The following is a 72,089-nucleotide window of genomic DNA, read 5'->3' as shown; positions in this document are numbered from 1 at the left end:
AGTGGATATCCATTAAATGAACAAAGTAAGTCCCTTTGCAATATCAACATATTACATCATTACAATTGAGTTAAGTACACCATTAGAAGGAACCTTGAGGTTGTCTCATTTGATCACATTATTCATAAATTTTTGGACATATGAGCTTCCTTGTTTAAGAGAGAGTTGGTTGATGTTTCATTTGGAATACTAGGCATTTGATTATGCACGTTGTAGTGGCATAAAATTCACATCTGCAGGTAACCATGTACAATGCAATATAATTGATCTCTTACAAATAGAAGAAAATGAGAAAACCTCATGGGGCAAAATTCATCTCCAAAAATAGATAATGCAAATGAACATAGGCGATATGATGAGTGGTGTACGGAGATGTCATCACCAATACCCCAAAGAACATCCATCACAAAGATCCAAGTGATGCCCCCCTATAGGAGGAAGGTAAGGGTTTGAAGACAAAAATTGATACAATGCTTATAAACAACTTGTCCCCCCTTAGGAAGAAACAAAATCATGTTGAAATGCAAGTATCTTTCCCATTCTAAATAGAAACTGTAAGGAAGTGGAATCCAAATGTAGGAAGATGATCTCTTTGAAATCTGCATATAAATCTCCTTGTTTATAAAATATGATAATGCTAAAGTCCAATCAAACAAACAAGAAGGTGACAAGCTGGAACTGTGCAAAAACTTATATGGAGCACGATCTGACGATGAAGATGACGTGATAGAAAAAACGTGATAACTATCATGAAAGAGGAGAGAAATCCTTTCAAGTGTATCCTTCAAATTTGAAATGTGAAACTCCACAAAAAACAAACCAATGTCTAGAAACCCCAATCGTGAAGAAAAATAGATACCTCACACAATAAAGCACTAATAATGTGTCCTTTAGCCAAGTTTGAAAGACAATGATGTTTCTGCTAATCAAGAACAATATAAATGACAATGGAGGAATCAATGGAAGTGAAAGCAGATCAACTATCTCTGAAGAAGAATCAGGAACCTCAAAAAGCAATCTCATTTTAAGTCTCAAAATCCTCAAAAGTATCACAGAAATGGGTTATCTTCTCTGAAGAATGAAAAGGCACATTAGAATCAGAAAGAGGAATATCATGATCTCCATATAACTCCTAAATGCGAGGCCAAATAGAATTAGAGTGCTCAAGATGAATAAGTGACTCCAAAAGATCATTATCTATATGATCAAAAATAACTCTAAAGACTCGAGACTTATAGCCATTTTCATATAATATTATTACGAGGTGTTCCACGAAGAGGAACAAGATTATACAAGTGTCCAATAAATGAAGCTCACTAAGATGAGCAATTATGAAATCACTTCATTACTTATAGTTCCCCCTCAAATGAAAATGAACATAGGAAATATACAAATAGCACTTGCACCAAAAGGAGGTGCAAGGGATACGCTGATAGGTGTTTGATTTAAGAGCTTAAATAGAGCTTATAGTCTTGTACATTGTAGCATTCATATTAGATAAAATAAGAGACAGAGCAAGCACCATATTTCTTATGAAGACCACACACCAAAGTAACAAGAATCAAAATCGGATCAAAATCAGCAAGGCTGAATCAAGTCGTGAATCGGCCATGAATCAGAATAGAATCAACTATGAATCGGCAAATTATAAAAAATTCTTTAAATTTATAGATTTTAACAATTTAAAGCTTATTTCATGCACCCTCTATTGAATATAACTCATATTACTAATATTTTAGTCCTAGGCCCAATTTCTATGATTGGATTTATCAAATGTATTATATTTGCTAATAATGGGAGAGTGTTATTTGATTGAATATCCAATGTTCTAGTGGTCCATATGAATTCGAAACTATGTTTCCTTGTTGTTCTTCTATATGACACCTCTAATATAATTATCCCATTTTTATTTGTTGCACATGTATAAGAGTACATATTCTTTGGATGTTTATCTTTCTGAGTTGTCAAATCCTGACATTGTGGGGAGATTTTGAATCCTTTCCTTGCTGGGTGGAAAACTGATAGTCCTATTCCTCACTAGAGATGAATGATTTACTATTTTAGTCAAATGTGTGAGAGCCGTGACTTCTATAGCTATTGCAGAGATATGATGATGCAAAGTCTAATTATGTTTTTTTTAATAAATTTATGTTGATTCATGCGATTTTTTCCATGAATCACATGAATTGGCAATTCAGGCACTTCATGGGAAAAAATTGGCTGAACTAATTCATGACTCATAAAAAATTGCCCACAGCCTGAATCGAATTGCCAAACTGACGATTCAGGCCATTTCCAGGCAATTCTTGAAACTATGCCACACACTACCATCTCCATATGTTAAACCATTTCTTAGTAAAGATACTAGATTTCTATAGTGCTCAAAAAATTCTAGACCACCATTATGATAACACCTTCCCATGCATCTGCACTCAAAATTTTCAAGGAATTCAAAGAACTACCTTTGAAACAAAAATATCATCCTACTCTCAATGGTGAATTATAACAAAGCAATTATAAATAAATAAAAGTGCTCCTAATTCATATTACCATAGCATTGGTCAAAATGATTGAAAAGCCATGAAGAGTAATGGAACTGGTAAAGAATGTTTTCAATCATTATTTTGTCATTGATTTCAAACTTTCTACTTGTAGGAATGACAATTGCTTTAGTGGTCCAAATACTATAAGTTGGTTGATTGACAAGGAGGTGGCAATCAATAAGATGTAACTAGAGTACCTAGAGAAAGGTTGAAGTTATGATGTTGTAATGAAGTATAAGGAACAACTAAGCCATTGATGAAATAGTGTATTAAATGACATACTCTAAGACACAGAGGATGGATACGCCAAGACATGTCAAATTTCAAGGCAAGTTAGTTAGTGCCGAACAGACTCTCAGTTGAAGCCGAGCAAAGTACAACTTAGTGTGTGTCGAGTGGTCTTCAGGTGTCCAGTGAAGGTTAGGTGCCGAGCAAGATACAAGTGTCGAGCGAGATACAAGTGACAAGCAAGATACAAGTGTCGAGCAAGATATAGGTGTCGAGCGATATTGAAGTGCCGAGTAAATATCAAGAGCCGAGTTTCAAAGAATTTCTTCAGGTGCCGGGCATCAAAAAATCAATAATGTTGAGTTGCTAGATTATTTTGAAAATTGAAGATTCACAAGATCTGAGCCGACATGGTAGTTATCTAGAACACTATGTAAACCATTTTTGACAAAAACAATTGGATTCAAGACGAAATTTCTACATAAGAGCAAAATATGGGATAGATACATTGTATCTTACCTAATCCATTGAAACCCTAAAGTTGGAGATGGTGAATCAAGCGGGAAAGGTATTTCAGATTTCTATTTAAGGAGTCATAAGGTCATGAAGCAGAGGTGTGGGGGAAAAGCATGAAAGCATGAAATGTTGAAGAAGGTACTATGGAGAAAGAGAGCACAAATACTCTGTTTCGCTAGATGACCACAGATATGATTGCATTGGTATGATGAGCAAGAAGACTCAAGGAGACGAAGCTTGAGATGACAAGCTGTCAGAGCTGAAGTAATTAAAGCCAAGCAAAGGATTAAACCAAAGTATGATCTGTAATCTGCAAGATATGTTGTAAGTTGTATCAGATCAAAAGCCATTGTTGTTACTCTCTAGCAATTGTAACAATTAAGATAAATCCTATGGACTTGGGTTGGTTTAATAGCCATGTTATAAATCATTTAACAGGGTGACATTCCAACCCATTCCTAACAGTATGGTAAAATCCTCTAACAAGGTCACATTTAACAATGTGTTGTAGCCTTTAATAGGGCAGGCTTTTAAAAAGGCAATCCATCAGAAGTGGTTGAAATAAATTGCGCAGTTATTTTGTGGGTATCATCCCCACTCCAGTTTTACCTTCTTATTCCTGGAGGGTTTCTCGGTTATCAAATTCTCAGTGTTATGGTGTGATGCATGTTTACTTTTCATAGTTGTTTCAATATTAAAATTGCATACATGATAATTTCAGTTATGCACCATTAAGGATTTGTAAAAAAAAAAAAAAGGTATTATTAGGGCATTTGTACCTTGAAAAAATGATTCACCCCCCCTCTCAGTTATTCTAAAGAATTATAATAAGCACAACATAAAAGGTTTACAAATAGAAAAAAGCACTAAAAAATTTCATTAGAAAATCTTATATAGTTCTTGATGTCAAAGCTCTCAATTTATTTTCACATTTTGATACATCTCAGCCCTCCTCAAGATGTATATTATCAACTCATTCCTAACCCATGAAAACCAATAATTTCTCCGATTGCATTTCTCAACATTCAAAGCAAGAAAAACACTAAAAATGAGATAAAAATAAATAATGTCATAAAATAATGGACAATATCAGATACGTAGGATTATATGATATATCTGGAAAATTTTGATTACCCCTCCAAGAGCACCACAAAGCAATTCAATGCAACCACCCTTAAACATCATACACTAAGGAAGAAAATAAGCTTGGATAAAAAAAGTCAACTTTGACTATTTAACACTTTTAGCCTAGGAATCAAGTCTTAGTGTGTGATGTTTAAGCTGTCCCATCTAACGCCTAGTCCCAATCCCATCTTGTTTGTCTTCGACGACTGTTGTTGGATAGGGGGGTAACACTGATTGTAAGAATGGTATCCACCCTAGTTTTAAGGAAGGTAACTGCCCTGATTGCAAGGAGGGAAACCTTGTTGTGGAGAATATTTCCCACCAAAGGAGGAGGATAAGGTGGGTAGCATGCACGTGGAGGTAGAGGGTAACATGGATATCTAGTAGGCAGCGGGTAATGCAGCCACAAGCTCATTCTTGCCCTTGTTTCCCTCCTTATGTGTTAGAGCAGCCTGGCCATATGTTGGGGTTGTGCTACCATTAACAGGGGCAGAGCTTCCATATGCAAGAGGGGCAACTCCATATGTTGGTGTGGTACCGCCATTGGTAGGTACTTGAAAGGCGCTTGGCTCACACACTATCTAAATACATAACTATGAGTGCATTCCCCACAAATAAGTCAGACTCAACACTATTTCTGATTATATGATCATGAATTTCCTTTCCATCTTCTATATGAGAGAAAATCACATGTCTTGAGCACACACAAAGGTAAAGGTGAAATTTTCAGCATGTCCACCTTTATCTTGCATTTGATAGTATAATCTAAGAGCTTCGTCAAAGACCCTAATACAGCTATAGCCTCTAATCCTGGTGTTCCATAAAAAAGACATTTCTTTAGGGCCTTTTGTCAAATAGTTGGCATGCTTTAACCCTGCTGCCACAGATTGCATACATTGCCACAGACTGTATCCATTGCAGCAAGCTTTGATTCCAAAAAGACATGTCGATTTAGTCCAGTAATTAATAAATGTGATTGCACTATCTTGCCTTGAGATAGCAAAGTGTCTTTGAAAGAATCCAACAATAGGGAAGCACAAGATTACATAGTTCAATTCACGTCATCTACTGTTATATTATTTTTGGGTTGTGAAGAAATCCATATATTGAATTTTGTGAAGGTTTCAGAGAAGCAATGGCATGAAGAAAGAATCAATGACTCTTTAATGCATGATAGATCTTATATGGCTAGCATGAGTCCACAGTTGATTTCATAACCTTTAGAACTGAGTGGGAAGATGAACCATATAACCCGTCTCAGGACTTAGTCCTGAGAAAAACTTTCAAGCATTTTTGTCGCTTACGTTCATGACCGATCACCTTGGACTCTCTGGAGTGGCAAGCATGCCCATTCCCAAGAAAATAGGGGGTAGGATGTCTAAACTGCAACGTGCAAGGAACAATAGTGAGAAACAATAGCGGTGAAGAGGAAAGAGAAATGAATGAGAAAAAAACTATTCACCAATCTATTTATGACTGTCTGAAACCATTTCCTGACACCGGCTTCCCAGCGTGAGTCAAATTCCACTGGAGGCAACTCCAAAAGGAAAGACTATCAGCTAATTACAACTAATAAAACATACCTAAGTTAAGCTAGAGGAAATAATAAATACCTAATTTAAACTTAAGCTACAGTAAATAATAAATTATTGTAACACTGCCAAGCATGACACAAGGGGACACTTTTGATATTTTATTTCATTTAAGTCATAAGTCACATATTAAATTATTCAAGTGAACTAATAAAATATTATTTCCATACCTTGGGAAATTTGTCAAGTCCTGAAAAAAAGATGCCACTCTTTTTATCTGAGGGGAAATTGAGAAAGAGACTAGTAACCAGAAAGGGCACTTACTATAAATAGTAATATGCTAAAAGTAGAAAACTGTTGAAGTCCTAAAATTGAAGATGGTGCACACAGAACTTGAGAGATGACTGAAGCTATAATTAGTCACCACAAATAGCACTTCCAATATACAGTAATTTGCTAAAATAGAAAGTCAGCCAAAACTTATTGACAGCACCGGCTAACATTCCACCAGAATTCAGGCCCCTAACCATCTTTGCCTCGCCTATGGGAAACCAAGGAAAAGGCTAACAGAAAATCAAAGTTGACAGTTATTATAAATATAAAGTACAAACAAGTTGTCCCAAATCATTTCAAGTAGTCTCATTCATCTCCATTAATCCATCTAAATGCACAGTTGACATTGGAACACCCCTTGTAACTGACTGACACTAGCCATTAAAGTCATCAAGCTGCATTAGAAAAAAAACCATAAAAAGAACATTAAACGTTCAAATAAGATGTGGTTGTCCCACTTCATGTACATCAATCCCATGCCATAATTAGCCCCCAACTCCTCTCTTTCTAAGCCAACATTTTCAATACCCTTATTGCAGCCCATGTTTAAAAAAAAATATTATCCAAACTGAAAAAAAATGCTGTCTTAGCTCTTTTTCGTCAAACTTTTTACACCATTAGATATTAAAAATTAAAGAATCTTGAAAATTAAAGGAAAACTTACCTCACTACCACTGGCTTTCTACTTCCCACCATTGGAATATTGTTCTCCTCTTCTTTTTTTTCATCGTTCCTCAAAGCTCACTGCTCATTACTAGCAATTAAAAACAATGCAATTTGTTAATGCTGCTATGTTTTTCTTGTTTATGAAGACAAGGTTACAACTTTATTAGGTTTCAGTATTTGAGAGAATCATAGAAATGCAATGATTTTGTGGCTCATCTCAATCCTCTTAGTTTTTTGTTTATTGTTTAAACATGATTTCTACCTGGGTACAGCAAGGCACACCTTGATGGTAGACAACTATTTTGGGGGCACGTCCAAGTAGGCAGCAAAGTTAGGGGATTACTTGGGGACACTCCTGGTGCATCTCCACATGCCTGGGGACACTCCTGGTGCATCTCCACATTCCTTTAATGTTTCAACTTTCAAGTACAAGAACATACCCTAAGGATGCATCCTCATGTATCAATGAAAATAATTTATATTTTTACAATTAAAGCCATCCTAATTGCAAAGAAAGTGCGAGTGAAAGCAAACAAAAAATGTACACCATGAATACTGAAATAAGGATTTTCCTCATTAATTTTGTAATTGTTGATTATAGTGCACATTGCATAATGCATCACTATATAGTGTGACTTCAAAGTTTGAACCCTAAAAATCAATTGCACATTACAAACTACATTTGTCAAGCTATAAAGTCACATAAAGCAAGAGTGATGCTAGCTGCTATGAAGTATGATGAACTATGAAGCAGCAGTTCCTAATGTCTTTTATGGGTTGTATAGACTGAATTATGCTAGATCATAAGTATTTAATACAAACAGGATAGGATGTGATCCAATGCAATATAAACCAGATTTCTCACAATCACTTAGTTCATTAAAACACTAATATAGACCACTATTTACTGCCAAATAATAAAATACAAGGGTCTTTCTCCACCCAATCCAATGTAAAGCTAATATAAAGGGAGCTAATGGCATTTAGTCTTCATGCTATGGTCCAATATTCTAAATTGGTAGATAGGAGAAATAGCAAGGCACTATGTTTCTCGTGAAGACCAAAAGCACCACCATATCTGTTTCCTAAACCATTGCTTACAACTCAGACCTGGTTTCTATGGTGCCCAGAGCATTCTATTATTGCTATCAATAAACCTTTCCAAAGAGCCATCTAGGGTGACTGACATAACTCACAAATTCTTACTTCCAGTTCGGCAGAGTCAGTTTCAAGGGAGCCATAGGAACAATGGCCATATGTCATCCCAAATAGAGAAATAAATCTGCTCTCAAGCATGAATTCTAATGAAGCAAAGAATAAATAGATGTACCCTTAATATCACCATAACATGAGACAAAGTTTACAAAAAGCATGAAACAGTCTCATTAAAGGAACCATATAGTTCCTGATATTCAAGCTCCAACATGCTGCTCACAATTAATTTTAATTTGGTTGATCTTCATCAAACACCTAAGCCATCCTAAAGATATCAAAATATCTTAACCTGAAAACCATCCTTTTTCTTAGGGGAAAAAATCAGATAATGACAACAAATAAAATCAGAAACTAACATAAATATTCAGAAAAATTACAATCAAAACAACAGTCAATGTGTTTTGAAAATATCACAATTTTAAATTTTTTTAGGAAAATATCAGTCTGGCATGAGATCTGATATTTTCTGAAATATAACAACATTTGCTTCTATGACCAAGACTACGTGAAAATCCTATTTCCAAGATCAAACCTTGGAAAAAAGCATCCTTATCAATCCTTCAACCAAAATCGACCATAAAATATGGTATAGCTCTTAGGCATTATTAGGGTACCAATATGACAAACATCTCCACTTGTTGTAGCAGGTTTTGAGATTCTTGGTCCACAAGAGGCTCCCATAACCTAAATATATGTGTTTTTTAGTTTTTCCTCAAGGAAGCAAGGCTCCTGCTTCATCTCATCCACAACTGCTCTCGATTATTAAGATTGTGTCTTGGTGGATCAACTTGTCCACGAGAGCTCATTCATATGAGTTTTGTGGTGAATGTCAACTACCAAAGAAATATATATTATTAAATACACACTAGCCTATTAGAGAAAATATCAGTATCCTTACACTATAAGAAATTGGTGCAGGAGCACCTATCAAGACAATGAAGAACACCTTGGTACCAGATAAAGACAATGGAGAAAGGACCTCTTTGAAGATTAATTGGAACATTCTAAGGCCAATAATGGCATATTGTAAGGGACAAAATACATTGAAGGTCAAAGGTCCTGATAAAGCCCTATGGGCAACATAATGTAATAAAATGGCCAAATGAGCCATAAGTGATCGATGGGAGTAGTTTCTTGTTTTAGGCATTTAATAAGGTCATAGGACCAATTCCAAGTCAGTAGCATAAGTTAGAAGGTTAGAAAATGCATAGAAACCATAGTTTGCAATTTTAATTTTAAATCCAAACGGTCACATAGTTTTTTGGAGGGAAAATAGTAACTTGTTATTTGTTTGATTAAATAAACATTTCCAACCAACTTGGTCTGTTGGGCAGGTATTCTAAGGTCTATTTAAGATGTCTCAGCCATATGAAACGCAAGAAACATTGGTATGTACGGAAAAGTAGAGGAATTGTACGAACAGCCAAGAATTGAATAAGATTTCTGAGTTTTTCTTGCTTATTTGAAGTATATTTGATGGTGTAACCTTTCTTTTATGCTGATAGGGTTATATTGTGAGGTTTTGCATCCATCTTGAGATGTTTTTTATCAAATTACAGTTATTATTGCTGCTGTCACGCTGAAACTGTGAGTTTTGCTTTGATTTTTCAATAGGAAATGAGGGTACCATCCTAGTTTTGTACATCTAACCCACGGGATGGACCCTAAATGCCCTAACATGTCTAACTAATTATGAAAATGCAAGAAAAGTGAAGATTTTCAGGTTATTGTGAAAGAAATGCAAAGTTGAGTGCTGGAAGGATTAATTTGGGTACCCAAATGAGTGCTAGGTGTTATGCAGCCGTACATATGGCTTAACAAGGCATATTTTTTATTTGATATTCTTTGAAGACATGATGAGTGGATGGTGAATCCTGAGTTTTAGATCCTGGAAGTGTGTGCTTGATCTAGATTGGTGATACCCTTGATTTTGAGGGTTTTAAGGCTTGAATTTGGGGGTTTCATATCAAACGTCCTCATAGGATGAAATTGATGATGGATTTGTCTAATTAGGCACAAAATATGATGAATCTATGAATTTGGTGGAATTGGGATAAGTATTTTATATAGTTGCTTTGTAAAACCTCATGTTTTACCCTTGAAAAACAGTGACAGTCATGATTTTTGGCATATTTTCCCAAAGGAGTCCATATTAAGTTTTGAGTATGTTATAGAAATCCGAAAAGGGTATCTGAAAAGCCTATTTATTTTCTTGGTGTTTCGGAAAATTTTGGAGAAAAATCAAGAAAACAGGGTCTGCTGATCCAAAGAAGAGAATAGCCTAGTATAGGGCAAAACTGGTCTTTTTTGTATCTACCGAAGATTTGAGGGTTTAGAAACCTTAGAAACATGTTGGTTGAACTTTTTTAAGGTGTGTAGAGGTGGAGGAAACACTTGGTGAAGGTAAATCCAAGTTTGGAGTCTTTGGTGGCATTGTGTGCTTTTGGGCACACCATTGAAACATAGGGGTTTGGGTCCATACTGTGTTTGAATTTGCAAGTTTGTGGGTAGTTCCTTCAACCTCTGCATCAGGTGGTATCAGAGCATCAGCAAGGTCTTTGGGGGAGTTGAGAAGTTGTATATTCCATCATCTTGGAGTCTTTTGTCATCACTAAGGTACTGGTCCCTTTGTAGAAACCTTGGAGTGCCCATTTCCTCCTTGAGCGTCCCAAAGTTGAAAGGTACATTAGAGGTGTCCTGAGATTCTTGGTGAGGGAAAGAGTGTTAGTTTGAAGATTCTATAGTAGGGAGGAGAAAACTAGGTTGTGAAAATGCCTCGTAAAAATCAAATGGCTAGAGAACTTGAAGAGTTGAGAGAAGAGTTGGCAAGAGAGAAAAGAGAAAGGAGAGAACTAGAAGCATCTAAAGAGAGGGAAGAAAGAAAAATGAGAAGGGAGAGACTGCAATTTATTGCAAGGATAGAAGCTTTGGAAAAGGAAAGGCAAGAACTTAGAAGAGAAGAGGTTAGAGGAAGAAATCATGAAGAGAACCATGAAGAAGAAGAAGTTGGTAATACAAGACAAGAACATGAGGCAGCAGGTGATCCTGAAGAGAGGAGATTTGTGAGAATCATTAAAGCAGTACAAGGTAATGGTGGAAAGAATCACATTGATTTACCAATCTACCAAGGTAAAATGGACAGTGAAGAAGTACTAGGGTGGATAGAAGCCCTTGAAAACTACTTTGATCTTGAAGACATAGAGGCAGATAAGAAGGTGAAAATAGCAAAGGCAAGATTGAGAGGGACAACACTTACATGGTGGACTAGTGTTCAGAAGGAAAGAGAGGAAAGAGGACTGAATAAGATCTTAGATTGGGATAGGATGAAGACCATGGTGAGAAGTCAGTTCTTACCATCAGATTTAGCAATTCAAATCAAGATGAGAAGGAATAACTTAAAACAGAGAGACATGGATGTTATGACATATACTGAACAGTTTCATACCTTGAGCATTAGGGGAGGAGTGGAAGATGACGATGAGAAGGTGGCAAGATATATCAATGGCCTCAAGTACAGCATACAAGATGAAATAGGGCTAAATGTACCAAGAACCCTTGGAGAGTGTTTTCAACTTGCAATCAGAACAGAAGAGAAACTGAAAAGAAGAAATGGCAGGCAAGGAAATCAGAGAGGAGGTGGAATAATGAGAGGAAGAGGAGTAAGGAATCAATTGGATAATACAAACAATCAAGACAAGGATAAAGGAAAAGAGTCTACATCTGAGACAAGAGGAAGTTTCAGAGGAGGAAGATTTGGAGGTGGAAGAGGATCAAGTGTTTTCACAGGCAAATGCTTCACATGTGGAGGAGTGGGGCATCAGTCCTACAAGTGCCCTGAGAAAGGTGTGGATTTTAGGAAGGAGGAGAAGAGAGACACCTTGACCCAAGGAGAAGAGGAAGAAAAGAAGTACGGTAATGCAGATCCTGAGACAAGAGAATCCCTAATGGTGAGAAGAGGACAACCTTTGCAGCAGCAAAAGGAGAGCAGACCATTTATTTTCAGAACAAATTGCCTTAGCCATGGTAAGGTTTGCAAAATGGTCATTGACTCTGGTTCTTTTGATAACCTAGTGTCTTATGAGATGGTAATTAAACTAGGATTGAAGAGGTATCCTATTGATAGGCCATATAGAGCATCTTGGGTCAGTGATGAACAAAACATTGTTGTTAGGGAACAAGCCATGGTTGATTTTTCCATAGGAGAGTATAGAGACCAAGTCTTATGTGATATCATACCAATGACATGCTGTCATGTCATCCTTGGAAGGCCTTGGCAAGCCTCAAGGAATACCATTCATTTTGGAGCATCAAATGTTTACATAGTGCATAAGGATGGACTGAAATTTAAAATTACTCCTTTACTTGGCCATGATAAGGAAAGAATTATTTGTTTTGGCAAGAAAGAGTTTGTTGATTTGCAGGAGCAGAGGCGTAGGGACCATGATATGATAGAACCTCCACATAAGCCTTCTCTATTGATGGTGAAGAAGAAGGATATTCAAGATAATACTCATATTTCTGCTTGTAATCAGACAGTGACAGTACATGGGGCAGCAACAGCAAATGAGACAGCAAATAAAGTTATGACAGCAAGGGGAGTGATGATAGGAATAGTATGGTGTCCTTTGGTGACAAAAATACACAAAGGAATGAGTCAAACCATGAAGGATCAGAGACAGGGTCTACATAAACTCAAACAGCAGCACATGAAGTCTTTGATAACAAGTAACTGTCCCAGAACAGCAGACAGTAAGGTTACCATGGAGGGTAACAAACATCACAATGTTTTCATTTCTAATGAATGTTATGATGGCCATTCTTGTGTGCAGGTTGAAGAATTGCAGATAAAGAGTAGCAGGAGACCATCTAGAAGGATGGGAGGCAAGAAGACTATTCCATTTAACTCTTGGGACAAGAGTTACTTTGAAGGTGGGGTGTATGGTGCAGGAGCACCTATCAAAACAATGAAGAACACCTTGGTACCAGATAAAGACAATGGAGAAAGGACCTCTTTGAAGATTAATTGGAACATTCTAATACCAATAATGGCATATTGTAAGGGACAAAATACATTGAAGGTCAAAGGTCCTGATAAAGCCCTGTGGGCAACATAATGTAATAAAATGGCCAAATGAGCCATAAGTGATAGATGGGAGTAGTTTCTTGTTTTAGGCATGTAATAAGGTCATAGGACCAATTCCAAGTCAGTAGCATAAGTTAGAAGGTTAGAAAATGCATAGAAACCATAGTTTGCAATTTGAATTTTAAATCCAAATGGTCACATAGTGCTTTGGAGGGAAAATAGTAACTTGTTATTTGTTTGATTAAATAAACATTTCCAACCAACTTGGTCAGTTGGGCAGGTATTCTAAGGTCTATTTAAGATGTCTCAGCCATATGAAAGGCAAGAAACATTGGTATGTACGGAAAAGTAGAGGAATTGTACGAACAGCCAAGAATTGAATAAGATTTCTGAGTTTTTCTTGCTTAATTGAAGTATATTTGATGGTGTAACCTTTCTTTTATGCTGATAGGGTTATATTGTGAGGTTTTGCATCCATCTTGGGACGTTTTTTTATCAAATTACAGTTATTATTGCTGCTGTCACACTGAAACTGTGAGTTTTGCTTTGATTTTTCAATAGGAAATGAGGGTACCATCCTAGTTTTGTACATCTAACCCACCGGATGGACCCTAAATGCCCTAACATGTCTAACTATTTATGAAAATGCAAGAAAAGTGAAGATTTGCAGGTTATTGTGAAAGAAATGCAAAGTTGAGTGCTGGAAGGATTAATTTGGGTACCCAAATGAGTGCTAGGTGTTATGCAGCCATACATATGGCTTAACAAGGCATATTTTTTATTTGATATTATTTGAAGACATGATGAGTGGATGGTGAATCCTGAGTTTTAGATCCTGGAAGTGTGTGCTTGACCTAGATTGGTGATACCCTTGATTTTGAGGGTTTTAAGGCTTGAAGTTGGGGGTTTCATATCAAAAGTCCTCATAGGATGAAATTGATGATGGATTTGTCTAATTAGGCACAAAATATGATGAATCTATGAATTTGGTGGAATTGGGATAAGTATTTTATATAGTTGCTTTGTAAAACCTCATGTTTTACCCTTGAAAAACAGTGACAGTCATGATTTTTGGCATATTTTTCCAAAGGAGTCCATATTAAGTTTTGAGTATGTTAGGGCCCGTTTGGCTCGTGGATTAGAGCTGGAATTAGAATACGGAATTCTCAAGATTCTCATATCCGCTGTTTGGGTCCACCGAATGGGAATGAGAATTAGAAAAAAATGGGATCCGGTATCCTTATTTGCCCCCAAAAACAAGGATTTGGTCTTCCACCAAAATAGGTGGAATTGTCCACATTCCCATTTTAATTCCATTTTTAACAGAATTGAGCATTAGAATTATTGCAAAAAAAATGTTTTGTCGGGTCCGCGATGGACTAATATTTGGCGCTCGACCACATTTTTGGCCTCGCTCGTTCTCACCTCTGCACATCTCACCTCGCCTGGTTCACACCTTGCTCGTTGCACATCTTGCCTGTTCACGCCTTGCTCGTCTCGGCTTCTGCTCGTCCCGGCCTTAGCTCATTCTCTACACAGGTATGGACATTTCTTATCATCGATAGGAAAAATACTTTCAACCTAGGGTTTATCAAGTATGCTCGTTCTTGTTCTCTGCTCATTTTTGGAATCATCAACAGGCAAAATATGTTTCGGAGTCGGATCTTCTGTTCTGAAAAAATAGTTGTGTTGTTCCTTCTCTTTTCTCTGTTAAAACTCCATTGCCCTCTTTGTTTTTTTTATGATTTGATCATGTTGTTTGGTGGGTTGGAACTATTTCTTGTCTAAGGATAGATTCTTCAATACAAATCATAAATTCATACATCAGTAAAGAACTAGGTTGTGCCATACGATGATGCCCATGTCCTACAGCTGATGGCTGTCGATTGCTGTATACCCCGTATACTAGGATTTGTAGGATATGCTCAACACCTCCACAATCTCTTGCCCAACTATGCTCCAGAACTTTTAAAAAAGGATGGCGAGAAAACCATCCGCCTTGGTGCTTTTTCACCACCCATGCTGAAAACAACTTGTCAAACTTCCTCACTACCAATAGGGGCATAAAGCATTTGATTCTGAGCCTCAGTAATCAAGCGCAGAATAACATCCAAGATATTTGAATCATCCTCGTTATTTGCATGGTTTGAATTGAAAATATTCTAGAAATATCCGACAACTTCTTGCTTAATGGCTGGCAGGTTAGTCAACCTTACCCCATCTGCATTGTTGATAGAAGATATTTTATTTGCTGGGTTGTTTAACTTCGACTGAATAATGGAAAAACTCAGTCTTTCTATCCCCATTAGCAAGCCAATTCTCTCGAGACTTCTGATGCAAAAAAGTTTCCTCTCTTGCTAAATCCTTTGAGTACTGCCTATTTAAATTAGTTTCAAGCTAAAACTCCAACTCATGCATACTGTACTCAATAACTGTTGAATGCAAATCTGCCAAGTCTTGCTTCAATTTGAACTCTTCACTGAAAATGTTTAGAGAAGTTTCCCTGTTCCAAATTTTCTGTTGACCTTTAATATATTGCAACTTCTTGAAGAGGGTGAAGGCTTTATTTCCAGGTTTAATCTTGTGTGACTTCCATTCATTGTTGGGTCCTTATGATGTCTATCATTCATCGAACTTGCAGATTATGATAGATCTTGCAGGGGAGAAGGAATTCATCTTATGCAGGAAGGATCTAACATCCTTTTTCGATGCGTCCAAGTTTCACTGGATGTAAAATGATTTCTCAAATTTCAATCAAGGCTATATAGGGGTTGATTATAAAAGTTATCATGAACCATTGTAGATTTGGAGGAATAGAAGGAAATAGAAGAGATTGGGTGGGTTTATATAATTGGAAGGTGACATGCAGTTTGACCAAGTTATGATTGCCACATAATGTGGTTATTTGAGGTCTTCTAATGGTTCCTTCAGTTGAGTAAATTTTAGTGCTGGTTAACCAAATGGTATATCACAATGATGTAAAACAAATTCAGCGGCTTGAATATTTGTAACTCAAGAAAATTCTCATAGATCAAGGTCGGCAATGTTGTAGAAACCAAACAAAATCCATATATTTTAGACAGTAGGATCTGAAGAGGAAACACATTTTACTTTTAGGGTTTCTTGTAATGCTCACTAAGCACATAGATGATGTAGGAACATCTGATACATAGTCTATCCCGCACAACAAAAAAAGTTGCATTCTTTCTTTTTCCAAAATTTTGTTATGGTCTCTTTTTGTATCTTCAGGCATGTTTTCAAGGCTCTCTCCACACATCTCCAAGTCTTTAAAAATTCAATGCAGAAGTTTTTGGGTTGATGTCACTTTCATCTCAATATTGTTGTGTTGATTAGTGGCCCCAAATTTCAATGTTAAAATTAAAATTTGGAAAGGGGGAAATGTTAATGCCTAGATTGGTGAGTGGAGCATTTAATGCTGCACAATGTCCAAACTTTGATTTTCAAAAGCCCATTTTTGGGAGATGTTGTTGTAGGTGCCAAGCATAGGAATGAATTGGAATACTGGAAGAAGTAAATGCTTGTGAGATACAATTTGAGAAATAGGGTGTTTTAAATGCCCAAGAATGAAAAAAAATGAAAAATCAGAAATGAAAGAAAATCAGAAATCAGAAATTTGGAAAGGGGGAAATGTTAATGCCTAGATTGGTGAGTGGAGCATTTAATGCTGCACCATGTCCAAACTTTGATTTTGAAATAACCATTTTTGGGAGATGTCGTCCCAGGTGCCAAGCATAGGAATGAATTGGAATAGTGGAAGAAGTAAATGCTTATGAGTTACAATTTGAGAAATAGGGTGTTTTTAAATGCCCAAGAATAGAAAAGAATGAAACAAAATCAGAAATCAAAGAGAAGAGATTCAATCATTGGGGAAGTGACATAGCGATTTGCAAAGGAACAATATAATTTGCATAGGCATGAATGAGGAGAAGGGTATGGCTCCTTGCTGGAGAACATTAGAGAAAAAACTGTTTGTAAATGGGCATGAGGAGTGCATTTGGAATGTACTGTTGCACATTTCTTCACTAATTTTCTGTAGCTTGAATGTTTGTAGTTAGAAATTGATGTTGTGGAAGCTAATTTGAAGTTTGGTATTTCTTGTGGCTTGTTCCAGGTTGGAGAATTTGTGACAACGTCATCTGTTCTTTCAAGGTGTTTGTTGTGACCTCTACTTGTGAACCCACATGGCTCACTTTCACTAGTAGAGGAAATCCCTCACACTCACATAATGATATTACATTGTCTTCACTGTTGTAGCAACACTGTTTCTCCTCGTTAATCCTCATCTTTATCTCATCTTGTTTCTTGTAAGCTCATTCACTTTCTCCTGCAGATGGCAGATATATTCTGTGGCTTCTGACAGCCAATCAGCAATTGAAGATTGGCCCTGTATCATAGTCCATTCAAAATTTTGAATACTCATTATAGTCTTTATATTCCAGTGATCTCCTAATATACATTGGTATTTGTAGCCTTATGTTATAGAAATAAATAAATCTGCATTTAGTCATTAACAATGATCAAAGATAACAGATCCAAAAAGTCGGTTTCTCCAATTCCTCTAAACATAATAGTTCTATTGTTAAATATTATGTTAAATTCTGATAGCAATATCACAATAACAATAATAATTTTATTTCTATTGTAAGACTACAATAAGTAATCTTTTTCTTTACTTTTCATTTCAGTACACAAGAGATGGAAAAAGTGCATACCCTATTATCTTTTCCTGGCAACAAGGAAGTGAGCTGTGAGTATCCGAATTTCATGTCCATGTGTAGATATCATAAGAAGTAAACCCCTTTAATTTTTCTTTACCACATTGGCTGCACGAGTCATCTTAATCAAAATTTACTTTAGTCATTATCATTGACAGAATTCCATAAACAGATCTACAAATACAATTCTCGGGTAGGTGATGCAGCCAACAAACTTCAGGCTTTTATTTCCTCTTGAGCATATAAAGCCTTAATCTCTTCTACATCATCATAACTCCCAAGGAAGACTGATGAGCGTTCATGAATCTTTGCTGGAATAATGTCTAGTGCCTGCCAAATGTTACAACAAAATGAGAAGACATCTAATATCTTTATCCCTCAATCATATTGTCTAGGGCAACTATTTATAATTTTGTCCTATTATCCTTTGAAAAGTGTAATTAGTTTTGGTTACATTACTAGTGTTCGGTCAATGGAAAACAATGCATACCCATTTCTTTCCTGTGAAAGACTACCCCCCTGCCTGCTCCATTAAGAAAGACATTGGAAATACTTCATACAGTACACTGCCCAAATAGAACAGAAAAAAACATGGAGCCTTATGTTTGAGATAAATACTAAATGCGCATTCCCAGCTGAAGTACCTATCACTTTCTCTATTCTGCCACCTATATCTAAAATAACTAACATTTATTTTAGTTTATTAACCTTCTTCCTCTTGCTTCACAAATGAGGTTAAGATTTGGGTTGCAAATATGATTTTGAGCTTCTCCTCTCAACTTCCTTGTTAATATTTTTTTCAAAAATACATTCTTGAGATTTCCCTTCCAAGCTTCCAAGTTCTATTAAAATGTGCAATTGATATTTTAATCTTTTCTTTACATGGGATTATTTGTATTTTAGTAATTCCATGGATCTAATCAAAAGTTTCTCTACATTGGTTTTAGAGTGTTGATGGATGTACTCAAAGACAAACGCATTCTAGGGCACGTTGCTAAGAAGAAACGAATCATTTGTGCTCTTGTAGTTAGTCTTGCAGCCTTTGCCGCATCAATAGCAGCAGTTGCACAAGAAAGTAGAAGATCCATATGCAAACGCAAAAGAGGTGAGACTCCCTTTTATAAACATATTGTCTATTCAAATGAGACTGATTGTCATGATCAAATTCGAATGAGTAGACAAGCTTTCTTTCATCTAGCAGATATTCTTAGGCAAAAAGGAAGCATCACAAATACCATGCACTTAACTCTAGAAGAACAACTGGTGATGTTTCTCCATACTCTTGGCCATAATTTGAGGAATCGTAAGATTGCTCACAACTTTGGTCACTCAGGAGAGACAATTAGCCGATATTTCCACAAGGTCTTGACGGCAGTGTTGGCACTCCATGAGAATTATCTTTTGCCACCTGGTCCACACACTCCTCCAGAAATTAGTGGGAAAGACCGTTTTGATCCGTACTTCAAGGTACATACCCTATTGGTAAACTTTTTTTGCCTTGAATCTAAATTCTATTATTGCATGTCCTTTTGATTATAAATTTTCCTAATGTAGGATTGTGTAGGAGCAATTGATGGAACTCATATTCCGGTCATTGTTGATGTTGACATGCAAGCTCCATATCGCGACAGAAAAGGAAATTTGTCACAAAATGTTATGGGTGCATCTTCATTCGATTATAAGTTTCAGTATGTCCTTGCTGGATGGGAAGGGTCAGCTGCAGATAGTCGTGTTCTAGCTTCGGCCTTGTCAAGATCTGATCCATTGGTAGTCCCCCCTGGTATGTCAAATATATTTATATACTAATGCATATGAAATTTTTTAATAAAATATATTAATATACCTCATTTTATGTAGGAAAGTATTATTTAGTGGATGCTGGATATCCCAATGTACCTGGGTTTCTGGCGCCTTCTTGTTGCACACGTTACCACCTAAAAGAGTTCTCAAGGGCAAACCCAGTAAACACTCCACAAGAGTTGTTTAACCACCGACACTCATCGCTCAGGAATGAAATAGAGTGCACATTTGGCATTTTGAAGCAATGCTTTCCTATCCTAAGACATGCAACATCATATCAAATTAGGACCCAAACAAAGATTGTTTTGGTGTGTTGCATACTGCACAACTTCATCACCATAGAAGACGGCATTACTTTTGAAGTTGACGTTGAAGAGGAAGATTACCGTGAGGGGATAGATGTACCAATACTTGACACATATGGGATGACTCAACATGATAGAGATGATTGGGGGAGGTTTCGAGATGAAATAGCAAAAAGGATGTGGGATGATTATAGAGCTCCATCTTAGTTGTGAAAGCATAGTATTTAGTACTAGTTGTAAACTCCATTTTTTGTTCGTACATCTTGTTACAACAATCAAGACAATCTTATTGTAGCTCTAAATTTGGAAAATCATTTTGAATCATATTTTGAATCATTCCTTCTTTTTTCACAAATTACATGTGCTAGTAATCAACAAATTGAAAGAGAAATTCTTGTGTTTTTCCATATCTCAGTTCAGTACTCAATACCCTGCTCAGTTAGTATAAATATAGGAGCAAGATAGAAGTTTAATATATAGATTACCTTGCAAAGGAATTAAAGTTTTTCATAAGACTAAATGAAACACTGTATTTGATAGCATAGTTCAAGTAGTTTTTCATGCAGCTGTCTATGTATGTTTCTGTCGAGGTGCAATTGTCTATGTATGTTTCTGTATCTTTTAAGTTTTGATTTTTTTGGGACTTATGCAATGTTATTTAGCATTTGGACATAATCACCGGTTATTTTGAAAAGTCTCCCCTAAATCTCACTTTTTATTGTAGAATCCAAGCGAGTCTGATTCTAGTTGCTAAGCTGGTCAATTCAATTGCTAGTTTTCATTCTAATTTTTGACTCACATGTTATTGAAATAGAAATAAGTTATGTACTTTCAAGGTGATAGAAATGAAATATATGTGCAGTATAACAGACACACCTAAATCTGTCCAGCATCATATGATTTTGCTGCATTCTGGTCTGATGAAGGTTTTGTGGACACAGATGAAGGCATGAAAGCCCGTATGCTAGTAGAACACCTTGTAGCATAACATTTGTAGTCTTTCTGAATCCATGTATGCTCTTGAATAACGTGGGGAGAAAAATTAATTGCAAAACATAGATGCTAAATACTAAAGAAAATGAAGTTCATCTATTTTTCATTTTAGCTTAAGAAATTTCATTGAGGTAGGGATTTTTATTATGAATATTGCTGGGCATTCAGTGTCCAATACAGCAAGAACAACATATTTAAAAGATAAAAATGCAAGATGCACATACACAACAAGAAACCAGAAAGAATAGACACTTTCTATAATAGGCTACAAAATGCAACAGATTTAGCATCATTTCTTAGCCACCAACCAATTCTCAATGACAGAGAATTGAGAGTACCGAGGAAATGGGTTTGTCTTGTACAAGAGAATTGATTTAAAATTTATTGTTTGCTGCTGTCCACAGACATATTTTTAGTCACATTTATGCTTTCCATTTTCAGTCATGTTTGATATGGGATATAGAATCTTGGTGAGCTGCTACTCAAGCATATTTCCCCATTGAGTTTTTTTCTGTTCCATCCACCATAGGCTAACTATTTTCTGGTCTAACTTTAGATGTTGCCTCCTTTCGAGTTGTCTATGCACAATTACATTTTCTATCTTCAAATGAGTTTTAAAAGATTGTGTTTTACATGTAATGACTTTCAAGACACTATAATACACATGTTTTTAACTTACCCTCTACAAATTTACACAATAGTTGATGTCATATATAGCGCTTCTGATGAGCATGGATAATGATGACGTTCAAGTCGCTGAAACACCACCTTCTATGAAAAAGGTATTTTGGAAACCGTGTATGGAACGTAAGCTTTTGGACTTGCTACATGAACAAGTCACGCTTGGAAGGAAAGGAGAGGGAGGCTTCAAAAAAGAAGCCTGGACAGCTATTGAAAGAAAGTTTAATGCAGATATGAACATGAGCTTGTCTAAGGAAAATTTCAAAAATAAACTCAAAACTTGGAAACAAGGTTACAGAATAATGAAGGAGCTGAAAAATACTAGTGGTTTTGTGTGGAATGAGTCTACGCAATCTATGGATGCTGATGAAACTGTTTGGGATGAGCTGCTTAAGGTAACATGTCCATTTGAATATTTTAATATTATTTAATGACTAATTAAGTTATTATTGATAATCAAATGAAAAATTCCGTATCTTTGACAACATGCAGAGGAAGGAATTTAAAAGTGCGAAAGTGTTTAAAAGACAATCTTTCCAATACTATAATGATCTTGCCTTGATTGTGGGCAATGATATCGCTGAGGGTGCCATTGCCGGCACTGCACAAGAAGCAGAAGAAGGACACAATATGGATGAGACAGTCGATCTTAATGATGATTATGACAAAATTCATACACCTATTGGGGCTGCTGTTGATCTAGATGCGGAAGATACAAGTATTCCAACATCCAATCAGTTTAGTGCAGCAACTGGGAAACATACTCGTTCAGCATCATCCTCAAGGAGGCCGAAGAGGATGAAGGCTAGTATGGCTAATTCTATGGACGGGATGTCTCATTCAATCGATAAGCTCAACGAGACCCTCCTCAAGTCCCAAATTATTGAATTGAGTGAAGAGCGTAAGACAAAAGATTTGGAAAAGGTCTATGCTGCACTAAAAGCCACTGGTGAACTGAGTATGGGTACTTTGATTATGGCGTTTGACACCTTTGTGGCTGATTCTGATAGAGCCAAAGGGTTCTTGATTATGAATGATGATGAGAGGGCAGAATATGTTCGAATGAAGTTTTTAGGGCTTTAGTTACTATATTTGACATAGTTATGACAATCATTTTATAACAGTTGGATGATGCTTAATTTTGGTGGTTCACATCACATTCGATGGATGTGACCAAGGATTTACAGATTTATAACCGTATGGTTTTATTTCATATAGTCCATATATTTAGTTGGCATTGTTAATTATGTTTTGATGATCTGAATATAATCGTATGGTTTTATATATCCATCTATTGTTGGCGATCATTATAGTCATTTCTATTTGCTTTTGAAAGTCTTATTGTTGGAGATCTATTATTCAAGATCTGTTATTCTTCTTACTCATAGAGCTGATTCATTCTGGATGCCTCTAAAGAGGAATATTGTGAGCTCAATAAATGCTATTGATAGCACACAGGATAAGATCTTAATTGTTGAGGGCAAAACATTTTTACTGTGCAAAAATAGGAATGAAGCTTGGGCAGATTGATTTTTGGACCATCACATGTCCAAAGTGCTAAAACATATAGTAATGTGTTTCCTTACAAGATATTATGAGCTTTTCACATTGATCTTTTTTTTAACCGAACAAACTATGGTGTCAAGATCCATAATTTTTTATAGTAACTTATCAAAACTAACATAAAAATAATACTAAGGTGCTTTTCTTACATTCTGAATTGTGGTCAGGATTTGAATTACCTAGTCCAGAGGTTTACTGTTACATCCTTGAATTAGCAGCAGCATGTTAAGCAGATTTTATTTTGAATACTTCAAAAACAAAGAAGAGTTGGTGATTCTTCAATCTTGAGCCCCAATTATGCTATGTGTGTTCCGCATTTAACCAAGTAGCATCAATTAGTAGTAAGTTAACTTTCCTTTCTTTTATGAAACAGCTACAGTTTTGTCACTTTCCTTTCTTTTATCAAACAGCTACAGTTTTGTATGTAATGTTTGCTTATAGGTTGATATGTGACAAGTAGATTTGACCAGTTGGGTATGAGGCTTGATTTTCTGAGATATGGAGTGTGTGTTTCCTGTGCTTATTTAATTTAATTATTTTATAGGTCTGATAAAAAAATTTCTAATAAAGTTTTATAATTTTGTGAAGTCTAAAATCTTCAAATAGTTCATTTAGACTGATCATATTATATATTTGGCTATTTGCATTGTCTACATACAACTGCAGGGGCTGCTGCTCTGCTTATAATCCTATCTTGAATAAGTGGTACTTCATTCCACTACTTTTTTGCCCAAGTCATTGAGAATCCCAGTGGCAGCAATTGGGGGTTTCCTCCTTGTGAAGGGGAGTTCAATTGGGGATTTCCAATATTTTGCAGTATGCAATCCAATCTCAAAGCAATGGAGAAACCTTTCGCCATTGAACAAGCCAAGATCAAGAAGATTCATGGAATGTGGATGGGGAGGTTCCTTGTGAATATGCTGTGAGGTTGGCTTTATGGACGCCCACCAATGACACAGTTTATTGCAATGGGACTATCTACTGCCTCACCTCAGCTAGGCCTTATAGTATTATTGCCTTTGATTTTGTCAATGGGGCCTGGAGTGAGGTCATGGTGCCTAGGGCACCATATTTGTTGTGTTCCTTCCTTTTTCAAAGAAGGAATAGACTTACTCTTGTTGGAAACGAATGAGATACTTATGTGACGCCCTTAATCTTTCTATCTTTTTGTAATCTCACTTTGGCACTGAACTTTTTTTTGTTGTACTCATAATTCTTTGTGGCTAATGTATGAATCACATTTCTTTTTCTATATCAATAGTATTGAAAATTCTATGCTCCATTGCATCATGTTGCTCATATTGTTTGAGATGTGTGCTGGTTGGAGAGCTGCTGTTGACATGCTGGTCGGATATAACTGTTGTTAACATGTTGGTTGGATATTAACTGTTTTGTTAACATGCTGGTTGGATATTAGATTTTAACTGCTGTTAACATGCTGCTGGTTGGATATCAACTGTTGTTAACGGCTGTAGGTTCAACACAACCATAGATCAAATTCATCTTAAAATCACGTGGAAGGGTGGTGTTCTATTTGAATTTCACTTTATTGGACTTCATGAAGTTTTCCATAGTTGAACCAAGTAAAGCTGAAACAAGTTAAGGTCATCTTAGCCACTTGATAAACATTTTATTTGATTATTTATTACATAACATTTATACATTAGTACGTATAACAATATAAATCCTCCTTGCAACAAATTTCTTGAATGTTTGTATGCTTGTTTGGCCTCTACACCAATTAAGACATGATGCATTGTTTTTTGATCTAGGATTCATGGATTCGAAAGTTGTGCCCATTTATAATTGCCCATGTGGTGTGGGTGCGTGCATATTAAAAGTGTCATGCACGAGCAAAAATTCTGGGTGCGAATTTTGGTGTTGTCCTGAGAGTAAAAAGGTTATTAATTATGATATGTTATGTATTGTATGTTTCAAACTAATGACATGTAATAATATTAGTATGAACTAATATTTTGTATTGCACGGGAGTGGAGGTTGTGGACATTTCAAGTGGTTCGACTCTACAACTACTCATAATGAAAAAAACCAGTGGAAAATGTGTAAGACACGAGAGGTGGCCAGAGCTAACATTGGTTCAATGATAAAAGATGAAATGTATGATGAAATGTGTAAAATGTTTAAGGCACGAGAGGCTGAAATTATCTTTTTACACTACCTTCTATGTGTAATTATTGGCCTCTTATTCGGCCTTGTATTTTGGGCCCTTTTTCGACAATGAACTTAATACAGATAGAACTTTATTACATGTTTTGTGTTGCCTTTTGGCCTCTTACTTGACCTTGTATATTGAAACCTTATGCGAGAACAATTAAATAAAGATATAACTTTGTTATATGTTTTATGAGTTGAGTTAAAAGAAAATTTGTAAATTTAATTTAGTTCCTAGTTTAAATTTTGAAATTATTAGACTTTCTTTTCCAAAATTAACGATCTCAAGAAAATTATATGAAAATTTGAAATATGAGAAATTATAAATAAAATATATTTTATGTTGTGTAAAAAATATTTGAAAAATACAAATAATATAAAGATGTTCAACAATTCTTATATATTCTAACTCATTTTAAATATTATTTTGTTTAAATATTGTACAATATTTTTTATGTTTGTTTCTTACTACTTAAATTGTTCTAGTTAAATTAAAAGATATTTTATATTTCACAAATGTTATTTTATATTTATTTCTATTTTTTTAACCTTACATTTTATATATTTGTATTATTAGAAGCATACTTGCGTTTTCTATTTTATATTAAATTTTACAATACAAAATTTAGATAAAATTTGAGATTTCGTTGGTCTTAGATTCTACAATTTTCTTCAAAATAATAAGTTATAAAGTTATTAGAAATTAGTAGTATTATTTATGTTTAGCACTAAATTCACATATTATATAGACTTCAGAAAATTTTTAGTTTTGTATTTTACATATAACTTAAAATTATCCATTTTAAATTAAATATTATCAACGCAATTATTCCACAATTTTGATGACAATAATATAATTGCTTAAAAATATTCATATAATGTGGAATCATGCTAAAATGATGTAATAAAAATATATTTCATTCACATCTTTAAAAAAATAACTTGTTCATCTCGGTATTCCAATTCCAATTCCTAAATGTGCAACCAAACGGAGGAAATGCCTATTCTCATATTGAATTCTTAGTGAACCAAACGGGTCCAAATCGAATTCTCAAAACCAAAACATGGATTTCAAGTTCCAGAATCCCAAATCAAGGATTCCAGATGCCAATTCTGATTTCATATTCTTGCAACCAAACGGGCCTCCGAAAAGGGTATCTGAAAAGCCTATTTATTTTCTTGGTTCTTTGGAAAATTTTGGAGAAAAATCAAGAAAATAGGGTCTGCTGATCCAAAGAGGAGAATAGCCTAGTAAAGGGCAAAACTGGTCTTTTTTGTATCTACCGAAGATTTGAGGGTTTAGAAACCTTAGAAACATGTTGGTTGAAGTTGTTTAAGGTGTGTAGAGGTGGAGGAAACACTTGGTGAAGGTAAATCCAAGTTTGGAGTCTTTGGTGGCATTGTGTGCTTTTGGGCACACCATTGAAACATAGGGGTTTGGGTCCATACTGTGTTTGAATTTGCAAGTTTGTGGGTAGTTCCTTCAACCTTTGCATCAGGTGGTATCAGAGCATCAGCAAGGTCTTTGCGGGAGTTGAGAAGTTGTATATTCCATCATCTTGGAGTCTTTTGTCATCACTAAGGTACTGGTCCCTTTGTAGAAACCTTGGAGTGCCCATTTCCTCCTTGAGCGTCCCAAAGTTGAAAGGTACATTAGAGGTGTCTTGAGATTCTTGGTGAGGGAAAGAGTGTTAGTTTGAAGATTCTATAGTAGGGAGGAGAAAACTAGGTTGTGAAAATGCCTCCTAAAAACCAAATGGCTAGAGAACTTGAAGAGTTGAGAGAAGAGTTGGCAAGAGAGAAAAGAGAAAGGAGAGAACTAGAAGCATCTAAAGAGAGGGAAGAAAGACAAATGAGAAGGGAGAGACTGCAATTTATTGCAAGGATAGAAGCCTTGGAATAGGAAAGGCAAGAACCTAGAAGAGAAGAGGTTAGAGGAAGAAATCATGAAGAGAACCATGAAGAAGAAGTTGGTAATATAAGACAAGAACATGAGGCAGCAGGTGATCCTGAAGAGAGGAGATTTGTGAGAATCATTAAAGCAGTACAAGGTAATGGTGGAAAGAACCACATTGATTTACCAATCTACCAAGGTAAAATGGACAGTGAAGAAGTACTAGGGTGGATAGAAGCCCTTGAAAACTACTTTGATCTTGAAGACATAGAGGCAGATAAGAAGGTGAAAATAGCAAAGGCAAGATTGAGAGGGACAGCACTTACATGGTGGACTAGTGTTCAAAAGGAAAGAGAGGAAAGAGGACTGAATAAGATCGAAGATTTGAGGGTTCAGAAACCTTAGAAACATGTTGGTTGAAGTTGTTTAAGGTGTGTAGAGGTGGAGGAAACACTTGGTGAAGGTAAATCCAAGTTTGGAGTCTTTGGTGGCATTGTGTGCTTTTGGGCACACCATTGAAACATAGGGGTTTGGGTCCATACTGTGTTTGAATTTGCAAATTTGTGGGTGGTTCCTTCAACCTTTGCATCAGGTGGTATCAGAGCATCAGCAAGGTCTTTGGGGGAGTTGAGAAGTTGTATATTCCATCATCTTGGAGTCTTTTGTCATCACTAAGGTACTGGTCCCTTTGTAGAAACCTTGGAGTGCCCATTTCCTCCTTGAGCGTCCCAAAGTTGAAAGGTACATTAGAGGTGTCTTGAGATTCTTGGTGAGGGAAAGAGTGTTAGTTTGAAGATTCTATAGTAGGGAGGAGAAAACTAGGTTGTGAAAATGCCTCCTAAAAACCAAATGGCTAGAGAACTTGAAGAGTTGAGAGAAGAGTTGGCAAGAGAGAAAAGAGAAAGGAGAGAACTAGAAGCATCTAAAGAGAGGGAAGAAAGACAAATGAGAAGGGAGAGACTGCAATTTATTGCAAGGATAGAAGCCTTGGAATAGGAAAGGCAAGAACCTAGAAGAGAAGAGGTTAGAGGAAGAAATCATGAAGAGAACCATGAAGAAGAAGTTGGTAATATAAGACAAGAACATGAGGCAGCAGGTGATCCTGAAGAGAGGAGATTTGTGAGAATCATTAAAGCAGTACAAGGTAATGGTGGAAAGAACCACATTGATTTACCAATCTACCAAGGTAAAATGGACAGTGAAGAAGTACTAGGGTGCATAGAAGCCCTTGAAAACTACTTTGATCTTGAAGACATAGAGGCAGATAAGAAGGTGAAAATAGAAAAGGCAAGATTGAGAGGGACAACACTTACATGGTGGACTAGTGTTCAGAAGGAAAGAGAGGAAAGAGGACTAAATAAGATCGAAGATTTGAGGGTTTAGAAACCTTAGAAACATGTTGGTTGAAGTTTTTTAAGGTGTGTAGAGGTGGAGGAAACACTTGGTGAAGGTAAATCCAAGTTTGGAGTCTTTGGTGGCATTGTGTGCTTTTGGGCACACCATTGAAACATAGGGGTTTGGGTCCATACTGTGTTTGAATTTGCAAGTTTGTGGGTGGTTCCTTCAACCTCTACATCAGAAATAGATAGCTTGCAACATGATACACAAGTTAGGATTGACTTTGATTATTTTTCCCTAAAGCTGATTGTATGTCAAGTGAGTTGGTGAGAGTCTATTAACAACTTCCCGTGTTCGGATGTGTGGAATTGCTCCACACACTAATCACTAAGAGAGAAGCAGGAATATTTTTCCTTCCTATAGTTAAAATTAAATGCTATACAATGTGAAGTTCAGTGAACTTAGTATAATACCTTTTTCTATTCTTTTTTTGAAAGCATCATTTGGCATCAAGATGAAATGGTAACTCTCAAAGAACATATGTGCAAACAGGTTGAATGTGGTGACAGACAGACAATTTTTTAGAATAAACTAGCTAAATTATTTCCAATGGAAATCTACTAATCATTAATTACATCTTTCTTTCATCTTGGCCTCAAAATGCTATTCTGTTTACAAAGTTTAATGAAGATAAAGTTTTGTCCTGGTTGATGCACAAATCCAGCATTTGTTACCATAAGGGCAAGCTAGGTGTATGAAATGTTAGTTAATAAAAAATGGTTTTCCAAATAAGAGTTGGAGATTTGAAAACAAGTTTTAAAAACAATACATTACACTCCAAAGTTTTTGATTGGAAAACAATCAACCAGAAGGGTTTATTTATGCAACTTAAAGTAATGATTGTCATTGAAATGCTGCGGCTATGAAACTAGCAATTACTAGCGAGAAAGATGCAAATGTAAATGTAAATGAAAAGGTGCTTGACTGGACACAGCATGTAAAAGTTGTTGGAATTGCGAAAAAAGGTCATTACTGACTTTCTTGGCTAGTCAGTTATTGCATGGACTGAAATTTGTTTGCAACAAGGGCTACCCACTGGATATGATACTGGCATAAAAGGAGAAAAGTGGACAGTGGTTATTTTAGATTGTTCTTGACTGGAAGGCCGAAGATATAGATTACAATGCAACAAAAAAGCCACTTACCCAAAAAACTTTATGTAGGCAACTTCTCAATTCTGTGGATAAAAAGAAACTAGTGTCTAATTCAAGGATGAAGGTTGAATAGCTCGATTGATTATTGCAATATTATATGTGCAGTAATAAGCATGTTTTTGTCTCAATATATTGTCAAAATGACAACATAATGATTAACAATTGCATAAGTTTGTCTTGACTGATATATCGTTTTTAGAATTTAAAAAGTGCTTTTACTCAATTTTTGACTAATGATGTAAATCTCACAATCTTTGAAAGAAATTAAAAGTATTCAAACTTTCAATGTGTTTGCAAGAAAAGTTCATTCCAACTAGAAAATGAGAGTGAAATATATGAAAAATTCAAGAGTAACCATGACATGATCACAAAAATCTGAACTGCAAAGTTCTTTACATTGATAAGAATCTTGGACATTACACATGGAAGCCTATTCACTTTTTTCTTCATGAAAAGCATTTTTAGTCAAATTCCAGAGATTGCCAGTAACAAATCTTGCAAGAACATTTTGTACAATATATGCAATTGAGAACTGTACAATTTTACATCAAACACCACATGCAAGTTGTTCCAGCGCAAATGTGCTCTCTTCGTGAGAAATGTGCAATTTAGAACGGAGATTGGTCAGTAAAATTTCTCTTTCCCAGCTTAATGAACCTTGGGCATGAAAAACCTCTAACACAGAGCCATATGCAAATAATTCCAACTTATGTGTGGATACATTGTGCTCGTCTGCCAGGCGAATTCCATTTTTCTTTTGCTTCTTCCTAAGTTTAGGCAGTTTTCTAGTGTGATAGTGAGAATTCTTTCTATTGTTTGGCACTTCATCTCTTTCATCTTGAATTGCAAGAGCAAAAGCAGTGCGACTCCCAGTAGTTGAAACAAGATAATCTTTATAATCCGTATTCATGTGAGAAGCATCAACAAAAATGCTCTTGGCATGAAGTGTCCCTTTGTCTATATGCTGTGCTAATTCTGAATGCCTGAATCTCTTTATTTTTTCACATTTGTCAAGACGAAAGCCCTCATCTACCTCATACATAGTTTCTACAGTTGCATTCCCTTGGTTTGATGTCTTCCGTTTTCTTGCCTACAAAAATAATTTTAAGCATGTGTTAGATATACTAGTGTAGAGGACTTGACATCTTAATAAACAAGTCAAGTTTCTAATAATTATTCTCAACATAAGGTTGTATCCCAAAATTCAAGTATATCCAAAAAATACAATGCATTATGAAACTCTCTGACAATCAGACAAGAACCACCCCTAATAGAGCTAACAAAGTAGGATCGATATAAAAGTGTTCATATGAAGATCCAAAATTCTCGCAATCACTAAAAAAGCCTATAGGTAAAGGAAGATGAGATCTCAATGAATGTAAAGGTTTGAAAAGCTAACATGTGCACCAAGATATAACTAAATGAAATGAATATCTTCCATTACAAAAGAGAGATTAAAAGTTTGTTCCAATTGTTATATTAGATGCCTACCTTCTTAAGATCTGACATTGTAGTTCCGAAAACGTATCCATGAAAACCCTTCTAATTATCAATAAGAATCAGTTATATTACTAAATCTCAATGCTAATATTCTAATTATTCTAAACCAATTGTTTCAATTTTATACACTGAAAACTCAAAAACTTGTAGCAAAGATACATTAATAATTCTAATTCCTCGGGGCCCAATAGCTTCCTGCTATGTCATACAAGGCACAAGTAGTTAAAAAGGGCATATATTTCTCCAGGCATAAAGATATTAGACAATTCAATGAATGTAACTACAAAGAAAAGGCAATCAAGAATATGTTATTTTCCAGAAACTACAAAATCAAAATGTTTGATGCCAATGGAATATTAAACAAATGATATTAAGTCAAAACAAAGGCCTGTAAACTTTGCCCAAATTCTTAAGTTGTTAGAGATATTTCGGTACATTTGAGGATTGTATTCATTAGGAACTACACTTAAGCTGGATATTTATTGTATTGTATGGGTAAGAAAGATACCCTTTCTCACTAGATAATAAAACCCATGTTCAGTGATCTGCTTAAAATCTGGAAAATTGTCTTGAGATTAATGTAATCGCCGAGGATAGTGGTGTCTCTATATGATAGCAAGAATGCACTGTATTTTGTTAAACTCGTGTATTGGAAGAGCAGGATGTGATATATTACTTTGTAATTCATTGTGAACAATGATACTTTAGAGTACGTAGTACATAGCATGGGATATTTTCATTAACAACATGACAGAAGTTAAACGGTTAAAAACAATTGCCAAACAGGTAAAGGAAAATATTTACCGGAAGAGATAATGACCATTTCCCATTCTTCCATTCCTGCCTGGTCCGAATATTGGAGTAGAGGAATCTCATGCAAATGTCATAGCAAGGGAAGTACACACTATAATATCTGTGAGGAAGAACCTCTGAGATAACACCTTCCCACCAACAATCCTTGTCAAGAACCTCAACTTGATCACCACCTGCCCAACTAATAATGTTCATCTCAGGAGGGCGCGGCCTTAATTGGTTGCATTGTAACTCCTCCATCAGGGGATGCCCCTCATCTGTCTCAAATTTGTCATACTGGACACGATAAATATTCCCCTCCTGAGACACTATAGCACCCTCAAACCAAACCCCTACAAAACCAGGTTCCTTGCTGCATGCTTCGACTTTCAAACCATTTCTGAACTTCATCTTTATACCTCCAAAAACACTTGCAAGATGCTGCTTCTTCTCAAAATAAATTAATACATTCAGACCCAATTCAAGATCAGCTAACAAGGCAAACGAACTAAAATAACCATTGAAGTAAAACAATGTGAAAACTATGTAATATAGGGAGCACAAATACTGGTCACATTACGTGCTGCTGAAGCCTCTTAAAATTGAGAAAAGTTTCTTAAAGTCGGACAACAATGCATGCATGCACGCTCTTCATATTCAGACCCTAGCAAAATATGATGATATTTTCTGTTCTGGATGTTTCCAATTCTCTCACACTGGATTACCATAACTCTCCAAACTATTAATAGCATGCAACCCTGGAGTGCCTGCTACATTAGTAAGTTTCCTTCAATTCCCACACGTCCTGCATTGCCTAAGCCTCTACGCATAACACATATATGGATAAAAGGCTCCAGTTTCAAACTTTCTAATCCCATAATAACTTTTTCTGTATATTATTATTTTAATTTTTTGAATTTTTAAAGTTCAGGAGGTTACATTTTAATGGCCATATTTGTAAAATTTGTGGGCCCACAAACTTATGTCCATTGCTCATTATGGTAGTAGATTTCAAAATAACATATTTCTAACTATTTTTCAAAGTTTTATATATGTGGATTGGCTGTTGTCTATGGTTTTGGTTTTGTTTTTCATATTATATATTCTTTATTGTCATCTTTAAATTTAATTTTTTTTCCATTTACTATTTTAGAATATAATTGTGATGCAATAAGTAATATATTAAAAAATTGCATTGTATTTTTTAACATTTTATATTTTAATTGTGATGTCAATGCTCACTTCAATTTAATTTTACCATAAACTCTAATTTGTCTCAATTAGTTTAATTTTTATTATTTTAGATACATGTTTATATTTTTAAATATTATTAATATATATATAAAAGATTTGAATTATATTTAGTTTATATCTAAGATATATTGTAGGGTGTGATTTGGAGCTATTTGATGTTCTTAAGGGGGGTGCACTTGGACTTGCGTTATCAGTCTCTACAATATGTGATGTTATAAGGTAATATTGAATGGTAGTGTCTAGTTTTGTCACCACTTGTTACAAATTTTAATATAGACTTTCATACTTGTTAAAGTTAATACACATGTTTAAGATATATTTGTAATGGCATTTCATGAACCCAAGTGTTCTTATCTTTGAAATGTATTGTATCTATAGTTCTAAATTAGGTTTAAGCTATTTTAGATATATGGGTTTCTTAAATTTTATTATCAAACAAAAATATTAGACACTTCTCTCTTCTTTAAACAATTATAAAACAAAAAATAAAGGTACAGATTACATCTATCATGCTACAATACTCTTTAAAATATCTATAGTCCATTTCCAATTAGTGGCCAAATCAAAGCCTCCCTCTTATATAGATCAAAATCATAGATAGTTTAGCCTTCATTATGGAAAAAATATCATTACCTTTCATAATATGATTTGTGATTGTTCCTTTTTTATGATAGATAATGGTGATATTTTTAAAATATATTTGTAATGTCATTTCATGAACTTTACTATTCATATCTTTGAGATATATTGCATCTATAGCTCTAAAATTAAATTTAAGTTATTTTAGCTTTGTGGGATTCCGAAATTTTATTAACAAACAAAAATAGTGAACACTTCTCTCTTCTATAAAAACATAAAAAAGCATTATAAAAAAAAGCTACATATTACATTTATCATGTTATGATACTCTTTAAAATATCTATGGTCCATTTCCCTTTATTGGCCAAATCAAACCCTCCCTCTTATGTGCTTTCAATTGATAGATCAAAATCATAGATACTGTATTCTTCATTAAGAAAAAAAGAATCACTAGCTTTCATAATATGATTCATGCTTATTCTTCTTTTATGATATAGGATGGTGATTTTTCTTTAACAACATCCCTCTATTTTATTAATGCATCCACGAGTGATGGTATCGATGAAAAAAAGTGTTGCATGGTATTGTCATTGATGTCAACTTGATAGGTCTTGTCATTAATGCCAATTTGAGATCATTAATATATTTGGAGAGGTTGGTAGATATTGTAGGGTGAGTGATATAGAAGTTCATCAGATGTATACATGGAAGAATATTAGTCTAGATGATTGGTATGTATATGGTGAAACCTTGTTGCATATACATTAGGCTTTAGTTACGAGATGTAGCTACATTTTGTTGACCTCGTGCTCAAAGACATAGTTGGTTAATTATTGAGATTAGATTCATACTTAAATTTGATTGAAGAAATCCATATAAGGCTTTAATAGTGTATTTCTCTATGATTGAGTTAGTATTTTGGTCTCCTTGTCGTATTGCATGTTCTAGGTGTGTGATTATATTTTTAAGATTAACATTTTATAAGGTGTCCCTTCCCTAATTTTTAAGTTATACAAATTCATGTAGCAAACTTTATATGTATGTTCTTTTATAATGTGTCTCAATTGACTCACTAAAATGTTCCATATTCCTTTTTTGGAATTCATATATTAGTGTGGACTTGGGAATCTATTTTGTAAGGTATGAGGATATAATGATGATTGGTGTTCTCCAGTGCTATATCTTATATGTGAAGTATCACAATTTATTTGGTTTGTCATGTTTCTATTTTTTTAGCATGGTTATTATTTGTGTCAAGATTTAATAAGTGATTTATTTTAAAGATGAATTTAGAAAGGTTCTTTATGGTCTGAAATGCTTTCATTTTTGTCATATATTATGTTTTTGGCTTCACCATGGTGGTGTAAAGACAACCAAATAATAATTTTTATAGTTGTGTTGATACTTGGGTCAATAGTATAAGTTCCTTCCGTCATAGTTCATCCTAACCTATTTAATTTGATTTGGAAGATTTATGTTGACGTTTTCATGGGGTATAGTTATGCATTGAATTGATTTATAATCATAATATTTCCTAATGCATGTGTTTAGAGTCGACTAATAAAGTGTTTATTAGAGTAAAGGATTAAATTTATTAAATTACCTTTACTCCCTACTTAAGATTTCACTTTATGCACATGCATAATTTCTATTTGATAATTAATTATTGAATATTAAATATTTTTTTACCTCTTAGGGAATCCCTTTTAGAGTTTTACAAACTCCTTTATTAGGATTTATCTATTGTATTTCCATCCATTATTTCACTCTGATAATATATTCTTGCATGTTTTCAGAGCCACACCCTTGCCTTATCTCGTCTTTTTCTTCTCTATGGCAAGTTCTTGCATGCAAGTGTTCTATAAGATCTGTGGGTTTGTTCTCATCAACTCCTTCATGGTATCAAAGCCAAATCTCCTTTAGCTTGTTCTTATTTGGATAAAAAGAGGAACAAGGGTTTGACAAAAGAAATTTTGGATTTTTCAACTAATTTGAGAGTTTTTGGTTGTAGTTTTCAAATCTAGTATTCTTTGCAAAAAGTTTTTTTTTGTTTTTTTTTGCATACAAAAAATGAAAAAAAAATGAGCACTTTATTATCGATAGGTGCATGTGAAAGGGTATTTTTTGGAGAAGGAAAGAAATTGTTTTAGAGGGCACATTGAAGACGGTCTTACTTGCAACTCATAGTAGTGTCCTTCTTGGTGTGGTTTACTAGACCTATACCTTATTCCTATGAATGTCATGCATGAGCCGATGTCTGCATTAGTAGATTTGAAAAGGTAGAACTTCAAACCCCCTATGGGAATCGTACTTTGACCTATAAATTTTTTTACCTATGATTTCTATCTAGATCTAGATGGCTATTTTCATCAATATTTTTCAAAAGATACATGTGATTCTAAACTAAATCTTTTATGCTCTTTTCTTGTTTATGGATTCTTTCTGGCATTTGGGGTTCAATTTTTCGCATTTTGGGGGGTATTTTATATTATTGTTTATGTCATTTACATTAGTAAACCAAAACTATTCAGAAACAAAGACCTTCTAAAAAAATGGCTAAGACCTCTTCTTGTCTAGTTCCTCTAAACCCACATAGCTATCACACATGGACAACTTCTATGACATGGCTTCTCCTTTCAAAGGGTTTGTGGTTTAAATATAGATCTTTGTTACATGATTGTGGGAAAGTCAAGACTAATAAAGAGTGCATTTATCTAATTCTGTCAAAGCTTCAAGGAAACTTTCAGATTTTCTCTTCTACCTTCCATTCCATAATGGATGCTTTGAGTCCCAGATTTACCATGCCCACCTTTGATGCATTTTATGATCATTTAAATAGAAATCAATCCAAGCTTACACAATTAGATACTCTCATAGGACCAAAGAACTAACCATTAGTTTCTCAGACATCTATAGGGAAGATGAGGTAGAAACTAAAGCCCAAATAAGATTTAATAGGTAGTGAGAGTTCCTCCAAGCCTTCTCCTAAATTAAAGGCTCGAAAACCCACTTCAAAGGGTAAACCTTCTAAGTATAGTGAGTGTACATTTAAGACTAAAATTTTTATAGGTGATCCTTGCTGTTTTTGTGGCAAGGAAGGACATCCAATTTCTAGGTGTTGGAAACATCTTGAGGCTTTAGAGGAGGCCACGTAGCAACATAGTATTTCTTCTCTAAAGCCACCACCTCCTCCTTAAGGTAAAGGGAATGCTCTTTTTGCATGAGCATTGGCTTCTTCAACTACTTGGATTATTGATTTAGGTGCTTCCCACCATATGACACACTCACCTAATTCGATTACCTCACTTGCTCAGAATATTACTACATATATTACAGTTGGTGACTCTGCACATCTTTTAGTTTCAGGTTCAAACACTATCTCTTTATAGGGTGGTTCCCTATAGGATGTTCTCTTGGTTCCAACCACTTCTATGAACTTCCTATCTGTCTTTCATGTTTGTCATTTTGGCTCTAGTAAGACAGTTGAGTTCTCACCACATGATGTGGTTATTCGAGATCTTTGTGATCCTAACATGGTTTTTGCTATTGGGAGTATTGATTTATAGTCTCACATATCAATTTGATGGCTTTGAGAACTCTGATTCTTTAGGTGATTCTCTTGTTGGACATGCAGACACAGTGAGCAAGCTTTGGCATGAGTGTTTTGCCCATGTCAACTATAGATATCTACATCAAATGAGTACACAAGAGTTAGTGATTGGGCTACCTTAGATCTCTTGTACTAACTTTGTTTGTAAGGTTGTGCACATGTAAAACATCACAGCGATCCATTTCCAGCAAGTAGATCCACGTGTGCTAAGGAACCATTAGAGTTGATACATAGTGATCTTATGTCATTCCCCACTCCATATTTTTCAAGTGCTTGATATGTGCTTATCTTCATAGATGAATTCTCTAGATGCACATGGGTGTACTTTTTGAAGTACAAGTATGATGTCTTTGATTCATTTCAAATCTTTAAGACATTTGTGGAGAAGAGGTCTAATCTTTCTGTCAGGCATACACACACAGACAATGGTAGGTAATATGTGACTTAGTCTTTCAAATATTTTTTCACTAAGCATGGTTTACGACATCAGTTCATAGTTCCACATACCCCTCAATAGAATGGGGTAGCAAAGAGAAAGAATAGGACATTACGACAGATGGTCGATTGTATGATACAATCTCAAGCTATGAGTTCTTCATTTTGGGTAGAGGCTAACAATTGTGCCAACTATATTTAGAATTGGATACCTTAAAAGGTATTGCAACATTTGACTCCTAAGGAGGCTTGGACTCATTTCAAGCTTGATGTTTCTACATTTCGCATTTTTGGTAGTGAGGATTGGGCATTTATTCTAGATGCTCAAACGAAATCCATCAAGAGGAAGAGCCAACCACTCATCTTTGTTGGCTATTGTGAGGATGTGAAGGCATGCAGGTTGTTTGATCTTAATTCTAGAGAGATGTTGTTTCAGCGAGATATCTAGTTTAATGAGTGTTATCCTCATATGGAACATCCATCACTAGCTTCTTCCTCACTACCTAGTACTTCCTCTTCTCCTATATAAGATTATGTATCCTCTAAGGATGATCTTGATAATGATCCACCTTCTCCACCTCCACCAATTTTTTAGAGAGTGCCTAAGTTAGCTCATAATACTGTTGATGCAACTAGACCTATGGGAGGAGATCCTTCAGATTCTCGTCACACTTGTACTCAAACATCTAGTACTGGACTATTGAGTCATGCCATTTCAAATGATCCATTGATTTTTTAGCAAGTAATAAGACACTCTGAGTGGGATAGAGCTATGGATGAGGAGTACTCTTCTTTGATGAACTACACTTGGGATCTTTATCCTCTTCCAAAAGGAAGAAAGTTGGTTCGATGTTGTGGGTGTACCGTACAAAGTATATTGCAAATGGTTCTATTGATAGGTACAAGGCACATCTTTTTGCGAAGGGTTTTTCATAGGTTGAGGGTATTGATTACCCTAAGACCATTGCTCCTATCATCAAGATGAATTATATCCACCTTGTACTCTCTCATACATCTTCTTAGGGATGGACGGTATTTTAGATGGATGTGAAGAGTTTCTTTTTGTATGGAGACCTACATGAGGATATATATATATATGGAGCAACCTCATGGTTTTGTGCAGGAATTTTCTATGGTTTGCGATCCTTGAAGGTCTTTATATGGGCTCAAACAAGCCCCTCGAGCTTGGTATGAGAAGATGGATTGCTTCTTACTTGCTTCATACTTCACACAGTATCATTTGTATCCTACAGTGTACATTCAATGTCATGGGGCTAGTTTATTGATACTTGTGTTATTTGTTGATGATCTTATTATTACAAGTAGCTCATGCTCTATGATTTAGAGTGTTTAGCGAGCTGTGAGAGAGCAGTTTGAGATGATAGACCTTGGACTTATGCACCATTTTTTGGGCCTACAAGTTTATTCTTTGGATGGGATAATCATACTCTAGAAAAATTATGATGTTGATATGGTTCATAGATTCAACATGCTTGATTGTAAGCCAGCTTCTACACCTTTTTAGTCAAGTGTTGTTTTATCAACCACTTATGCTACTCCTATAATGGATTCCATTTTATATAGACAATTTGTGGGTAGTTTGTTGTACCTGATGCAAAAATGTCCTCATATATCCTTTGAGGTTGGACTTGTCTCTAAATTCTCACATGATCCACATGAGAGTCATTTGCAAGCTTTCAAACATATCTTAAGGTACATACAAGGTACTACATATCAGGAGATCCTCACATTGTTGGTTATGTAGACTTAGATTGGGCTGGTGGTATTGATGATCGAAGGTCTACTTCTAGCTTTGTTTTTTTGTCTTGGTTCTAATCCTATCACATAGTCTTGCAAGAAGCATCATGCTCAAACATTATCATCTATGGAGGAAAAATATAGGGCAATTACGCTAGCTAGTCAGGAGGTTTTATGGCTTCGACAGTTGATGAAAGTGTTTGGATTTCATAGCACACTAGCTTCAATACATCGTGAACCTTAACAAAAAAAATTGTAGTACTCATTTCATAGCGCACAAGTTCTAGGAAAAACTATTGGTGTTCCTCAGTTGATTATTGTAGTGAGATATTTTATTTCAAAATCTTCATTTTCAAGTGACATACTTGTTGGCAGTGGGCTAGTGTCTCTCGCAGGATTCATGACATGGCTTAACTGTCTCATGTGGTTCTATAAGACTATTGGTTGTATCAGGCATTGATAGGCAGATCTTTTGGTGCAATGACAACCCTATCCTTTCTAACAATTGGTATCTGAGCTTGGTCACAGGTTTGAATCCTACACACCATGAAAAGTAATGCTAGGGGGGATTTTGGGAGTGGGCTAGTGTCCCTCGCAAGAATTGTGACATGGCTTAGCCACCTATTGTGGTTCTATAAGACTATTGGTTGTATCGGGCATTGACAGGTTGATCTTTTGGTATAGCGACAACCCTATCCTTTCTAACAGTAGTTTAACTCTTATTGCACATTGATTCACCCCTCCCCACCCCCATCATTATATTTTTTTCAAAATCTAGTCAACGCAAGGTTTCTAGATTTAAAAATCTAACAAGTGAAGGTAGATCACTCATTTGATCATAAAAGGGGTCTTAAGGAAATACCAACAAGATAATAATTCCAAAACAAGATCTTGGGGAATGGAACTAGAAAGATGTGGTATCAATTATAGAATGACTATGTAGTGGATCTTGAAGGATAACATAAGCCTTCTCTTGAGGACATGGATGTTTCAAGAGAAGAATGTAAACAATATAAGTTGAGGGATGAAGTAGAAACAAAAATAATAATATGAGTTTGATATTAAAAAAGGCATAAGATGAAGTGACTAATCTAAAAATACAAGTTAAAGAAGGCATGTAGATTATTGATTATCTAGATTCAAAAATTCATAGTAAATATGTTGAACACACTAAGCTTGAAGGAGTGATTGTTCTTTTGAGAAAAGAATTAAAAGATGCAAAAGATTAGGTTGATAAATGCTCAAAACTCACAAGTGGCACTAACACCCATGATGAGACACAATTACCAAAAACCACAAAGGGATAAGGGTGGTCCAAGATTTGAAAGAGGAGACAATTCATTTAAATAAGGCCAATAAGAAGGAAAATTAAAGGATCATGATGAATCCAAGAAGATATTAAGAAAGAAATAACATCTTCAAGAAAATTAATCACAAATCTCAAACAAACTAATCCCACTAGGAATTCTCAATATTTCAATGGTAATTTTTTTTTTTGGAATAAGGTTTGACATAATTTTGTTGAATGTAGGAGTAGATTGAATTCACTTAGGCTAAGACATAATTTAATAAATTCAAAACAAATATAGCTTTAATTTTATTTTTCAATAAGTATAGGCATAAATCTACATAATGCAAACCTAGGTTGATAGTGATGAATGGGTATTAGAACAATGGCATTCAATCTTTCAATGGATATGTTTGCACATTAAAAAAAATGGTCATAAAGCTATTGCTATCGAAAAAACATGAGGAGAATTGGTCATGCTTTCTAGCATGGGATCAATTACTATAATTGTAACGAGTTAGGATATATTTCAAGATTTTGCAAAGGGATGAATGTGAGGCCTTGTGCTTAAAGAAAGATTGGTACTAGTAAGAAAATAAATGATATCAATAATATATAGAAAAAGAAAGAAGAAAATGAGATAAGAGATGGATCTGTACCTCTAGAAGGTGCATATAAAATCTCAACTAAAAGGTAAACCCTTGGCTTAGGGGGAGTTGTAATTGCAAATCCTTAACCTCCTATAAAGATTAAAATGTTAATTTATATCCAAAATATTAGTTATTGATGACTTTTTAATCTTAAGGCCTTCTTGGGAGATGCTTTCATGATATTTTCTCAAATTTATAGAGAAAAATTCTATATTCCATAGGATTACTAAAATATCCTAGCTCATTGTGATATCATATGGTGTCAAGGTAAAGAACTACATAAAATGTATTGGTGCATTGAATGTAGTTTTTTAGGGCATGTATGGATTATTGATTAATCTTTTACACTATCTAATCCCTTGTGCGAACAAAGAATAAGAATAGAGTCAAGAAGAAGAGATATTTGAGATAGCTAATTGATACCCTTGTGACTATAGATTCAAATCAAAGGCGTTGGAAGTTACTAGAATTATTTCTCCTTGGGTTGTATATATTTATAAATATACAAACCTCATATTCAAGAAGCATGCCTATGTCTTTATGCTAAACAACAAGGATAGGTCAGTCTCTAATGTTTTAATTAACATAACATTATAGAGGATATAAGGAAGTACATTTACATGTTGTTGGGTAAGTACACACTAGTAGAATTTTGGCAAATAAATTACTACGTGACTGAAAATGATCATTGAATAAACAAATGACTATTGCCCCTCTAATATTTTTTGTTTCAAATTTGACCATATTTTATAGAGCTTAAGCCCCCCTCATGGCACCTGTACCTATGTGAGCCATTTGACTAGTCTGATGGCTTAATGCACCAAAACTACCTATTGCACAAAAGATATTGCCTCTCAAGCCAAGCTTAAGATTGAGATATTTAACTTTTATTACTCATTATATTAATGAATTTTTAATATTTTTAACTATGATTTGAAGTTATTTTGATTTCCATGTATTGTTATCATGTCAAATGTATCATGGTGAAATTGTCATTAATTTCAATAATAAAATATGATTTAAACAATCTAGTTGCATTTGGATTGTTTAAGTCATATTTGACTAGTGAAATTGACAAAAAGTAGTAGAGTTTGAAAAATAAATGGTAGTGCAACTAAAAATTTTAGTTACAAAAACTAAACATTACTATTTTTACTATTTTTTTTTTTGTAACAGGGCTATAAATAGTCTTAATTTGAATATTAGAAAAAATACAACTAGATAATTAGTCACACAAATAAAAATGACTATTACTCCTCTATTTCAACATTGGAAGTCTTAATTCTCCATAATGCTTCCATTTTGGGTACCATTTGTATAAGATGTAGGGCTCATAGCATAAAGTTTAGGTTGTTTCTATTAAGATTGTTCCAAAGAGAGAATTTCAATGTTGGTTTCTATCATATTTTCATCCATCATTTCCTACCTTTGTATAGCTCATTACACATAGTACAAGAAGAAATGCTTTGCCTACTTTTGGTATTTGTGGAATTATTCAGCTTGAAAGTGAAATAGGAGTTGAATAGGACTAATACGTGAATTTCAATGTTTTGATCTTTCATATAGATTCTCACAATTTTAATCAATTGTAAACTTCCTTTACAATAGTAATATTAATAAAAGTTCACTATTTTAATTTATTCATTCATTTTCAAACAAATTATATTAGAATTATAATTGTAATAAATTATTTAAAAGAGAACATGAGCTCATCACATAACAGTTGCTTCAAGCCCTTGTAATAGGGAGGTTCAAAGTTTTAATCACAAGAATTACATTTAACCTAGATGGTCTATGCAAGGAATGTGAGTTAGAAGGAATTACACTCAGAGTTAACTGATGAAAAGCTGGGGATGGGAGTTGGAAGGAATTGTCGTTCAACATAACAATCCCAAGAGTTGGAATGAATCATTGACTAGGAAGTGCATTATGCCAAATAGTTCATGATGAACATGAAGATAATGACATTCATGTCAATCCAACTATTGAATTCTCTTTGGGCTTGGATTTATCAAAGACCTTATGCTAGACCCATGTTGAGCGTGTGTCTCTACACCTCTTGGGCTTGGTTTCCCTATTGGGTTATCGTGCTCAAGGGTCTAGGGTGTTAGTTTCAAGGGGATGAGGGGATGAGATCCCTTTAATTTTTGGCCTCGTTTCATAGCTCCAGTAAAAAATGACCTGTTACCAACAAGAATATTAATTATTTAGAAGTAATTAAATAACACATAAATTCATTTACTATTGTTTATAGATTCCAATTATACATAAAATAATTCTTTTTTTTCCCTAATTTATATATATATATATATATATATATCCTAACCTAATAATAAATGTAACATGCTACTATTTGATATATAAATTATATTACCTAATATTATTTGATATATAAATTATATATTTGACTTTATTTCAAACTTCTTATCTATAAATCAAGAGAATAGAACAATAAATCCACTCTTTATTTTTCTTTTATTTTTATTTCTGAATAATAGTAACACCTATCCTTTTCATTTGATTTTTTCTACAAACAAATCACAATGAAAGAATATAAAAAGTGTTAAAACTCTAGTTTTTTTTTTCAAAATATTTATTTTATTTTTTAAAATTATACTTACTAAAAGTATAAAACATATGTTATATTGTTAAATTATTTTATATTTTATATTTGAAAGCCCTAAAATTCTTCAATGCTTTCACTTCTCTTTTTTTTTGCTATGCAAGATAAAAGGAGCGACTATAAGGGTTTTAGATGGAGATGGCTTCACGAGAGGATGAAGATAAATATACTTCAGGCTATTGCAAGGCATGGCTTCAATAAAGGTGAGAAGTCATATGGATGATCTCAATACAAGACATAAGATTTAAGGATTTTACAATGCTTCGATCACAACCCTACTCAATGAAGATCCCCATTTTTCATTATTTTGAGTAGCTTTCTACTACACATCTATACATCTTTCATATTTTAAATTTATTTTCTACTATCATATTTTACTTTTGATGTAAATATTTATTTTGCTTATAGTTCAGATGGGTTTTCCTCCAACTTGAAGTCGTTGGCTGTGGGTGGAGATTGATGGTTGCGTCATGATAATACTATATATTTCATATAAATTAGATTATATGTATATAGATTAATTCATGTAAGTTTTGCATTATGTTGATCTCCAATTTCTCAAGCCTTAGGACAAGCTTCATTTGGGATTTATTAGTATGTTTTTCTCGTGACATTTATAAATTGTTCTTTGATCATGGAACATCAATCATTATAAATGTTGTAATAACTTATCCATGTTAAGGTGGTTTGATTTTTTTTTTTATTAGAGATAACATTTATAAATAATATGCTTATTTTCACATAGGTTTGAATAGGCATGGTATTTTCTTAAATAGAAAATTCACAATATCTCAATTTTTTGTGACTTAAGTTACAAGCATTTATAATTGCAGAGACATTCTATCATAGAGGGAAAATTAATTAAATTTATCTTTTTATACAAAAATGGAGGTAATTGAGTTTTGGATTTTATTTTATTTCTTGTGTATGATAAGATCCAAATTGGGGATGTTTCATATAATATATTTATATGAATCGTTTAAATATTACAAAAAGGAGTACTTGTGTTCTCTTTAAAATTGAGTTACTTCAATCAAAAAACTACTTCTTTCCACATTGTAGGTAACACAAGAGTCATTTTTCTACCTATAATAAGTTTATATTTCTTTCAAAACTAATGACAACAATAAGTATGACCTATATTAATTGCAAATGTAAAATAGAAGTTCTTCTGCATAAATGGATTGTCAATGTAGTTATGTAATTTAATATATTTTCTTTCATGTGGAGCCTTAAAATCCAAGATTATAAACATAGAAGTTCATTTAATCTAAAAAATAAGATATGCAAGAGTTTTACTCACAAACAACCTTATAACCATTTAATGTAATGAAATCACATATCTTTTTACTTGAAAAAAAGTATATGATAACACATAAATTTTAGTTTAACATTATGAATGTTTTCAAATAGGTAAACATATTTTATCTGGCATTTTCCATTGTGTAGAAAAGTAGTCCTTTCTTTATCTGTTGGTTAACATTGAGTTTTTTTGTATAACAAGAAAAATCCATTTTCATTTTCTCTAGTGTCTTTCTAATATATATATTTTTTAATTATTTAGCATTGTGTATCAGATTTTTGAACACATGTATACAAATCTCAATATAATTTTTACAACAACTCTTGGATCTCAAGAAAACTCTTTCACGATATTTATATAAATAATGATTGGTTTCTTATATCTCCTTGTCTGTGTGTATATACATGTATGCTTTTTTTAGATCATTTCCAGTTTGTTAACACATATTTGATTGAGACCTAAAAGTTTGAAACTTTGATAATGAGACAACATATTTCCAACAAAAATGGATTTTTGGGGTGCTTCTCAATTTGCAATACCATTTTCAACATTAGAGGATAGTCTTCTAAGCATTTTTCCTATGTGCTAATTTTTTTCCTGATTTGTTATTATAATTTAGGCAGTGCTTATCTATTCTAGTATTGATTGAGTATAGGATTTTATGTATATTTGTAAGAGATATAAGGACAAAATTTATTTGTGGTTGAGTTTTGAGTCTTTGATAATGGTTTGGAGACCTATGTTGGAAGTTACCCTTTAAGGCGATTGTCAAGGGATTTGTTAGAAATTTCTATTCCAATGTTGGTTGACAAATTTATCACCTATCCCTATTTTCTATCCAATCAAGGTGATAAATGTAGCCACAATTGAATTGATCAAATAATATATATCATCAATTAATTCTCTACTTATTTTCAAAGGTGGAAACTGCCTTCACATGATTTAAGCTTAAACAAAATATTAACTTGAAGTTGCTTTTAGAGTGAAAACGATAAGGAAAGCTTTTGACCAAAAAGCTTTCAAAGGTGTAAACTCCACATAAAGAAATACTGAAGTAAAAGAGTCTAACAATTTAATAGAATCCACAGAAACTCATTCACAAATAAGATTCCCATATTCTACATAGATGAGTGAAAAATTTCCACATAGATGAGTGAAAACTTCAACAGTTTTATCTGTTGATATCTTCTCACATGAAAAACATTCACACACCTCGATTCGAAGATCAAATATGTATAACTTCAATAGTATAATTTCATTGAAATCTTTTCTATGAAAATAGAAAACAAAATAAAAAATTCTATTAAGAGTCAATCATAGTTCACCCAAAAGACCCCTAAAAAAAGCAACGATCAAATATTTTAAAAATCACAAAATAATGGTTCAAAAGAATTGTTACTTTCACATAGTACTTTTAAAACAATAAATAAGTTTTCTTTATAAATTATTAAAAGAAAAAATCATAAAGAGTTTTCAAGCTTCCATTGACCCTGGACCTTGGACACTTTTTGCCTTGACCCCCGAAGCTCCTTTTGCCACTTCCACTTCCTTGACTCTCTAGTAATATTCCTAGTACTTGTTAGAATAAGTCTTTATTTTATCATGATCTAGAATGACAATGGCCTATAGCTTGATTCTCCACTTAGGAAACTCCGATTTTGCATCCCTAATTTTCTAAGGAATGTTTGTGTCCCTAAACTTGAGAGTCTTTCTCCCCAAATTCATTAGTCAAGTCTACATCCAAAGTGCTAAAAACACCTTTAATACTTAGCAAATTGTGAAAGTGTTGATCAAGGACTTGGTTAAGGTAACTAGTATATTATTTATAAAAGGAAAGCTTCTAATTAGTATAATATAACCAAGAGGATTTAATTTCAATGGATTGTCTTCTATCTTCTCAATTACCAATACTATATGTAACACCTTGCCAAGTGACCCAAAAGAAATTAACCTAAAGTTTCACTAAGTTTGTCAAACTTTTTTTAAACAACAACAGATATAAATATAGCAAAAGCAATAACATATATATAAACACATACCATAAAACAAATTACAGTTCTTAAGGGTCCCATGACATTGAATCACATTTAAGTTTAATTAATACTAAATGTGATATATGACACATCCACATTAAAGAATAAGTACAAGTATGAATCCATTTAAATAATATACAATTACAAGATGCCACTTGGAAATAAACAAAATGCACAATCATGCACTGTATAAGTCACAGGGTATGAGAGGCTGAAATAATATACATCATGAAAAAAATAACATCATCTCATAAGATGTATGAAATCAAATACAATACACTTTGAGTATAATCATCCATCATAGAATTACAAGATCAGATAAAAATGAACATTTGCACAAACACATCCAACAATGGCATCCGACGGTCGAATCTCAATTATATAAGAAAATGCACTACCACCCGACCTTGTAGAACCCAAAAAGGTCCACTCCCACCATGTTGAGAAGATAAACTCAAGTCACAAATAGGATAACAACTCAAAAGTCAAAACCAAAAGCTAGGTTCAAGAAATCACCTGAAAGCAAACTATCTCAAGGGTACCAAGACACAAGTATGAATTAAATCCAGAGGTAACACAAACATGTAGGAAATCTACTATGCAAGTGGGAAAGTGTCATCACATGAGCCAACTCTAGGGTTACCTGACAGTCTTTTAATACTCTAGCCCCTAGTGTCTCTATATGGTGTCAGTATCCTTTCATACAGAAAAGGCATATTAACAAGTCATCTCTAAGGTTACAACGATAGTCTTTTAACACTCCGGACCCCTTAGTGACTTTCTGTGATACCAATATCTTATTAAATCATTTAAAACCCACTTAATGAAATGTTATCACTTATTAAAATAACCTACAATGGGTTACCTTTCAGCCTCTTTAGGGCCTCAAACTCCATTGCAAGCCACTTCCCAACATGACATAAATAAAACCTACCCTAAGCTCAACAAAAGAAAAATATCTCAAATAACTATAAACCACACATGAGTTCTTAAACATGCAATTGGAAAGCATTGAAATATTACTGATCAAAATCATGGATTTCACCAAAATGATCATCCTAATAGGATTGATCCAAAATCAAGTATACCTAAACCAAATCCATGTCATAACATGACATCACCAAAAACAAATCACACAATCACCTTAGTCCTATACAAGCAACTATAAAGCAATCAAGGATAATTGATCGAAGACTCAAAGAAAGTCATACAATTCACCTTAGCTTCACATAAGAAACTAGAAAGCACATCAAATAATTTGATCAAACTCATCATAGCACACACATGACACATCACCATGGTCAGGTATAAAAGATTGTAATCAGAACAACATTTCATAACAAAACCCCCAAGCCTCTAGTAAACATTTTGACTTGGTCAAAGCTAAGTCAACCTTGAAACCCAACATCACTAAACCACACATCACATAAAGTACATGCAATAGTAACTTTTCATAATTCATTAGGTTTTAGAAAACACACAAGTTTAATATTCACTATTAGTTTTCAAGTTTTCATTTTTATTTTTTAAAAATTTAGAAACACTTTTCCGAAATGGAAACCTACTAAAAATGGAAACTTGCTAAAAATGAAAACTTGCTAAAAATGGAAACTTACCTAAAATGGAAACATACTAAAAATAGAAACTTTGTCGAAATGGAAACCTACTAAAAATTGAAAATTTTTCCAAAATGGAAACCCTATCCTGAAAATACAAATTTGTTAATTGATTCAAACTACGAATTATCCAATTAATCAAACGAATGTTTCAAATATTAAATTCATTTACAAATGCTTTTGAAAATGAAGAACAATCAAATTCATACACAAGGGTTTCAAATCATCAAATTGCTTATAGAGGTTTCCTAAAATGAAGAACATTAGATATGCAAACAAGGGTTTCAACCTAGAGGAATTCTGGAAAACAAAAACACAACAAATGCGAGGAAGATAGGAATTCAAAGAATGAGAAACTACTGCACAAACCCACAAGATCCTACCTAGATCTAATGCTAAAACATTGAGTGCATAGAACTCACAAACAATTCCATTTTTTCCTTCAAAACCGTCTTCTCAAAAAATTGGCTCCTCCAAACCTCATTTATTGCAAAATGAGCTCTAGATCTCTAATAAAGAGTTCTCCCTTAAATTTAGGGCTTCAATTGTGCAATCACGCAAGAAGACTCATTGATCTTTAACTATTATTATATTTTAATTTCATGCACAACCTTTATGCCATTAATTAAAATATCTTTATTAAATAATTTTCTTTCTCTCTTTAATATTTCTCGAGATGTTTTTAATATAATATTTATTAATTTAACTAATAATATTATTTAGAATTTATTATTAAAATAAAACTGCTAAATAAATTATTATTAAATTAAATAAATATAAAATGCCAAAATTAGAACTTTAATAAAATCTTTAAATTTAATTCTTTTATTTAATTAATTTCTCAATTAATTAAATATAATTAAATATCAAATTACCTTAATAAGATTTCCATTAAATGAAATCATTAATTATCTTTTAATTTGATTTAATTATAACAAAAAATCATCATAGACCCACAAGACTAAATACGAAAATTTATCATAAAGTATAGAATACCAAAACAAACTCTAGGGTCAAAATCACAAACTCACATGAGTTGATGAATTCAGAAGGGTGAAACTAACTCAAATACTTGTCCTATTTTCTAGGACAATTGGCTTAGATTAGGTTTTGGACTCAAGAGTTATCTCCCCAGTTATCACATTGAAATAGTACAATAGGGTATGCTCATCTTGGCAATTTAGGGAAGTCAGTACTCGGTACTTACAATTTGCATAAAATCCTTGCATGTGTATACTCATATGTTCTAAACTAAACAAGCAATGGTGGGGAGTGGTGCATCATGTAGATTCTAACTAATAGGTGACTATGACTCCCTCCCTCAACCACATTAGGAACATCAATCAGAAAGTAAAACAGACAAGTACACCATACACATGCAAGTATGGGGTAAGTATCTATAGAACTGCATATAAATCATCCCTCTAACTAACATCATGAAATAACAAAAAGTCATTAAATATGAACATATATATCATCATCAAAATAATCCTAAAATAACTAAAATAAATTAGTAACTCATCACAGTTATAAACTGAGTATGAAATACATCTAATCTAATCTGGTAACCAGGTACTGATAATCATACAACATAATCAGGAAACAGGCACAAAAGAATCTGACAATATGACAAAAAAAGTCAACTAGGGGTAGGAATTACATTCACTCCCCCTAGATTTAAGCTTACTCCTGGAAGCCTACAAGAAAGATAAATCTAAACTAGGGGTAGGCATTACATCCACTCCCCTTAGACTTAGGCTTGCTCCTGGAAGCCTACTACAATGACTAGAGTAAATAAAAGTCAAAGAGTACTATCTACAATGTCAAACAAAAAGCTCATTTAAGAAACTAATACAAATAAGTTAACTATGTATACACTTTCAATCACTTAGAGCAATATGATTATTGTTTAATAATAAACCAAAAACCATATTGATCTAACATTAATCTTTTTAACAAATACTAAAATAAGATCCCTAAAAATACTCCAAAAAAAAGATCAACATCTTTAATTCCATTGGAAAACATAAAACTTATAATGTATAGACACAAGTCAAGAACATAATTGTTATGAGTTTTCAAGTTTCATGTTCAAAAAGTTCCACTGCTTCTATTTTGTTTTTTGTTTTGTTTTTGTTCAAGCTATTTAGGTTCAAGTTTGTAATAGATACATAACACTATTTAAGTCTCATTTCTGTTCAACTAGTTCAAGTGTTTCAAGTTTGCAATAAATACATATAACAGTTCAAGTTTCATTTTTAGTTAACTAGTTCAAGTTTGCAATAAATACATATAATAATTCAAGTTTCATTTTTAGTTAACTAGTTCAAGTGTTCAAGTTTACAATTAATACATATAACAGTTCAAGTAGTTGACAACTAGTGGCATTCCAATATACCCAAAGCTCCCAATGTAGAAACTCATGCTCTAGTACTAGATGTAACACCCTTCCAAGTGACCCAAAAGAAATTAACCTAAAGTTTCACTAAGTTTGTCAAACATTTGTTTTTTGGAAAGATAATAACTTAACAACAACAAATATAAATATAGTGGAAGCAATAACATAAACATAAGCACATACCATAAAACATATTACAATTATTAAGGGTCCCAAGATGTTGAATCATATTTAAGTTTAATTAATACTAAATCCAATACATGACACATCCATATTAAAGAATAACTACAAGTATGAATCTATTTAAATAATATACAATTATAGGATGCCACTTGGCAATAAATAGAATGCAGAATCATCCACTGTACAAGTCACATGGTATGAGAGGTTGAAATAATATACATCATGAAACAAACATCATCATCTCGTAAGATCTATGAAATCAAATAAAATACACTTAGAGTATAACCATCCATCATAGAAATACAAGATTAGATAAAAAGAAACATCTACTCAAACACACCCAACAATGACATCTAACGGTCGGATCTCAATGGTATAAGAAAATGTACTACCACCTGACCCTGTGGAACCCAAAAAGGTCCACTCCCACCATGATGAGGAGATAAACTCAAGTCCAAAATAGGATAACAACTCAAAAGTCAAAACCAACAACTAGGTTCAAGAAATCACCTGAAAGCAAACTATCTCACGGCTACCAATACACAAGTATCAACTAAACCCAAAGGCAACACAGAAATGTAGGAAATCTACTATGCAAGTGGGCAAGTGTCATCATATGAGCAAACTCTAAGGTTACCCAATAGTCTTTTAATACTCTGGCCCCCAGTGTCTCTATGTAGTGTTAGTATTCTTTTGTACAGACAAGGCATACTAATAAGTCAGCTCTAAGGTTACTATGGTAGTCGTTTAATATTCTAGATCCCCTAGTGACTTTTTGTGATACCAATATCTTATTAATTCATTTAAAACCCATTTAATGAAATGTTATCACTTATTAAAATAACCTACAATGGGTTACTCGTCAGCCTCTTTAGGGCCTTGGTCTCCATTGCAAACCACTTCCCAACATGGCATACAGAAAACCTACCCTAAGCTCAACAAAAGTAAAAGATCTCAAATGATTATAAACCACACATTAGTTCTTAAACAAGCAATTGGAAAACACTAAAATATAACAGATCAAAATCACAGATTTCACCAAAATAATCATCCTAATAGGACTAATCCAAAATCAAGTATACCTAAACCAAATCCATATCATAACATGACATCACCAAAACAAATCACATAATCACCTTAGTCCCGTACAAGCAATTGGGAAGAAATTAAGGACAACTAATCAAAGACTTAAAGGTTATATTAGGAAAGTCACACCATTCACCTCAATTCCACACAAGAAATTGGAAAGCACATTAAAACATCTGATCAAACTCATCATAGCACACAAATGACACATCACCATGGTCAGGATAAAAGATCGTAATCAAAACAATATTTGAGAACAAAACCCCCAAGCCTCTAGTAAACATTCTGATTTGGTCAAAACTTAATTAACCCTAAAACCCATCATCAATAAACCACACATCACATAAAGTGCATGCAATAGTAACTTTTCATAATTCATTAGGCTTTGGAAAACACACAAGTTTAATCTTCACTATTATTTTTCAAGTTTTCATTTTCGTTTCCAAATATTATAGTTCATAATGTTTTCGATCTCAATCAAGGTTCATGTTTTCATTTTCTCAAAGTATTATAATTACTAAGGTTTTCGAATAATAAAATTTCCCTAGTATTACCAATCATTTTCATATATTTGAACCATATAAACACATCCAAGTTTATAAGAGAAAACATTAATTATCCCAATTAATTTCTTTGATTTTCAATTTACTTTAGAATTATATTTAAATAATAAAGTAATAAATCAAATTTTCAAATAATTTAATTAAATTTTTTAACAATACTTATCAAAATTAATAATAATTATTATTATCAATTTTTTTTGAAAAAAGGGGTAAAATTTTATTCAATTAGATCCAAATTATAGAGCAAAGGCCAAAGGCCCATACCACACTACATATTCCTATCTTCCAATAACAGCTAATCAATAATCCCACGATACTCAGAAGGTAACTCATTCCTACCACTAATATCCCAACTAACTACATTCTCTAAATCCCACTTCGCCAAACAATCTGCCACTCTATTCTATTCATGAGGAATTTGGCAAAAGGAGATAGAGTCCAAGGAACTACAAAGACTAAGAATTTGTCTGGCCAAAGAGACTAATTGCCAACTAACATCCTCAAAAATTTGGTTATTCAGCATATCCACAACAATCCGAGAATTAGACTCACAGATGATCTTCTTCTAGCCTAAAGAGCATTGTCTCTCAACAAAAATCTTAATATCAAGGGCCTCCATCAGATTAGTAGAGTGTTGATCCTTGTAAATAGAGAAGAGAAAAACCACACCACCATCATTACCTCTACCTATAGCCCCAATACCAACATGACTAGAGTTCCCCTGAGAAGAACCGTCTGTATTAATGTTCAAGATCCTAGCTGGGGGAGGAGTCCACCACCCCTCCACAAACATGTTGCTTACCATGACGAGGTCTTTTTCCAAGAGTTAATCTCTAACTATTATGACCCAGGTTTAAATTCCTCACAATAGCTTGATCACTAGGATTTATACTTTCAGACATATCACACTTTGCAAAAATAGTGTCTTGAAGCCTACTAAGAATCATCTTCCACAATTGAAAACTTCCTAATTTGGAGTTAGAAATTTTTTTGCAGTTCCTCTCTAGCCAAAGGTTTTAAAGAATGAAAATTGACCCAACCATCCAAGTGATTTGCAAGAAAGAAGTCTTTGCTAGAGGTCTGACCAAGCTTTCAAAAAAATCAATTAGAGATGTAGCATGAATAAAATCATGACTCCAAGCCTCCCACCATCTGTGCCATATCTCTCTCAAAAATGGGCAAAGAAAAAATAAGTGAGAGATACACTCTTCATTGTGGAAGCACACAGAAGGTTCATGAAAACCTCATTTGCAAAGATTCTCCCAAGTGAGGCATTTCTTCTGAGCCAAAAAACATAAAAAAAAAAAACATTTGGGCTAGGAAATGTTATTCCAAACCTTCTTCCACCAGTGCACTTCAGCTACACTATGTAAGTTCCTATCAGGTATAGCATAGCCTTGAGCCACAATAAATTTACCTTCTGGGCTAGGACTCCAAGCCAAAACATCCCTCACATTAAGGGAGCTACAAAACCTATTCTCCAAAGAATTAGAAAGAAGAGCAGGATCCACATCAAAGTCACCCACAGGCCACTCCTGAGGATCCTTCTAGCAAGTCACCTCCACCTGACTCAAGCACTTGACAGTCTTAAAATACTCCACCTTAAACCACCCAACATCAGTAAAATTATGGCAAAGAGGCTAAATCTGGGGAAAGCTAGAGAGAATGGGAGGGTGGCCATTCCAAGAGTCCTACCAAAACAAAGCATCTAAGCTTCTATTAAAAATCCATAAGATACCCTCCTTAATCAACTGAGTGCCCTTCTTAAGGGTATTCCAAACACAAGAGCCTATACCCAATATAGTGAGTCACAACAAATTAAGGTTATCGACACTAGGAAAATACTTGTGGGTAAGAATCTTGGCCCAGTCTTGTTGCTGATCGTTGCACCACCTCTAGTACAACTTAGTAGCCAAGTCTGTGACAACAAGCACTATAGACCTAAGACTAAGGCCCCCATCATGCTTTGGCCTACAAACACACTCCCACTTAACTAAACTCCACCTTGAGGAGAGGAGGCTACTAGACCAAAGGACTTGTTGAGATAGAGCATCAAAATCCCTTACAAAGGTGGAAGGGGGAATATGCACACAACGCCTATAAATGGGGAGAGACTGCACCATAGTCTTTAGAAGAACCACTCTCCTAGCAGAAGATAGCCACCTATAAGTCCAATGACTAACCTTACTCTGAAACTTATCTAAAATCCCTTACCATTACTCTCTACATTGAGATCCCAAAGTCAAAGGGATCTCAAGGTATATCAGGTTAAGATAATTGATCTAAAATCTAAGGATCTTAGCAATCCTAATTTGGATAAGCTGAGGGGTATTGAAGAAATAAATGGAGGATTTGTCATCATTAATACACTAACTTGAAGCCTTCAAATAGATGTCTAAGGCTCTCCTAAAGTTCATAGCCTTTCTAACTTTGGCCATGCCTATCAGCATAGTATCATCAATAAACTGAAGGTGAGAGTAGCAAGGAAGAGAATTGTTCCAACTCCAACCTTGAATAAGACCTGTCCCACTTGAGATTTAATAAATCTTCCAAGTCCTTGCACCATGATAATGAATAAATAAGGAGATAAAGGGTCCCCTTGCCAAAGTCCCCAAGAAGCACTAAACAGATCTAATGGTTCCCCATTAATAAGAACTGAGAAGGAAAAGAACATCACACAACTAAGAATCTAATTCACCCACTCCTCAGCAAAGCCAAACAACAAGAGAATTTTCTATAAGAACTCCTAGCTCACTTGATCATAAGCTTTAGCCATGTCAAGTTTCATAAACATAGCCTTCTCCTTAGAGTTAGCCATAGAGTGAATAGCTTCCATTACAATCACAACACCATCCAAAATTTGTCTTACTTCAAAAAAAACCCCATGCTCAGGAGAGATCAGAGAATCAAGGAGAGGCTTGAGTCTCACTGCAATCAACTTGGTGATGATCTTATAAACAACAATACATAGAGCAGTAGGTCTAAATTGAGCTAACTGATTAGCCCCCTCCTACTTAGGTATGAGAGCTAGAAAAGTAGAATTCATGGACTTGAGCATCTATTTATTCCTATGAGATTCCTAAACCACTTCAAGGAGATCAAACTTTATTATTTCCCAAAACTCCTAAAAGAACTCAATCAGGAACCCATCTAGCCTAGGAGCCTTACCTTTTTTCATGTTAAACACCACTTTCTCCAATTTAGGTAGCAAAATAGGACATAAGAGATCCCCATTCATCTTAGTAGAGAATAGGCGAGGAATGCAATCCAAGATGGCCCTCTCCTCATCCCTAGCAACAAGATCCTCTTTAGAAAAAATGTTATATCCCTAGTTATACCATTGAAATACTATGATAGGGTATGCTTTTCTTTGAAATTTAGGGAAGTTGATGCCTGGCACCTACAATCTGCATAAAATCCATGCATGTACATACTCATATATTCTAAACGAAATAGGTAATGGTGTGGAGTAGTACATCATATAGATCTTGACTAGCAAGTGACTACGACTCCCTTCCTCAACAACATCACAAATGTCAATCATAAAGTAAAACAGACAAGTACACATACACATGCAAGTATGGGGTAAGTAACCATAGAATTGCATATAAATCATTCCTCTAACTAACATCATGAAATAACTGAAAGTGATTAAATGAACATATATATCATCATCGAAATAATCTTGAAATAATTGAAATAACTTAGTAAATCATCACATATATAAACTAAGTATGAAATACATTTAATCTAATCTAGTAACCAAGTACTAATAGTCATAAAACACAATCAAAAAATATGCCCAAAAGAATCTAACAATACAACAAGAAAAGTCAACTAGGGGTAGGTATGTTGACAATTGACTAATGAAGATATGTAATTTTTGGCATTTATGGCAACACATGATGTACATGGTTACAAGGAACCTCAAAAATAAAGATACTCAACTTTTGGTACTCAAAAGATTGTCTAAGTATGAATTTGGTTTACAATAGTGTGTTGTTTTGTATGCAAGTTGTTGCTAACATCATATTATGACTAGGGAAGTTAGATGGAGATCATATATATGTTGATGATGATGTGTATAACCTCAGACATCAGTACAAAAAAAATATTCATGTTTTACCAGTGAAACAGGGCAACAGAATTAAAGGAAATGAATTATTTTGTTTACAAAATAATTACTTGACCAAGTAGGGCTGACATCCTAGATGTTTACTCTAGGTTGGAAAAGTATATTGTGGTCTTAGGTGACCTAGAAAAAATTTGTGAAAAGAAATAGTGTTTATGCAAAGGACATCTTGCAAATTCAAATGTAACAGTTGTGATATGTTGTATTAGGCAATTGTATGCGAATTTTTGTGAAAGTGATATATGCAAAGTTTGAGAAGCTATTTTTGTGATCCAAGATTGAGTTGAAGATTAGATATCAGTCAAGAAAGAAGTTATAGTATGTATTTACCAAAAGTCTAATTACTTGTTTAGGTAGTGAGCTCTTCTTGTAATTGGATCTGCATGTCTAGGCAGTGGGCTCATCTTACATCTATTGTACTACAAATCCTAATAGGGTTAGCACAACTTCTAATATGGTTGGAATCTCCTAATAGGGACTCTCTATACTAAATTTTCTCATTGAATCCTAACACAGTCCATCCTCTAACAAGGATCTTATATATCAGTATATTATCTAGTGGGTATCATCCCCATCGGGGTTTTCCCTTGGCTAGGGTTTCCCTAGTTAACAAAATATGGTTTTATGAGTTATCTTTGTGCATGGTTACTATTACTATTCAACATTACTTATTTAATTTGTTATGTATGGTTTAAAGTAATAAACAATATTGTGTTGGCAACTAAAGTTTGTAGATTAGTGATTCACCCCCCCTCTTAGTAATTCTTATTTCTAACAAGGCATTACATCGACTCCCCCTAGACTTACGCTTATTACTGGAAGCCTACAAAAAAGATAAAACTAAAATAGGGGTAGACATTACACTATAGGTTTCAACTTTATTATGCTCTCCATAGTTTTCACCAGATCATATAAAGTACTCCATTCATCTCTTGTCATTTTTAGTTCTTAGAACAAAGATTTCCTTTGATTAGTGATACTAATGTACAAGATCTTGAGCATGATTAGGTATTCCATACCTTGATCCATAATTTCTTCAACACACTTGGCTAATATTGGCACTTTGTTGATGTCATCTTTGAATTGATTAAAAAAAATCTACTTTATGAAGCACTTGGGTAGAGCTAGAATCTTCTCCCTTGATAGAGAGGATGATAGAAGTCACAAATTTCTATTAAGGTAAAACCTATGCCAAATATTCTGACAACAAATGATTCTTCTTTATTTAGTTCTTGGGCTCTTTGGTTAGGGCCTTGATACATAAATTTGCATTATAGGCCTCACTCTCTAGGTTGGAGGGTCTCATATCTACATAATAGATAGTGTAATCAACCTTTGTGATATTTTCCATGTCTACATCCCTAACATGGTCAATTATCTCCAAGATGTTGTTCCTAGTACTAGAGTCAACAAAAATTCTAGACACCCTCTTAGCCCTCTTTGACTTCCTATCACTTTGAAAGAGTAAGGCAATAGTGTCAACCTCATTAGCATTTGGATTATTTCCTTCTTTTCTTCTCCACTTCTTGCATCAACCAAATAAGGGAAGTGAGGTTAGATCCAACATGATTGGTATCACATACGTCTATTGACCCAATGGATGGAGGTGAAAGGGTTACAAAGGTAGTGAGAATAGGGAAGGAAGGTATTTCCATTATTGATGTTTTGCAAGTCTCTTTCATGATCTACTAATACACAACATTGGGATCCTCTTTAATTTATTTATACTTTGCAAGGGTACTTTCTTCATCTAGTTCACATGTGTGTTTGACCTTAACTTGATCCTTATTAGGTTGCTCTTCATCCCCACCACTCTGCAGATCCTTTTTTACAATCTATTCTAATCTACCTTAGGGACACTTTTATCATTTTGTGAAATTTAGGATCAATGATAATATTTCCTTCTTATGTTCCAATAGGGATGTACAAATAGATCCCAAATGACTATATTTGTGACAAGGTTAGTTTGGTAAAATCCCTTTTAAATAATTTTATCCCATCTATGCAATCCACCCAAAAATCCTCCAATGTGGTTTTGTGAATGCAATTTTTGGATCCACACAAATTTTATCATACAAAACCCATATTTGAAATTGAGTTCTTTCAGGAAGAGTCAACAACTGATAACTCTCCGTAAAATTTTCTACACTTTTGACAATATTTGGAGTTTTTCATGAGTAGGACATAGAAATAGGAAAGGTGAAACCCTTCTTCCTCATGCTTCAATATTTGACATTTACCATAGCCATATGTTGGCACATTTCTAAAAATACTAGGAGGTTCAAATGGTGTATGGGAAGCTATGAGGGTTCTTTCTCAAAGCTCCCTATCCTCAGGTAGGTGAATTGTTTGAATTGGATGTAAAGAACATAGAACCCTAGCAAAAAATTGATAGAGTTTTGGAATAATCTCATATTGGGTCACCCTTCTAACTCCCTAACTAACCTCATGTTGAATTCACCATTCATTCAAATAAAATCTTGGTTACCTTTATTTAAGGTGAGTTAGGCAAACATTTTGTACATAGGGGCTCAAATAGAATGTATTTACTAGGTAGTCAAACCCTTCCAAAAACTTCCATGGATGGAAATGAGATATACTAATATAGAGGAGAAATCAAACATTGCATTGCTTGAAAATTTCCTGAACTACCTATTGGATCTTGATGTGAGTTGTAACAAGATTTAGACTTGGAGGGAATAGACACATGTCAACTCCTTATTTGGAAAAATATTCCAATTGCAATAGAATATGTGACTCACTTAAGAATAACACATGTAGTTAATCCTTCACCAGCGTGATGTGATGCTCCTTGGCTCATGTGACTCTTTACTTTCTCCTCTAAACCTCCTGTCACCATCAAAAGGGAATATTCCTTCAAATTATTATTGTTCTAGTGGTCCCTCATTGTTATAATCATCAGCTAGAATCCACCATTTTACCCATTCATCAAATTTATCATTTATTGGTCATTTATGCTCAAGGATCTGATCTGCCACCTGTCTGTATGGGTTGAATTTTACTGTGGCTTGTGTGAATTCTTTCTTAAATTTTTCATACATACCCAAGAATTTAAATTTTTGAAATACACACTTGAAAAAGTATCATATTCATATCTTGGGCTATTGATTTTACCATGTCACTTACCTTGGTAATAGCCTCATTTTTCCATTTAGTAAATTCCTTCACACTTTTCTCCTCTTTCAAAATTGTTGGTAATAATGTGTCCCAAAAATACTCTAAATTTTCTTTTAGCTCCATCATCTTATTTTCAATATAATTAGGCAAAACTAAAATTTTCTTGAGTGATTTCAAAATTTTAACTTTGAGCATGGCATTGAAAGAAGCCTTAGGGTTCACTCTCACACATAGTTCAATTTGCTTCATCTTCATAATTTTTCCAACCCACTTCTGATAAGTTGGGTTTACCTAAGTTCTATCATCCTCCAATTTGTTGATGGCCAAATATAAAAGTTCACACACTTGGTGGAGTCTAAATATTGTAGAGTTAATTTTATCATGCAAGTGCATTAATGTGGTTTGAATAATAATGTCCTTATCAAAACCAAAACTACTTTTGTTATTTTCAATTTTTAACTATAGGTCAATCACCTCTTTCATCAAAGCATTAACATATTTTCCTTCCTTGGGTGGAATCTATTGGAGTGGGATATGGAAATTGTTGGTGTAAATGACACAATACACAATTATCTTAAAAGCTTGTTGTATCTATACAATATAGGAAACATGTTCTTTTAGATCTCTAGTTGATTTAGAGATATTGGCACCTTCCACTCTCTGAAGGACTATGTTTTCCCTGATTCCAGTATCATTAACAATCTACTTCCCAGAAGTAAATAATGAGAAGGACCAAGTAGCTAAGGTTGTTAAGTACTCTCTATAATACATGCTTGTTGGAGGTCTATTTGATTTCTTAATATTTGATTCATTGAGAAAAATAACTCTAAACTTTCCTTTGAATTCTCGTACTATAGATGATCTTAGTCATCACAATTTTGGATCTTAAGCTTACTGGTTGACAATACGTTGTAAAATGATAGCCTTTAACTCCTTCAAAGTGACATTAGAACTGTTAATATTTGGGAAATAACCTTAGTTGCAAATGGAAAAAACCTTTTTCTTTTGTTAGTGTAATAGATTTGAATTTCCATTGTTGATTGTCTTTTTATTTTGCATCAAATACCTACCATGTTACTTGACCCACAATGACCATCCTTATCATCACCTTGGACCCATTTCTCAGGAAATGGGAACCAAGAAACAATGCCTCATAAGCCTCTTTGAAAATTCTATGCTCCTGAGAGAAGAACCTATGTGTTTGAATCTCACATTTTCACAAGACAAATGACAGACTTCACAAGAACATGTGAGAGTTGTTGATATCTCAACTAGAAATGTAATGAGATTTGAAAGCTTTGGCCCACCATCAGACATGTCTTTACATCTAACTTTTTTGTAATGATCTCTATGAGGCCTCATGAAGATGCACTACGTTTTGGATTGTATCCCCACCTTTCTTGCAAACATACAAAGGTAGATTGGTTGTGCACTAAGGTTTTAATATTGAAAAGAATGTGGACAACATGTAGATGACTTAATGAAAAGTTGTGACTAGCTAGGGAACTAAAAAGGTGCCAACTACATGGTGTGACAACCCTTTCTTAAACATATATTAATTAGAATTTATTTTCATGGGTTACGAGTTAATGTTATAAACTCTTAGGAAAAAAGGATCTCACTTCATGATGCACTTAAGTTACTAAAAAATTAACTTCAAGATATAAAAATTTAAGGGATTCCACACATTGTTCTAGGGTTTTCACTTTAGGGAAACTTTCACTTGGATAGGCATAGAAAAACCCTAGTTCAAAACAAGCACACATAATTTTTTTTTTCCAATACAAGGATTTCCTGAATTTGCAAAAAATACTACCAATAGTGGCTCTATTTGGGGATGATGAATAATTTATGTCCATGCAAGAGTCTATAATCACTGGGAGAGAAGACCATACATTTGACAACATTTTGGAAATCAAAAGGTAGAACAACAAAACACCACATATCAAAAAGAAACAAACAAGACTATATACAAGCAAAACCACAATAGGAAGGAAAAACACACCTATACATTGTATATGTGGAATGTGGCCTCAGAGTTCACACACACACACTTCAACATAGTCCTTGTATATAGATTCATCCTAGAATGAGCATGAGATTGTTCACCCAATAGGAGTCCTGCAAGTTGACCTGTTGCCTTCTATCTAGAAGGTTTTTGCTTGTTTATGCTCTCAGATTTGAGGTGTAGGCAACCAGACTATTCTAGAATGAAGGATTTAAATGCAATTAAGTCTATATGAGTGTGCAAGTAATCTAAAATGAAATAGGCATTTAATCTAAGAACATATAAAATAAGCTAGACTATATGTATGCATATTAAAGCTAAATGATGTTAAAGCTAAAACAATGAAAAAGCTATGACAAGATTGAGTCTGCAATTCGACAGCAATTCAATATCATCAAAATCCAACCTCTGTAATGAGGAATTAAGAGTCTCTTAAATAGAATTCAATTAATCCATCAACGGTTGAGATCAATTCAGATGAATGGTTTAGATCAAGAGGAGATTCAGTTAGAATGGAAACTTCCTTAAGAAAGGGGAGTTAACTGAGCTTTCCATGAGTGAAATAAGGAATTAATGGATTTCATTCCTTTTCTAATTTTTGTTAACTAAAGAGTTTCCCTTTTCAAATTGAAGAGAAGATTTTGTAGATATTATTTAATTTAATAAGTAAGACATGACCTCATAAATGCCTTTTTCATTTAATTGAATATTCTAGTTCAATTAAATAAATTAGGCATAATTATTAAATTAAATATTTTAATTCCTTAGTAGATTAGCCTTAGGATATAATTTATTTTAATTAAAGTATAAATACTTCAAATTAAATCAAATCTTAATCAATAGGTTTAATGTGTCTAATATGAGTTAATACTTTAGGAATAAAATAAAGAGTATAATAAATGCAGATTTAGGGTTTTCTGCATTTGACAATTAAATCAAGTAGCGAGTAGTAGAATAAGAATTGCCTAGTGACAGAGGACTTAGGATTGATTGAAATAGACCAGAATTGGTAATCATGGCAATGAGCCAATTTTGGGGTTTTACATTTTGCCCCTCTTTGAATGAATGTGCGAGCATGACATTCAATTCAAAAAAAATTAGAAAGTATGATGCAAGGATCAAGAAATGAGATTGGTTCCAAAGTTAATGATACAGAGACCAATTGATAAGCTTTTAAGGACCATCTCCAGAGCAGAGCTTAATCCCAAGGAACCCAAGTAGAGCACCTAGATACCTAAATTGATAAGGATTTTAAAGATTTCCTTTAGAATGAAGTTTAACCTTTAAGGATCTAGAAAAACAATCTAGATACCCGAGATTGATAGCATTTAAAAGATCATCTCTAGAATAGAGCTTAACCTTTAAGGATCTAGATAGAATAGCTAGATACCTTAAATTGATAGCATTTAAAAGATTATCTCTAGAATAAAGCTTAACCTTTAAGGATCCAAATAGAACACCTAGATACCTAAGGTTTGATAAGAATTTAAAAGATCATCTCCAGAACAGAGCTTAATATTTAAGGATCCAGATAGCACACCTAGATACTTAAGATTGATAAAAGATAGCGAGATCAAATTATGAGTCATAGAATCATCCCTAGAACGAGGCTTGATCCTCAGGAGTCGAGGTTTAGATTCTCCCTATACATATCCATCAAACTCTAATAATAACTGCTATAAAGTATGATCAACTGATGACAAGATGAAATAGATGACAAAGATGTCAGATAGAGGAAACAAGATTCCCCTAGTGATGAGATGCCTCAAATGGTGAGGACATAAGATGGGAACAAGATGCCCCGAGCTGATTGATTTGGAATTCAAGTTCAATGATGTAATCATCCTACCCCCTCAGGAGAAAAATTGAAAGATGACACACCAAAAATATGATGTAAGGAGTATGTTGAGAGATAAAGAAAAGAAGAGATCATAATGATTAGAAGAAAATTCAGAGTCAATTCAACATGATTTTAAGGTCTAGAAGACCAAGCTTGACCAAAAGTTGACCAGAGTTGACTTTTTCCAAAATAAAATTTGAAAACATGAAGAATTTTGAGTTGAAAAGATTCCAAGAATAAAAAAGTATCAGAAAAATGTGGACTGCACAACCGTTCAATCATGTTGGTCCCAAAATTTTAAAACGTGTTTTCTTTTAGCCACTTAAGTGTCTCAGATTTTGAATTCAATCCTGAAGAAATGGGTTCAAAGAAGCCAAAGTAGCCTAGAGGGTGATTAATCAATCATTTGTGCAGTTGTTGAGAACATGATGCTTTGTACAAGCCACCAACCACTCATTATAGAAGATGAAAGTAGATTTTCAATTGAATCATATTTCGAACCAAGTAATGCAATACTATGAGATATGCAACTCTAAACTAGATGCAACCCTAGCTATGGTTACCAAGTCTCAACAATTATATCATTTTTGAGCATATAGCCAAAAACCATAGATGTCATACAATTCTCACTGACATTGCAATCACAAGAATATGAATAGGAAATCTATTCTAGTTTTGTCAAAATTAAATGTAAGCATTCAAGACACAAGAAGCCAGAATGACCAAAACATTTATCCCTTTTGATGTAGCAAGTTAACATAAGCATCAAAGCATAAACACTAGGATGACTAGAATGTTGCTTGCATGTAGACACACCAGGCACATGAGAGATCCTTCTTATGCTAAGTAATCAATAAGTTTTTTATCTCCAACAACCCTTGCATTTGTAACCTAAGACAAAAGCATGCTAGATATACTCACAGTGGCCCATATGTTCACTTAGTAGGACAAGTATCAATATTTACTATAGCATAAAGAGTTCAATCCAAAAAACAAGGAGAAGAACCAACATTATTGACGTATTCGTATAAAAGGAGTCAAGGTAGACCCGACCATCCAATACGAGATGAAGGCTCTTATAGTGGACACCCCTCTTATAGGAATATGTCAACTAATTAGAACTAAACCATGGATAGAAAGCAAAGAAAAGATCATGCCCCCAATCATTACTTCTTTAGTTAGAAATGACATCATCGAGTTGCTCGAGGAGACATGATAAAGCAAAAATAAAGAAAACCAAGAAAATGCTTAGCATATCCAAATAAGTGTGTCATTTTCAGTTCAATGTTTGTCATGGGATTGATGTCACGTGTCAATGTTAAAAATATGGATGAAATAAATCTCTTCAATAGGGTGACAACAGTAGGTAGATGTAGTCAGAATGACTAGTGACTAAGGTCAAAGAGGAATCTTTGAGGTGAAGAACCTAAAGAGGATTGAGTGATAGTAGATAGACACATCCAGAATGACTAGTGACTGACACAAGAGAGATCTTCCATAAAGGAATCTCAAAACGTGACTCGAGCAACAACAGGCAAACACAACTGAAACAATTGTTGATTGTTGCAAAAGAGATTTTATGAGGAGAATCTTGAAAAGTAGTGACACTAGCGACAGTGGGCAGACGTAGAGAGGACTACTGGTGATTGTTGCAAAAGAGATTCTATGATAATAATCTTGACAAGAGTGACATTGGAAATAGTAGGTAGACACAGCTAGGACAACTGGTGACTATTGTAAAAGAGATTCTATGAGGAGAATCTTGGAAAGAGTGACACTAGCGATAGTAGATAGACCCAGCTAGGATGACTGGTGATTGCCACAAAAGAGATTCTATGAGGAGAATCTGAAAAGAAAAGTAAGCAATAGTAAATAGACATAGTTAGAACAACTGGTGATTGAAGCTTAAGAGATCTTCTGTAAGAGGAATGACACTTTTTCCAATTTTCCAAATTTTTGTATTTTTTAATTTTCCAATTTTTATTATTATTACCAACACACCTACTGCTAGGTTTTCACCAAGATAATAGATTTTTTTCAAGAACTTTTTACAATTTTTAGAAATTTTTAGGATATTTTCAAATTTTAGAACTTTTTTAGAGATTACTAGCTCTCAAGAATGATTACCTTGATTTTGTTCTAGTGTCTAGCAAGGTGTAGGACAAGATGTAGTAGCAAGCTGGTGGATAAGTGGAGATGGATAGGAAAGGAGTATGGAGCGGTTGATGTTACCATCAAGGAAAATTTTTACAAGATTACCCAAGCTTGAGAAAAAGATATAATAATATAAGCTCATGGTGTAATGAAGGGTATTATGTAAGTAATCCAAAAAAAATGACCATGTCAAGAGATTGCTAAGAACTGCATTTTCTTCTTTCTTTTGTTGATAAAGACAAAAGGGTTAACTGAATAGGATAGAACAATTTGTTATGGAGGTTATGAGTAAATGAACTTGGGAATGAGGACATATGAAGGATAAGAAAGATCATGATAGGATGTCATGGATGGAAGAATTATGCATTTTACTAGGTTTTAGGCTATGGATGAGATAAATGGGATCGAAGGATAAAACGTGGAGTGGATAGGGTATTGAAAGGGATGCACAAGGGGAGAAGACAAAGTGGGCAAGATCAACATTGACACACACCTTCAAGGGTAGTGGAATGATGGAGGAAATATGGATGAAATAGTATGAGGTTTAGATGTATAAGGTGGTGGAATAATTTTGGAGGAAGGTGAAGTATAAGGTTTTGGAACCTTTTTAGTAAGATGGTGTGAAGAAGATGGAGTGGAAGCCTTTGAGAAGCTTACATGTCAACTTTGATTTTTTTCAATATTCAAGTCCTTCAAAAGAGACTGGGGAATCCATATAGCTTTTGATTTTTCATTAGATGCTTTGGAACACATTTCTTTAATAATAGATTTAAGAACCTATACTTTCTTTTGTTGAGCTCTTTAAATAGTGGATATTTGCAGTCTCTTTTATTTATTTTCCTTCTTGACATTCACATGTCAATTAGAGGAGACAGTGTGAAATTTTGAGAATGGATTCATGCACTTGTGTTTGAGTTGATCATCCAAATTGCTTCTGAAGGACTTGGGACTTGTGGATGAATGAGGCCAATATGATTGGTTTAGATGGAAAGGTGAATGTGAAGAGTTAAAGTATGTGTATCTTTGTTGATCTTGGGGTAAGGTAGGAGGAACGTGTAATGGGCTAAGAGTGGAAGTAGGAGATAGAGGAACATAAGGTCCCAATATGGATGGAAGGTTTGAAGGTTCTAGCTTAGATAGATAGGGACCAAGGATAGATTTCGAAAATATGAACAAACCATGAATAGGGATATCATCACCTTTAGAGTGAGCAACACGACCAATGCCATCAATAGATTTATGAGTAACTATTATAGGAGGAATACCTTTGACAAGAGTATTTAAAGCTTGAGCATAGTTTGGAAGTGAATGTAGTGAGGTAGAACAAGATGGTGAGAGAACACTTTTATCTTCAAAAGGAATTTTAGGTAGTATACGAAAAGTATCATTCTCTTGGTCTTTAATAGTCTCCTTAAGGGTGGTGGAAGGAATATCTTGATCTTGCTTAGTAGAGGTGCATGACATGGGAGATGGAGGACTATGTGGCTCTTGAGATGGAGGGATGAAATCTTGATGGATATGAGAGGGTACTTGATCTTGATCTTTAGATTTTTTTAAATCCTCTTGACATGGATCCACTTCTAAGGACAAGGTAGGATGTGGAGTTTCCATGGTAGGCTCTTGATGAGATAGTGAAGGGATAGTTGGAGTCAGTGTAGTTGGCATAAAATTGCATGAAGGTTGAAGATATGTAGTCTTAGTAATATGGAAGAGGTTTGCAGCCAAGTCAAGATTAGCTTGGGTTTCTTTTAGAGGCAGCCCTTGAGGGTACACATAGTCAATAGCAAAAGAATTAGGTGCTTTGTTTGGTGGAGGTATGTTGGAAAAAGTAGAAGTTATGTTTGAACCATTACCAGACATGGTTTCATGATGTTGATCCTTCTTGAGAGTATAATCTATAGTAGATGAGAGCTTAGATTTTTGAATTATGTCATTGTCAAAGAGATCTTGGATCTTGTTTTTTAGCTCCTTACAATGTGAAGTTTTATGTAGATTATGTCTATGATAAGCACAATAGTTACTCATAAAGGAAACTCCCACCCAAGTGACCTTAGGTAACACAATGAGTTTCTTTTGAAGAAGTTCTTCCAAAGTTGATTCATAAGATCTTCCCAAAGGGGTGAAATTACGCTTTGGTTTAGGATCCCAAGGTTTTTCTTCAAAGATATTTCTAGCTTTCTTGGGTGTTTGTGAAGTGTCCTCAGATATCTTAGATTCAAGATCACAAGAATTTGATTTTTGGTTGTTATAGGAGGAAGGGAAATTTTCTCTCAAGGAGAATTTGTTCGACGATGTTTCATCTTTCACAATATCAAAAAAGTTTATGTGACAAAGCCTCTTGTTCCATAACCAGTAGTTATCAACTTTAGCAACTAAACATGTCATCTCAGTAGGATTCAATTGAAAAACATTACCTCTTATTCTTGTGTCAGTACCAATCATCTTACCATCTTTATCCTTGATAATACATGTCTTCTCTATGAATTGCAACTAATATCCCTTGTCAACTAACTTTCCAACACTCAAAAGATTATGTTTCAGACCATCAAAAAAATAAACATCATCAGTGTTAGTTTTCACATCAAAAGTAATAGATCCTATTCCTTTTATATAATAGGCCACATTGTTTCCAACTCTAACAATTCCTCAATCACAACAATTGAATTCAATGAGCTTGTTCATATCTTCAATCATACAATGAGAACAACCACTATCTATAATCTAATTAAATTTCTTCCTTTCAACTTGTGATTCTAATGCTTTTTCTTCTCTAACTTCCTCTCTTTCAGGACGTTCTTCCTTCATTGGAACAAATCCTATTTTAACAATTTCACTCAAAAAAATTCCACACTAGCTTCTAGTTCTTCATCATTTGCATAAAGACATTCTCTAGGCTTCCTAGGTTTGAAATTCCTTCAATACTTCTTTACTCTTTTAGGGCACTTAGAAGCATAATGACCGTATTCATTACAAGTCCAACATTTAAAGATTGTCTTACTTTCAGGTTCTCTTTTCACAAGCAAGGCACTTCTTTCTTCAGTCTTCCTGTCTTCTTCAAATCTTCCTCTACTGTCGCTAGCATAATCTCCATTACTATTTGCACTTCTTTTCAATGCAGGTCGAACACTCAATACACTGAAGGGAGTCTCAACTCTAGGAAAATCTCCCCTTTGTCTCAAACTTATCTTCTCTGATTCCAATCTTCCAAGAAGAGTTTCTCTTGTAAACTTATCTATGAAAGGTATAACTTGTTCAATCATCTGCACTATCTTCTTATATGGAGGTGTTGATGTTTTCAAGATCTTCCATAGAATTTCATCTTCATCCTTCTACCATCACGAGCCTTAATTCCTACAAAAATCTTTGATATTCTACCGAAATAACTTCTTATAGATTCATCTTCCATCATTTTAGCTTCTTGAAATAAATAAATCCAATTCTTCAATCTAACCTTTCTAGCATGCCTACCACCTTCAAAAATAGATTCTAAGGCTTTCCAAATTTTATGTGCCAAATTTAGAGATTTTACCTGATTGTACTCATTTTCAAGAAGAATTTCAAAAATGCTTCCCTAGTAAGCATATTACAAATAAACAGATCTCTTTAACCTTTTGTACAAGATTCAAGCTTGTCTTCATCAACTATTTCCTTCTCATTCTTGTTGATCAACCAATATCTTGGACCCATGCATAGCAGATTTGTCTTCATCTTCTCTTTCCAACTATCATAGTTAACTCCATCAAACTTTGAACTTTCTTTTCTGAAATGACTCACCATAGATCTCCTTAAGCTGTTAAGCTTTTCCTTCAAGGACTTGATGCTCTAATACCAATTTTTAGAAAGTAAAGTCCACCAAGATAACTGAGAGAGGGGGATGAATCAGTTATCCAATTAAAACAACTTTTATCAACCTTATTAAATTTGAAACAAGTAACCAAAAAGTGCAACAACCATAGTAAGATCACCATACACAATAATGCCAAATTTGTTAACTAGGGAAACCCTTGATCATAGGGAAAACCCCAGAGGGGATGGTACCCACAAAATGATTTACTAATATATAAATTCCTTGCAAGAGGATGGACCCTGTTAGGAGTCAATGAAATACATTTAGTACATATCAGTCCCTATTAGGAGACTTTGAATCCCTATGAGGAGATTCCAACGCTGTTAGGAGTTGTGGAAGGCAAAAGGATCCACTGTCCAAATAGATTCAAGGGAAAGACCATCAAACTCATTGTCTAACTGGCCTCAGTACTATCCTTTGTAGAATAATATAAATAAAAAATTGTCCACAGCAACCTCTTTTCCAAATACAATCTCTGTATTAGCTCGTCATGCCTTAGCTGCACCAAATGCTTCTCTAATCTCAAGATATTCTATATCAAGTTCATTGGATCTCACATCCAAGTTTGCATACTCGCATTACACAAATTTCATCACTTAATCACTCTTTAATACACATATTCCACAAGGAAAATTGCTTTCCTTTATACCAAGTCCTAAGGCTAATTATTGAGTCGGCCTTGAGGCTTTCTCAATTTACAATTAATATAGGACCACATTAAGATAATATAGTACATGTGACATTAAATCTTTTCACAATTTCATTACAATCCTTCACACATGCAACATCGAGATGTGCGTGTCTGACTACTACATCTTTGTCGCGTCTTCTATCTCTATACAATTGTGCTTAACCAAATTCTATCTCTGTAACAAAGATATAATCAAAACAACAGTAACTGCTTCTCAAGAACTTTGTCTGAACATTGTCTTCAATAAATGTCAAATAACTGTTAACCATCTTCATATTTTTGCATGCATGCTTAACCACATAATTAGGACACTTGTACAACACATCCTCAACTATGCATAGCCTCATCTTAACTCCTCAAAATGCATGACCAATCCAAAAGATTAATTACATGTGTCTAGGAAAATCCAATCAAAACAAGGCAAGTGTGCTTGTGGAGTCTACTCAAGGCTTCTACCTAACCTATTTTGTGATTGGTCTACAAAATCATTGTAATTTTCTCATTGGCCTTCAAGGTGGTACTTTGATGTAATTGGACAAGCATTTAACACTTGTAAATAGTAGTTACCTTAGGGCTTTATAGGCAATAGCTTGGCCCTTATCCATTGTAATTGAACTACTATAAAAGGCCAAGACCTTGTCTACAAAGAGAGACTTTTTGAAATTGTTCTT

At 34.2% G+C, this 72,089-nt stretch overlaps 2 protein-coding genes across 2 annotated transcripts; one reads left to right on the top strand and one right to left on the bottom strand.

The window, feature by feature from the left end:
* The first annotated feature begins 21,806 nt into the window (after window positions 1-21,806).
* Window positions 21,807-22,839, top strand: LOC149536292 (uncharacterized). The gene is made up of 2 exons (XM_089806258.1): window positions 21,807-22,151; window positions 22,249-22,839. The coding sequence occupies exons 1-2, from the start codon at window positions 21,807-21,809 to the stop codon at window positions 22,837-22,839; spliced, it is 936 nt and encodes a 311-aa protein (XP_089662384.1).
* Window positions 22,840-30,484: 7,645 nt separating this feature from the next.
* Window positions 30,485-70,140, bottom strand: LOC149536291 (uncharacterized). Its single transcript, XM_089806257.1, has 4 exons — window positions 69,879-70,140; window positions 32,242-32,720; window positions 31,429-31,479; window positions 30,485-31,027 (listed from the first exon to the last, which is right to left on the bottom strand). The coding sequence occupies exons 1-4, from the start codon at window positions 70,138-70,140 to the stop codon at window positions 30,485-30,487; spliced, it is 1,335 nt and encodes a 444-aa protein (XP_089662383.1).
* Between the last annotated feature and the right edge of the window lie 1,949 nt (window positions 70,141-72,089).

Source organism: Cupressus sempervirens, chromosome 10 (assembly GCF_028749045.1).
Source record: "Cupressus sempervirens isolate cs-2001-9-10 chromosome 10, ASM2874904v1, whole genome shotgun sequence".
Classification (NCBI taxonomy): domain Eukaryota; kingdom Viridiplantae; phylum Streptophyta; class Pinopsida; order Cupressales; family Cupressaceae; genus Cupressus; species Cupressus sempervirens.
Note: the sequence above shows the minus strand (reverse complement) of the source record. Positions and strands in the feature narration are given on the sequence as shown.

Excerpts from the sequence above, each read along its gene's own strand:
- LOC149536292 (XM_089806258.1), top strand. The coding sequence starts at position 21,807 with ATGGATAATGATGACGTTCAAGTCGCTGAAACACCACCTTCTATGAAA. Across the intron at positions 22,152-22,248 it reads TTTGGGATGAGCTGCTTAAG|AGGAAGGAATTTAAAAGTGC; the intron begins GTAACATGTCCA and ends GACAACATGCAG.
- LOC149536291 (XM_089806257.1), bottom strand. The coding sequence starts at position 70,140 with ATGATTGAACAAGTTATACCTTTCATAGATAAGTTTACAAGAGAAACT. Across the intron at positions 32,721-69,878 it reads TGTGAAAAGAGAACCTGAAA|CTGATCTTGAATTGGGTCTG; the intron begins GTAAGACAATCT and ends TTGCCTTGTTAG. Across the intron at positions 31,480-32,241 it reads AATGGTCATTATCTCTTCCG|AAGGGTTTTCATGGATACGT; the intron begins GTAAATATTTTC and ends ATTGATAATTAG.